The sequence below is a fragment of the Sminthopsis crassicaudata genome, chromosome 2, assembly GCF_048593235.1.
Source record: "Sminthopsis crassicaudata isolate SCR6 chromosome 2, ASM4859323v1, whole genome shotgun sequence".
Taxonomy (NCBI): Eukaryota; Metazoa; Chordata; class Mammalia; order Dasyuromorphia; family Dasyuridae; genus Sminthopsis; species Sminthopsis crassicaudata.
The window spans coordinates 484764902-484836990 of record NC_133618.1 but is presented as its reverse complement, the minus strand read 5'-3'; the positions used below and the strand labels follow the sequence as shown (position 1 = coordinate 484836990).

Sequence of the window (72089 nt, the reverse complement as noted above, 5' to 3'; positions counted from 1 at the left end):
ACAGTACTGAGTGCATTAAACCAGAAAAGAGTAACCTATGTTCTAACTTGTCATATCATATAGCCTTAAAAAACTCAACTTTCACTGTGAACTTCCAATACTCAAGTGAAGGTACAGAGGTGCCATTCTGACTTGGGTTTAATGGACTTAAGAAAAGCTTAAAAATAAGAAAAAAAAAAAATCATGTAACTATGACATGAAAACATAGATTGAATCCAGAAATAAAACAAAACTATCAAACCTGAGAGTTCCTCAAGAACTACTTTTAAAAGATTTTTCCTTCTTAATAAATATAGATGAATCGGTTAAAAAAAAAAAAAAGTCAACTAAAGATCAGCATTTTCTTCAAGAAACTTAGTGGATATATGGAATATAAATTATAGGTAGGAAAAAAAAACAATACTTCTGTGAAAGCAAGATTCTCAGAGTTTTAAGTATGCCTATTCTGGAAATCCTAAAAAATCAAAATAACAATTCTACCATAATAAAAATTTCACATTTTTTTTTTAATTAAGGAAAACACATAATAGAGAATATATAACTATTTATTCTATTTGAAAAGGCACATTCAGACTTTAAAAAAGAATGAAATCAAGCTTATATTATCAGAATATGAGACAAAATTCAAATTAATTATATATATATTTTTGGCTATCTTACATTTGGGGGACAAATTAAAAGATAATTTATCTATTTTAGAGATGTGATCATTTTAAATTAATTCCAGAGGATATTAAATTTTTTTTCTAAATCTATAATATACATTTATATAGTTCTTTCTAGCTTTTCAAAATGTTTTTGTATATATCATCTCATTTCAGTAGCAATTTAATATAAGTGATATTTATAATTAATTGTAACAATGTATAATTTTGAATCTTCAAAGATTAAAAATTATGTTCATTTTGCTAAACTTAAGAAAACATACTGAATTAAGTTTTAAAAGATTTTTCTTTAATAGTTAAAACAAAATGAATTTTCAGGTTAAACTTGTTAGCCAATTAGCCAAAATGTTCAAAAATAAATAATCTTCCTTTTCCCCCCATTTTCTTTTCTTTCTCTTTTTTTTTACTATATGGTATTAGTCAGTACATATATAGAGAGCTATTTTAACAATGTCTCATAAAATAAAGACTAAAATCTTGGTCACCATATTTTTTTTGTTTGTTTGTTTTTTAGTTTTTTTTTGGTGAGGCATTTGGGTTAAGTGACTTGCCTGGTGTTACACAGCTAGGAAATGTTAAGTGTCTGAGGATAGATTTGAACTCAAGTCCTTCTAATTTCAGGGCTGGTGCTCTATTCGACGTATCACCAGCTGCCCTACCAGGTTTGTTTTTTTTAAAGGAGTAGTCAGATACATGAATCAATGCTAAGTGAACAGAACCAAGAAAATACTGTACACAGCAACAAAATTATACATTGATCAAGTATGATGTATTTGGCTCTTCTCAAACAAGGTGATTCAGGGCAATTATAGACCTGTGATGGGAAGAGCTATCTCTTCAGCATCCAGAGAGAACTATGGAAACTGAATGAATGTGGATTAAAGCATAATATTTTCACCTTTTTTTTTTTTTTTAAACTATTTGTTTGCTTGGTTTTTTTTTCCTCTTTAGATCTGATGTTTCTTGCACAGCATGATGAATATAGAAATATGTTTAGAAGAATTGCTCATGTTTATTGCTTGCTATCTAGGGGAGGGCAGCAGAAAGAGAAAAAACTTGGGAACACAAGGTTTGGTAAATATGAATGTTGAAAACTATCTTTGCATGCATTTTGAAAAATAAGAAAGCTATTAATTTAAAAAAGTAGTTATGATCAAGTTCTCTCAATATTCAACAAAACTGATTTGAAAGCAAACATTTTAAAAAGGAGAAAGATTGAGAAATGACAAAGCTATAAACCCATTAAAAAATGCTCTAATTACACAGATGTATTTAGTAGTGTGGGGAAAATCACGTGTTCATATGCAATTATATGTATAGTATTTGGTATTTGGATGTTATTGACTTCTGAGGTATAATGTAGGAGCCATTCATGAATTCATTTAACAAGTATTCATTATGTCCCTACTATGTTCAGAACATTAAGCATCTCCTGTGACAGATATTAAGATGCAAATTTATATAAGAAATCCTCGTGGAGTTCATGCCCTTATGGAACTTACAATCTAGTAGTTGGATAAGGCTATAAGGAAAACTGTAACAGTTTTTGATAAACAAGAACCATCTCAAAACAAAGTGCTATAGTTGGCTTTGGGTTCAGATTTTAAAAGGTTGGAATTCAACAGATGATGAAAAGCAGAGAAGACATTCTAGAAATAGGAAATAGCATGAAGAAAAAGTTATAGATGGGGTAGAATATAGGGCATGTTCAGGGGAGACAGAATTTTGGTCTGTTTAGTGCCTCATAGATATTAAGACAAAATAGCATAGAATTGTAGAGATTCTTGACTGCCAGGCAAAGTAGAATGAAGCCACTGAAAATTGCTGGTCTTTTATGTAATTGACCAGATTGGGGGAGAGAGGGAAAGAGGGCGAAGAGAAAAGGCAAAAGGAGAGATTAAAAAGGTAGGAGAAACAAAAGAGACAGATATCTTGAAAGTAACCAGAAAGTATCCAATAGGGTGGAGATGTTTGATGTCAGAAACTCCAGAGGTCAAAAGGTCATGAGAATGAGAGGGTCACTGGATATGTTAGTTAAATTCCATTACTGGTAACCTCTGAGAGAACTGTTTCAGTATCACATCTGGGAAAGAAGGCTGATTGCAAGGGGTTAAAATGTAATATAACATTATATTAGAACATAAGTTCATTAAGAGTTGGAACTATCTATTTCACTGTTTATACAAGTAACCTCAATGCCTTGCAGATAATATTTGCTTAACAAATATTTATTGATTATTAAAGGGAAAGAGAATAAATTAAATAATGAGGTCATGGAGGTACATGCAGATAAGTTTTTAAAAATTTAGTAATAAATTAGAGAGGAGTGATTATTATAGCTGGACATTTTTTTTTTTTAAGATTATAATGATTTAAACATTATCTATAGGCTAGTATCAAAGTAGAGAATAAAGATGCATGAGAAGTGTTAATTGCTGGACCAAAGTCTCAAAGAAGTGGGATGATATAGGATCAAGGGCCTTCTTGAATAGTTGTGATAACCTTTTCTCTTGTGACTTCAGTAAAGCTTGGGGGTGATGATACTACAATCTGTGAAGAATAGAAGAGAGCTAAAAAGAGCTTATGTTGAATGATTCTTCATGAATTCATTAGGCAGAAGAGAAAAATGTTTAATTACTATGAGAAATGAAATTAATAAAGATGTTGAAGGATTAGAAAGCATTAACAATCTAAGAAACAAGTTATATTAATATTCAGAACACGTATAGAACAGACTAAATGTTGACATTTATCTGTTATCACATTTTTAAGAAAAATCTTTACATTTCTACAGAAAACTGTATTTTGAACTAAATTTTGTACCATGCCTAGAGTACAGGACATCCTAATGAAAATGACAGAGGATTTGTATTTTACCTTCTAAAATGCAATAATGGGCAGCTAGATGGCATAGTGGATAAAGCACCAACCTTGGAGCCTGGAGAATCCAAGTGTAAATTTGGCCTCAGACACTTAACACTTACTGATTGTATGACTCCGGGCAAATTACTTAACCCCAATTGCCTCAAAAACAAACTAAATTGTCATAATTATAGTACTATGTACTATAAAGACCACTTACTTTCTACTTCATAGTCTCTACAATGTTTCTTCTAATTAAAACTTTTATTATTAACTAATAATTTAGGAAACTGTCAGTAGTTTGGGACATTTTTATTACAATTATTTTAAATCAATTTAAAAACATTATAAATGTAAATATTTTAATGACAAAGATATAAACAACCTGAACAGTTGATTTTAATAGAAAAGTCAAAGTGACATCTTGCAAAATATGTATTTTCTACATAAAATTTATAACAAAGTAAATTACTGCTATAGAAAGAAAAAATATTGAATATTAATTCCTCTTCTCTTAGAAAACAATCAATTAACTTACTTCTCCAACGTCCTGTAGCAGGTTGTAAACAAGAAATATATTCAGTAAGTCTTCTCTCAAAAGCCTTGAGATCTAAGGCAAAAACATTTAAGAATACTAGTCACTGATATTGGTTTTATCTATTAAGTTGAAGTATAATTATTACAAGATGTTTACATTCAGTCAAGTTACATGTTGTTCATTACCTTAACTCTAAGCATTAATTAGTATTTCTTATTTCCATTTAACATATTGAGAAAACTGAGGCATCTGACTTACTGAAAAGCTGTATATATGTTATATATATGCTACATATTGTTATATTGAGAGTTGAACATTCAGCTGAGTTCTCTCTACTAGACTGAAAGAAAAAACTACTAAACTTGCATTTCTTTTTGGAATACTGGAAACTAAACATAATTCAAAATTAAACATTTTGCTGAATAACATATGGGGTTTTAGCAGACTTAACAGTTGTTTATAACTGATTTGAGAGACATTTTCCCTTCAATGAAAGTCACATAACCTTAAACAAGTTGGAAGGGGGCTTTCAAATTAAACTTCATAGCATTAATAGCTATACAATTAAAAAAAACAATGACTGACTCAAAGCCCTGCCATAAAGTGAATTCAGACCTGGAATTATTTACAAAGAGCTATTCCCTCAACTCGAGAGGGTGTGGATGGAGGACTGGCTTAGGATCCAATTAAGACCTGGAGTCGAGTCCTGCCTCAGATACTTCCAGCGGTGTTAAGCAAGTTAATTAGTCTCTCAAAGACCAGACAACTTTCCAGGCTATAAATTAATCAGAGTTGTTGATCTGCATCTAGGGATGGAATTTCCATAAGAAGCTTTCCCTACAGACTCCTCCCCCAAACCTGTCTATTCTTCTATTAATAAAACAGAAAAGTTGGGGCAGGTAAGTGGTGCGGAGGACAGAGCTGTGACCCTCGAACAGGGGACTTCAGATATTTACTACTGTGTAACCCTAGGCAAGCCACTTTTCCCCCACTGCCTCAAAAACATACAGAGATCTATCTATGCATCCACACACACGAAGTTACGTACACCCACCTAAGACAGTTGTTCTTTTACACTTAAAAGACGCAGCAGAGAATACTATCGGAAACACGAGTCTAAGATCTGAATTTACATAAGGTGGGTGAAATTCAAAGAGAGATGGAAGTTCTTACCACGATTAGTATCCGAAACCATAGCGAAGCAAAACTAAGAGTTGTTTATTGCTCTCAACTGGAGGAAATTAATATACACACAACCCACGAAACCAATCAGACGGCCTGACAGTCAGTCCTAACCCCTTCTTCGGAACCGAGGGGCTGGGCCGGAGCTGTCCTAGGGGCTCCTGGGAGCACTCACAGGCTTCCTCAAAGGACATGAGTCCCGCCTCACCCAACCCCGGTGGCGGCTCCGGGGCCCTGAGCTTCCTGGACACCCTGGGGGTAGGGTCTCAGTTTCCCACCTCCCCCCACTCCAATTTCCTCGGTTCGCTTAAGGAGAGCAGCTTCCGACTGGGCGGAGGTGGGCAGACACGAGCGTGCCGGCGTCCCTACCTTCCGCTTGCTCCAGCGAGTTCATGTCTGGCGGCAGCTCCAGTCACTGCCGCTTCACTGTCCGCATCCCGACCCCGGCCTCAGCCCCGCGGCGCCCCGCAACCCCTCAAGACAGCCTCGGTCCCAACCGTCCCTCACCCCCTCTTCCGAGCCCGGCTGCCCCTCGCCTACACCCAACTCTCTCATTGGGCCCCAGGACCGTACCCCCAAACTAACCTGATTTCCCATTGGCTAGGGAGAACGCTCGCCGCTGTGCCATTTTAGGGTTGGGCTCCTCCCTCTCACCCCGAAGTGAGCGAGTGTCTCCAGCAGAAGGACCTGCTCCTGCTCTGGTCTGGCTCCTCCCGCTGCACCGGTGCGGAATTGCATCCTGTCAAATGTCTTCCTATCACCATCTGGGGAATCGACTTTTCGCCCGGATGCTGGAAATTAGCTCCTTCCTAAACTTTGCTCTCGGCCTGGTTGTTTGTCTTTAGTTTCCCTTTTTTCTAGATGGCATTTTCCCAGGCACCGAGGGCACAGAACATAAAAAATGTGTACTGTTAATCACAGTGGCTCTTCTTGCTCCTCTAGGATAAAATGTAAATTACTCTTTAATTTTCCCAAGTCCTTCCCAAACTGTTCCCAAACTACCTTTTCCAACTCACACTATGCAGTCTAGCTAAAGAAGCCTTCTGATCCACAGTAGGTGATTACAATGCACTTTGGCAGAGACCATGAGTGATAGACACATCATACATGTTCCCTGCACTAAAGTCAATAATCATTTAAAAATCATTGTCACTATGAATGTAGCATTTATAACAAATACTAATCAAATACTGAGCCAAACATGAGATAAATCTCTTAAAAAAAAAAAAAAAAACAAACCTTTAGGAAAGGGACCCACATGTGCAAGAATGTTTGTGGCAGCCCTTTTTGTGGTGGCCAGAAAATGGTAACTCAGTGGATGCCCATCAATTGGAGAATGGCTGAATAAATTGTGGTATATAAATGTTATGGAATATTATTATTCTGCAAGAAATTACCAGTATCGGGATGATTTTAGAGAAACTTGGAGAGACTTATATGAACTAAATGAAGTGAGCAGAACCAGGAGACCATCATACATGGTGACAACAATACTATATGATGATCAATTCTAATGGACATGGCTCTTTCCAACAATGAGATAATTCAGATCAGTTCCAATAATCCTGTGATGAAGAGAGCCATCTACATTCAGAGAGAGGAGTATAGGGACTGAGTGTGGATCATAACATAACATTTTCACTCTTTCTGTTGTTGTTTGCTTGCATTTTGTTTTTTCTCATTTTTTTCCTTTTTTATCTGATTTTTCTTGTTCAGCATGATAATTATAGAAATATGTATAAAGAATTGCACTTGTTTAACATATATTGGATTATTTGCTATCTCAGGGAGGGAATAGAGAAAAGGGGGAAATTTTTGGAACACAAGTTTTTGTAAGGGTCAATGTTCAAAAATTATCCACGTATATGTTTTGAAAATAAAAAGCTTTAATAAAAAAAAACCCTTAAAAATGATCATTGTACAAGTTAAGGATGTGTTCAGAAGTAGGAACATGCAGTTTAATAACGTTGATTTTTTTGTTTTGCTTTGCTTTTTTTCCTCAACAGTATTTTCTTTTTCCAAATACATGTAAAGATAATTTTTACAATTCATTTTAATAAGATTTTGTATTCTAAATTTTCTCTCTCCCTTTTTCATCTCCTCTCTCTCCAAGATAACAAGCAATCTGATATAGATTATACATGTACAATACTTTTAAGCATATTTCCATATTTTTCATGTTGTGCAAGAAAAATCAGACCAAAAGGGAAAAAAACATGAGAAATAATCATATGGTTTTTGTTAATTTGATTATTAATGTAGTCGATTATGCTAATAATTTTCCTAATATTGAACTAGCCCTGATTTCCTGGTATAAATGCTACGTGGTTATGGTGTATTATCCTGAAGATGATTTTCTGTAATCTCTTTGCTAATATTTTATTTAAGATTTTTGCATCAATATTCATTCAGGAGATTATTCTATAATTTTCTTTCTCTGTTTTAGTCCTGTTTTAGGTATCAGTACCATGTCTGTGTCATAAAAGGAATTTGGTAGAAATCCTTCATTCCCTATTTTTTCAAAAAGTTTATATAGTATTAGAGTTAATTGCTCTTTAAATGTTTGATAGAATTCACATGTAAATCCATCTGGTCCTGGGGATTTTTTTTAGGGAATCAATAGTTTGTTCTATTTCTTTTTCTAAAATGGGACTATTTAAGTAATTTATTTTCTCCTCTGTTAATTTGAGCAATCTATATTTTTGTAGTTATTCCTCCATTTCACATAGGTTGTCAATTTATTGCCATAAAGTTGGGCAAAGTAGCTCCCAATAATTGCTCTAATTTCCTCTTCAATAGTGGATAGTTCTCTCTTTTCATTTTTGAGACTAACAATTTGATTTTCTGCTTTATTTTTCTAATCAAATTAATTAAAGGTTTATCTATTTTGTTGGTTTTTTCATATAATCAACTCTTAGTTTTATTTATTAATTCAATAGTTTTTTAACTTTCAACTTTATTGATCTCTCCTTTTATTTTTAGAATTTCAAGTTTGGTATTTGATTGGGGGTTTTTCATTTGTTATTTTTCTACCTTTTTTAGTTGCAAACCCAATTCATTGATCTTCTCTTTCTCTATTTTATGTAAGTAAGCCTCTAGAGATATAAAATTTCTCCTTAATACCACTTTGGCTGCATCCCACAAATTTTGGTATGTTGTCTCATTATTGTCATTCTCTTGAATGAAATTATTGTGTTTATGATTTGCTGTTTCACCCATTCATTTTTTAGGATGAAATTATTTATATTCCAATTACTTTTTGCTCTATTTTCCCCTGGCCTTTTACTGAATGTAATTTTTATTGCATTGTTATCTGAAAAAAATGCATTTACTATTTCTGCCTTTCTGCATTTGATTGAGGTCTTTATGTCCTAATATATGGTCAGTTTTTGTATAGGTTCCATGAACTGCCAAAAAGAAAGTATACTCCTTTCTGTCTCCAATTTTCTCCAAAGAGCCATTATATCGATTTTACTAGTATTCTATTTACCTCTTTAACTTCTTTCTTATTTATTTTGTGATTTGATTCATTTAGTTCTGATAGAGCAAGATTGAGATCTCCCACTATTATAGTTTTCTATCAATTTTTTCTTGCAATTCTCTTAACTTCTCCTTTAGGAATTAGATGCTTTACTATTTGGTGCAGATATGTTTAATATTGATATTGCTTCATTATCTATGGTACCATTTAGCAAGATATAGTTTCTTTCCTTATCTCTTTTAATTATATCAATTTTTTTTTTGCTTGATCTGAGATCAGGATGGCTATCTCTGCTTTTTTCACTTCACCTGAAGTATAATAGATTCTGCTCCAGCCTTTTACTTTTACTCTGTATTGCTCTGCTGTAAATGTAGATCAGGATGGCTATCTCTGCTTTTTTCACTTCACCTGAAGTATAATAGATTCTGCTCCAGCCTTTTACTTTTACTCTGTATTGCTCTGCTGTAAATGTATTTCTTGTAAACAACATATTGTAGGATTCTGGCTTTTAATCCACTCTGCTATCCACTTACCTTTTATAGGAAAGTTCATCCCATTCACATTTACAGTTAAAACTACTAATTCTGTATTTCCTGTCATCTTATTAACCTCAAATTATACTTTTATGTTCCCTTTTCCCCTTTCCCTTTTCCTCAGTATTTTACTTATGAGCACTAGTTGCCTAAGCAGTCCTCCCCATTTAGAAACTCTCCCCCTTTCTTATACCTCTCCTCTACTATTTCTGTTTTCTTTTTTATTTAGACTACCCCTTTCTTTTTTGCCTTTCCCCTCCCACTTTTCTATAAGGTGAGAAGCTTCTTGATGAAACCAAATATATCTAATATTCTTTTGTTGAGCCAAATCTGATAAGAGTAAGATTCACACATTATTCAACCTCCTCCCTTCTTTCCCTCAAATATATTAGGTTTTCTTTGCCTCTTCCTGAAATGTAATTTCTCTCATTTTATTTCCACTTTCCCATTTTTTTCTGTTACAATTCCCTTTCCACTTCGTTTCTTTTTTATAACAGTACAATCAGATTATACATGTATTCTCTATGTATACCCATAACAGAAATAGTTCTCAAGAGTTTTTTTTTTCTTTTTACCTTTTTATGCTTCTCTTGAGTTCTATATTTGAAGGTCAAATTTTTTTGTTTAGCTCTGGTCTTTTCATAAAAAATAAATGGAATTCACCAGTTTCATTGAATGTCCATCTTCTTCCCAGAAAGAAAATGCTCAGTTTAGCAGGGTAATTTATCCTTGGTTGATTCCAAGTTCCTTCAGCCTTTTGGAATATCAGATTCTAGGCCTTTCGATCCTTTAAAGTGGAAGCTGCTAGGTTCTGAGTAATCCTTATTGTGGTTCCTTGGTATTTGAATTGTTTCTTTCTGGTTGCTTGTAATATTTTTTTTCCTTGGTCTAATAGTTCTGAAATTTACCCATGATATTCCTTGGAGTTTAAATTTTGGGGTCTCAGGTGGTGTTCAGTAAATTCTTTCAATAATCATTTTACCTTCTGATTCTATGACATCATCTTTTTAAAAATTAATTTTATAATTATAAATTTTTTGACAGTATATATGCATGAGTAATTTTTTTTATAACATTATCCCTTGTATTCATTTTTCCAAATTTTCCCCTCCCTCCAATCCCTCCCCTAGATGACAGGCAATCCCATACATTTTACATGTGTTACAGTATAACCTAGATACAATATATGTGTGTAAATCCAATTTTCTTGTTGCACATTAAGTATTGGATTCTGAAGGTATAAGTAATCTGGGTAGATAGACAGTAGTGCTAATATTTTATATTCAATTCCCAGTGTTCCTTCTCTGGGTATAGTTGTTTCTGTCCATCATTGATCAACTGGAAGTGAGTTGGATCTTCTTTATGTTGAAGATATCCACTTCCATCAGAATACATCTTCATACAGTATTGTTGTTGAAGTGTATAGTGATCTTCTAGTTCTGCTCATTTCACTCAGCATCAGTTCATGCAAGTCTCTCCAAGCCTTTCTGAATTCATCCTGCTGGTCATTTCTTACAGAGCAATAATATCCCATAACCTTCATATACCATAATTTACCCAACCATTCTTCAATTAATGGACATCCATTCATCTTCCAGTTTGTAGCCACTATGAAAAGAGCTGCTACAAACATTTTGGCACACACAGGTCCCTTTCCCCTCTTTAGTATTTCTTTGGGATATAAGCCCAGTAGTAGCACTGTTGGATCAAAGGGTATGCATAGTTTTTGGGGCATAATTCCAGATTGCTCTCCAGAATGGCCAGATTCTTTCACAACTCCACCAACAATGTATTAGTGCTATGACATCATCTTTGATAATTTCTGAAAAATAGCATCTAGGCTCTTTTTTTCATCATGGACTTCAGGGAGTCCAATAATCCTTAGATTGTCTCTCCTAGATCTATTTTCCAGGTTGGTTGTTTTCCCAATTAGGTATTTTACATTTTTTTCCATTTTTTTTTTTTTTTTTTTGGTTTTGCTTGACTGATTCTTGTCTCATTGAGTCATTCATTTCCATTTGTTCAGTTCTGAATTTTAATGAATTATTTTCTTCATTTACTTTTTTTTCCCCTGAGGCTAGGGTTAAGTGACTTGCCCAGGGTCACACAGCTAGGAAGTATTAAGTGTCTGAGAACAGATTTGAACTCGGGTCCTCCTGAATTCAGGGCTGGTGCTCTATCCACTGTGCCACCTAGCTGCCCCATTTACTTTTTTAACTTCTTTTTGTACTTGTCCAGTTGAATTTTTAAATGAGTTGTTTTATTCTATGGAATTTTTTTCCATTTCACAAATTCTCTTTTTCTGGGAGTTGTTTTCTTTTCCCATTTTATCAAATCTATCTTTTAATGAGTTATATATCTTTTCCAAATCTTCTTGCGAAGTTTTCATTTCCTTTCCCCATTTTTCTTCTAGCTCTCTTTTAAGATCCTTTTTGATTTTCTCTAGGAGAGCTTTGTGTGTTGGGGACCAAGTTATATCACCTTTTGGGGCTTCATTTGGAGACAATTTGCCTTTAGTCTCCTCAGGGTTTGAAATCTGTTCTTCTCTTTCACCTTAGAATCTATCTATCATCAGAGTTTGCTTTACTTTTTTTACTCTTTTTTAAAATTTATTTTTATTTTTTTTTAGTTAAGGTCTACTGTTAGGGCAGAGAAGGTTTTTCAAGCTTCCTCTGTAAGTGTGGTTAGCTGCTCTGGGTCAGTGCTGACTCACTCCTGGTGTTGGGTGGGCGTGGCTAGGTCCCATGAGATTCTGGCATTTTATTTACGCTTTGTGTTTATGTTGGATGTTTTCTAACATCTCTGCTGATCTACTGGCTTGTAGCCAGGCAGAGTGGCCAGCATTGTGGTAGATTTCTATAGATTTTCAGCCTTTTGGAATCCACACAGCCCTGAGGCTCTGTGCTGTCTGCACTGGCTTTGTACTCAGCAGCTTGTGCTGGCTGCCTCCTTCCCGTTTCTGATTGAAACAGACCTGATGATCCTGGAAATTATCTTCTGCTGGTAATTTGTTGTATTCTTATTATTTGTGGGTTCTGCTGGTCCAGAGCTAATTAAGAGACTGGATTTGCTTATTAGTCTGAGGGTTATAGGAGAGGATCAGAGAGAAACCTGTATCCTCTCCATCATCTTGGTTCCATCTCTGGAAGTCCTAAACAAGGTTGATTTTCAAGGCAATTTAATGATATATCTCCTTGTATAACTTGCCTTTATGTAGCTTGTGTTATAAATATTAACAAAAATTTTATCTTCACAACAATCCTGTGACGTGCTATTATTTCCCCCATTTCTCAGATGAGGAATTTGCAAGTAGAATTTAAATGACATGCTTAATCATTACAGCTAATTAGTATTTGGGCCATACTCAAACTCAGCCCTTCTTGGTTCCAGTTTCAGCACTCTATCCCTTGAGCTTTCTCTCTCTCAGATATGAGGTAAACCTATGGATTAACTGAATCTAATCATTCATTCAGCAAGCATTCATTAGGCACTTACTTTGTACCAGATCTAGTGATATAAACAAACAAAACCAGTTGCTGACTTAAAGGACCTTATATTCTATTGAAGTTTCATTCTATTAATTAATAATTGAATATGACTTAATAATTTTAGAATAAAATAATAATTTAAAAATAAAGTACTTCTGAAGAGTTGGTGAAGCCCTTTACATACATTATCTTATTTAAACTTCACAACAACTCAGTAAGGAGATAGTACAGGTATGTGTGACCTTGGGTAAATGCTTCTCTTCATATCTATTTTCTTATTTGTAAAATAAAGCAGTTGGACTAGTTGGCTTCTAAGATCACTTCCAGTTCTAAACCTATGATTCTACTTCTTAGCATCCTTATTTTATAGATGAAAATATTGAGAAGGTTAAATAGCTGCCTATGGTCACACAGCTAGTAGCTATTGAAGGAATGGAAATTAGGTCTTTTTAATTACAGGAATTTCAAAGTTCTAGATCACCAGGTTGGGAAGAGGGAGGGAATAGTGAGGTCTCTAGACATGACCATGCCTGTGTGTGGCTTAATTGAAGTGGAAATATAGATCACAGCAATTGAGATTTATGAGCTGGGAGGTAAGGCTGCTTAAGGTGTACATTGAAATTTGCTCCATGAGGGCAAGGATGGGGTGTTTAAGAAGACAATTACAGAACTGTTTAAGAATGGAAGAAGAGTGACTTGGGAGTTGGCAGATGACTGTCTCTTCCACATATTATAGTTAGATCTAAAAGAGAAACAATATTATAGTATACATTAAAAGCAAGCAAAGTATATCAGAATTCACCCCTTTGTATGTAAAAGTTATATAAATTTTGAGTTTTTTTCATTTTAAAAATTTATATTCTTTTTTTTTTTTTTAGGCTGGGTGTAAGTGACTTGCCCAGGGTCACACAGCAGGAAGTGTTAAGTGTCTGAGACCAGATTTGAATTCGGGTCTTCCTGAATTCAGGACTGGTGAACATTTATATTCTTAAACTTTGTATTGAACCTAGCAAGTGAGCTAAGCATATATTCCAAAAAAGATCATTGATAAAAAGAAGAGCTTGCCTATTTACCAAAATATTTATGGTAATTTTTTTTGTGTTATTGACACAAAAAGAATTGGAAACAAAATTTATGCCCATGAATTAGGATTTTGTATGTAAATATAATGGAATATCATTGTTATATAAGAAAACAAACATGATGAATACATAGAAGCAAGAATCAATGTACATGGTAACAGTAACACTGTATGATGATCAACTATGACTGACTTAGCTATTCTTAGCAGTATTAGCAACATAATGATCCAGGACAATTTCAAAGGACTCATGAGGATTCATGCTGTTCATATCTAGAGAAAGAACTGATGGACTACAAATGCAGATTAAAGCATCCTTTTAAAATTTGTCTTCACATGTTATTAGAAAATAATTATTATATCACACCACTCAATTCTCATCCCTTGGTATGACGGCTAAAGAACAATATATAACTTGGTAAATTGTTATTCCTTTTTTGGAAAAAAAAAAAAAAGTAAAACTATGCATCTTGGGGCAGTGGTATACTAGAGTAATACTTAATTCTCTGTAAAGTGAGAGGATAGAACACAGACAACTAATTTGGATATATTTTTATAGCTTATATAAAAAAATGCTTTTGCTTCTATCCAGAATTCCACCACACATGCTGAGTTAACACTCCTATGGAGCCTTTTTTTTTCTGCCTTACATAATTGCTGTGCTTGGTTGATTTTCAAACACTGTTCATTTTATCAATGTTTCATAAAACTGTCAGACTATGAATAAATTTTAGTGAAATGCATTTATTTTTATAATATTTAATAACTGTCAATACCCATCTATATAAAGAAAATCAGTCATACTTTAGCTTTTTGTAGAAGTATGTACAGGTTTGTAGAGATGAATGTTAAAACCATAGATCTGAATAAAAGTCATTTTGAAGATAAAATATTATATATAACAAGAATCACTGTTGATCTTTGAGGTTTCATTTTGTAACCTGATTTTTAAAAATTAGAAGATTAAACAGATCATATTATATTTTTAGCCTTCATTTAAAATATTTTTGGGTTTCAAATTCTCTCCCACTCTCTATTCTCTCCTCATTGAGAAGGCAAGCAATTTGATGAAGCTTATACATCTGCATTTATGCAAAATATATTTCTATTGCAGTCAAGTTGTGAAAGAAAACACAGATTTTAAAAAGCTATTAATTGTCTCAATTTGTTGTTGCTGATTGTTTCCTGAGATTTTCTAAATAAACAACCATATCATCAGCAAATGTGTAGTTTTTATCTCATTAGCTATGTTTATTCCTTTAATTCCTTTCTCTCATCATTCTATATTCTAAAGACATTTTTAAAAATAGAAAAGGACCAATATGTACAAAAATATTTGTGGTAGTTCTTGGAATTGGAAATCAAAGAGATGACCATCAATTGGGAAATGGCTAAACTAGATGTGGCACATGATTGTTATGGACTATTATTGTGCTATAAGAAATGACAAGCAAGACGATTTCAGAAAAACCTGAAAAGACTTATGAACTAATGCAAAGTAAGTGAGCAGAATCAGGAGAACGTTGTACACAGTAACAGCAAGATTGTATAATGAGGAATTGTGAATAACTTAGCTAATCCACCACCACTCTGAAGAACTTAATATGGAACATGCTATCCACCCCCAGAAAAAGAACCAATACTGTCTGAATACAGATTGAAGTACGCTATTTTCATTTTCTTTTTTAAAAAATTCAAGTTTTCTAGTAAAAAATTTATTAATATGGAAGTATTTTGCATAATTGCACATGTATAAACTATATATATAAACAGAGATGTATATATGTATAAGTACACATACATGCATATATATAGTATTACTGTCCATTTTAGAAGCTATAAATCTTTTAACTAATTTCTACAGAAAAAAGTCTTAATTTCATATTTTTCTTTTTGTTCATTTTTATGTTAGACTTATCTGCAAATGATATATGGATATTGAAGTCTACTGTCAACTTGTGTTACTATGTCCTGTTGAAGCTCAGATAATGTTTCTTTTATGAATTTAGATGTAGAGGTGTTTGGATTATATACATTTACTATCGTTATTTTTGTTGCTTATGGTTCCTTTCAATATATTATGTTTTCTTGTTTATACCTTTTTATTTTTTGAATGTTTGTGTCTTATTTGATACTATGATGGTAATTCCTGCTTTTTGGGATTTATTTGATGTATAGTAAATTTATTTCCATTCTCTGTTTTATTTTGTGCATGTTTTTGCTTTTCAAATGTGTTTCTTATAAACAACAAATTGCAATCTGTCTTTTTTGTTTTATTGGATTGCTTAATCCATTTCATTTTTTCCCCCTAAGGCAATTGAGGTTATGTGACTTGTCCAGGGTCACACAGCTAGGAAGTGCAAAGTGTCTGAGATCAAATTTGAACTCAGGACATTCTGAGTTCAGAGGTAGTGCTTTAGTCACTGCGCCACCTAGCTGCCCCAACCCATTTACTTTTAATGTTATGAAAAGGTTTATATTTTTTTCCATCTGTCTCTAAAATTGTTTTGTTTTCCAGGTTATTACTTTTCCTCCCTCTTCTATTGTAAATATTGCATTATGTTCCTTTAGTTACTTTACTCTTTTTACTAAGGTGGCCCTTTTCCCACAGGCTTTCTTCCCTTTCATTCCTGATTCTTCTGATTTGTTACCTCTTTCCCTTTAGAGTCTTAATAGTTCCTCTCTCCTGTCATTATCTGGTTATATATATTTTTCTCTTTTTTCCTCTCAGTCAAGTAGATTCTCCCTTTCTTTCCTTGCTTAAACTTGTTTAATTCATTAATTTAAATTTCATTTTGGCATCCCTTCCTAAAAAGAATTTCTTTTACTCTCTTGGTTATCCATGTTTTCTCTTTGCTTACTCTAAACCCTCATTATCTGTTTCATGATTCCTCTAATTGTCCACTCTCTCTTTTCTGGTTCTTAACAATTTTCTCTTTATTCTTTTATATTGTCAAAGTTTTCAAGGTATCCATTCTAAGATGAGCCCTTTAGGCTCTTTCTAGATTCCTTAAATTTCCCTTTTCTAATTGTGCTTTACTCTTAGAACTATGATAATTATTGCAGGTGTTAGAATTTCTGCTTTTATAATTCTCATTTTCTCCAACATTCTCTCAAAAATATTGTGTTGAGGGGCAGCTAGGTGGCACAGTGGATAGAGAACCAGCCTTGAATTCAGGAGGACCTGAGTTCAAATCTCAGATACTTAACACTTCCTAGCTATGTGACCCTGGGCAAGTCACTTAACCCCAGCCTCCAAAAAAAAAAAAAAATTGCGTTGTAATTTCATGTTCTCAAATTTTGCAGGTTATGGTCTCATCAAATATTGGATTACTTTCCTTTATTTTGCAGTATTATTCACTAAAACCATTTGCTAGATCTGGAGATCATATTTCCTTCTGTTGTCACCGTTTTTCCTGCTGATTTATCTGTTTGTGTTCAAGGTCTTTGAGATTTCTACTTTTTAAAATCTTGATGTTTTCATCTCCTCTAACCCCCATCCCCAGTCTTTTATTTCTTTTCCTTTTGCATCTTGACTCCTCTCCCTTTGTGTGTGATTTCCTTAGGGGCTGTATCTTAAAGATCTCAGGTTCATGGCAGGCTGGACAATTCACTATTCACCAGTGTGAATCTCTACTCCCTCTGACTTTTGGTCAGCCCCACTCTCAGCTGGGTGCTGTGTTCTTTCCCTCTGGCTTAGTGATGTGGCAGTGTCCTGTCCTTATGATCTGTCCCCCTCCCTCTCCTCCTCAGTTCTCTGCCCCATCCCTTCCCCCCACAAGGAGCTCTGAACCTGCTCTCCTCAGGTCTTGCAGCTCAGAGATTTGTAGAATTGGGGCTTCTGGGTTATACTCTCTGGCAGGCTTCTGTTCCTGAGGAACTATGAGCTAGTCGACTGTCTTTGGCCAAGGAAACTACCTTGACTTGGAGGTGGGGTCTCCTTGGTATTGTAAAGAGCAAGAAGGAACTAGAGTATAGGAATAAATTTTGATGTAAGTCTGTGTAATGTTCCTAGGTGTGCTAGTGCAGCCTTGAAGAGTGTGTGCATTGTAAGAGAGGAAAGCTGAGGACAGAATCAGGGAATATCAGTTCCCAGATTTGTTTTTTTTTTTTGTTTGTTTGTTTTTCTTGGTAATTTAATCATCTTATTAATAAGGCCAGCACGTTTATTAATAAAAGGAAGGTCATTTGGCCATCTCTCTTAGACTCAAAGATCCCTCATGGTGGAGGGCTCACATTTATATACCTTTTGAAGAGTAGGTGTTCCTGAGGGGTAGCAATCAACTCTGATTGGTTAAGACAATGAGATGTAGGTTATATCCCAAGGATGTTCTTGGGATAGGTGACATGGGTCACCCAAATCTTGGTCAAAGAGACATTTTGGGATGTTTAAAAAGTTTCTTTTGGATTCTGGGTGTCATAGACCTATGAAAACAATTGAAGTTGCTTTATCATTTGTACATAAGTTCTGTTTTAGAGAGGTTTAAGAAATCATGAGAATTGGAAAAAATGTGTACTCATATACTGTCCATATGGGCAAGGAGAGAAAGAGCACACAAGCACTCAAAACTGGAGTAGGTTCAGGCCACTCAAAAATCAGTTGGGCAGAGATCTATGATAGTGAATGGTGAATGATCCAGTGTGCGATGAGCCTGGGATACCTTTGAGAGACAACCCCCTGAAATCTGGAAGTCTCATCATGGTTTTCTGTGTTTGTGTCTTGAGCTTTTCTGTCATCATAGTAGCTCTTTTTGGTGATATTCTTTTTTATTTACTCATTTTTCAAATCTACTTCTTGACTTTGGATTTTTTATTATGGCTAGGCTCTGCTCACTTCCAAGGGGAATGTCTCACCAGAATTGTTTATCTTTTATGTCCTGTTTCTTTCACAGCTCAGTCTGAGGAGCATAAAGGTTTTCAGTGCTTCCAAATTGGTCTGATCAAAGGAGTGGTTTGTTTATTGCTCTCCAATTCGGAGCCCTACAAGTTTCTAACTCAGAATTTGGTCCCTTGGTTTGGGTGTATATGTAACGTTTTAGGAGACTATTACTGGACTGTCCACTAGGGGGACAATAGATTCAGATCAATTGTTTTCTGGCCCCCTTTTGATATGGGACTCCTGTCCTTGTTATTCTACTGTAGGAGTAAAGTAGATAATGGACTAAAAATAAAAACTGTCCTTGCTATTAAGCTCCTGGGCTCAGAGTCACACAATTATTCTTGTGAAACATGTTCTTTGTTAAATATACAGTGACCATGACCACTCCTTAGTACCCTCAATCTGTGACCCTGGGCAGTGGGCAACAAGGCTGCCAGATGACCTTTGTTTCTGAATTCAGAAATAGTTCCAGCATCCCTTCTCTAGTGGTTTATACCCTAGTGTTCTGTTTCAGCTCTCTTTTCTTGAGTGTTGGAATGCTCCCTGCCACCATTGCTTCCAAATACATTCCTGGGCAGTCCCCTATTCCAATGTACAAAGATCTGTTTTTTTAAGCTTTTCTTGGCTAGAAAAATGACTCATTGTGACTTTTTAAAAAGTTTTCCCAAGAAGGGGAAATGGAATTTCCAATTTTCTGTTACCTGATTCCCCTTACTGAGGTGCTCTACAATTTAGTGGCATGAGCCATCTTGCTGTTTCTTGCCTTTTCCCAAATTTCCTTCTATAACTGGAATTCTCTTCTCACTTCATCTTTGCCTTTTGGCTTCCTTGAAGTCTCAGCTAAAATCCCCTTTTCTGCAAGAAGCTAGCACCTTCCCTCTTTTATCTCCAATTTGTCCTTTAATAAAGGAAACTGTTTGTACATAGTTTTTGGCACATTTATCTCCCATTTGATTGTGAACTCCTAGAGGATAGGAGCTGTTTTCCCTCTTTTTTTGTATCCACAGAACTTAGTATATTTCCTTATATATAAGTCCTTAATACATGTTGTTGTCTTGAAAAGTAATCTTTTCTCTGCCAGTGGCACTGCTAAAGTACAGATCTGATCATGTTGCTCCCCCAACTCAAAAACTAAAAAAACTAAACAAATGCCAGTGGCTCCTTATTCACTCCTAGATAAAATACAAAATCCTTTATTTGGCATTCAAAGCTCTTTGTAAATTATCCCTGTTGCCCCCTGCTAGTCTTCCTAATATCTTGCTCCCCTTGTGATGCAGTAATGCTGATCTCCTGTATACTCCGCAAAAAAGAGTCATTTTTGGCCATCCCCCAAATCTGTTATAATCTATTTAACTCTTTTTATTATAGCTCAGTTATTTAGTCAAATCTACTTTTCCATGATAACATGGACCATATTATACCAGGCCCTTCTATCTTTTTCCATCTCCTGAGATCTGTCCAGTCTCTTGGGGATTCCGTGAAACTATCTATCTATCTCATTCTTTGCCATCCCCTTCTCCTTTTATCTTCAATCTCTCCCAACATCAGGATCTTTTTCAATGACTGCTATCTTTTCATTATATGACCAGAGTATTTAAGTTTCAGCTTCAGTATTTGTCCTTCCAAAGAACAGCATTAATTTCTTTAAGTATTGACCAACTTGCTCTCTGCTGTCCAAGGGAATCTCAGAAGTCCTCTCCAGCACCACAATTTGAAGGCATGAATTCTCTGGCACTCTGTTTTTTTAATAGTCCAACTTTCACAGCCTTGGAAAAACCAAAAACCATAGTTTTGATTATATAGACCTTTGTCAGCAAAATGATGTCTCTGCTTTTTGATGTCTCCAGATTTTCCATATCTTTGCTATCAAGTGTCTTTTAATTTCACGGCTGCAGTAATCATCTGCAGTGATTTTTGAGTCTAAGAGTATGAAATTTAATACTGCTTCCATTTCTTCTCTAATGGGATCAGTTGCTAAGATCTTACTTTTTTTGATGTTAATCTTTTACACTCTCTTCTTTCATACTCGTTAAGAAACTTCTTAATTCCTCTTTACTTTTTACCCTCAAGGTGGTACCCTGTGTATCTAAGATTGTTGGTATTTCTGAGGCAACCTTAATTCTAGCTTTTGATTTATCTAGTCTGGCATTTGACGTGACGTACTCTGCATAAAAGTTAAATAATTTTGTCATAGTCCTTTTCCAGTCTTAAACTAATCAATCGCTGTATGTTCTGGTTTAACTGTTGCTTCTTGGCCCACATATAGGCCAGTCAGGAGACATGTAAAACATAATTCTCCCATTTGTTGAGGACTTGCCACATTTGGCTGTGATTCACACACTCACAGGCCCGTAGTTATGACACAGAATTTGTTGTTTTTCTGGAACTCCCTTGCTTTCAACCATCCTCCAGTGAATGTTGGAAACTTGGTTTCTTCTTCCTTACTCTTTGTAAGGCTGCTCCCCTTGTAGTTCTCAGTTCACATATTGTTAAAGCCTGGCTTGGAGGATCTGAAGCACAACCTTTCTGGAATGGGAAACGAGCACAACTGTTCCATAGTTTGAATATTTCTTTTCAGGATTGGGGCATAAATGATCTTTTCCAATCTGGTGGCTGCTGCTGTGTTTCCCAAATTTTCTGGCCTATAGACCACAGCACTGTCACAGCTGGAATGCTATCACCTTGTCTTAGCAGGGTTTCCAAGGGCTGCTCGATTCAATTCTCCGGGATGTGTGGCCCTAGATCAATGACCACATTATTGATGATATTAACATCTTTCTTGTACAGTTCTTCTGTATATTCTTGTCACCTCTTCATCTTTTCTGCTTCTATGAAATCCCCGCCGTTTAAAACCCCAAGTAAATCACAAGCTTTTTCCTTCCCTCTTGTTCTAGGGCCTCTCTTCTATTAATCACTTCCTATTTATCTTGTCTATTTGCATGTTGATCTCCTCTGTAGATTGTGAGCTCTGAAGCTAGGGGCTCTTGCCTGTCCCCTAGGAGGCCCTTCCTTCATTCTGCATCTCTGGATTCCAGTTTCTCATCTATAAAATGGATTTCATGTGTAATCTACATGCAGAAACTATATGTAATGTACATGTATGCTTATGTGTTCTCGTCCATTTCCTATGTAAAATAACGCATTTTCTTTTACGCGTCTGAAAGCATTATGCTGCGGCTTCCAAAGGCCTTGCCAAAGAGGTACTAGATAAGAAAAAGGTGAAGCTCTAACCCTTCATCCTTCTGTTCCTCCTTCTTCCCTCCCCTTCTCCTCTTCCTCCTCCTTTTTTTTTCTCTCCCATCCTCTCTCCTCTCCTTCCAGTTTTATCTCCTGCTCCTTCTCTCTTACCTTCTCCCCCCCTCTTTAATGCTAACTCCGGTTCAGTCTGCGCTGGGCCTCCTGTCTAGCAGAGGGCGCTCTCGTCCGCGTCCTGCTGTAAAGTGCCGGTCTCCAGGAGCGACGAAGCCGCAGCCAGGAGTACCGAACCGGAACAGGAACCGGAAGCTGGGCTGGAGCCGGAAGTAGAGCGAAGGTAGCAGCGGGGGGTGGGGGGACGGGTGCAGCGTTGGGGCCTGGACGCCGCGGCGGCCCCTGGGTGTGAGTGGAGGTCGGCGCAGTGGGAGGCTTGGAGCTGGACGCCCGGCAGTGCCACTTTCCAGCTTCGGTAAGTGCAACCCCTCCCTCCCTCCCTCCACCCTGGGATAAACCCTCTCCAGGACTCGGCCTCGCTCTCCGGCTCAGCCTCCGTCTGGAGCTTCGGCGCTGGCCGGCCTCGGGCCTCCCTTCCCCGCACCTCTCCCCCAGATCCACCCCCTTGGCTCTTTCGCCCCGTCGGGCGCTCCAGCGACGGCGGCTGGAGCCCTCCCCTCCCTCTTCTCCCTCCTCTTCCTCTCCTTCCTCCTCCAGCCCTCCAGCCCTGAGCTGCTCCCTCTGATGCCCCCCTCGCCTCAGCCCTCCCCTTCCCTTCCTTCCCGGCCTCTATCTTTACCTCTTTCTCGTGTTTTCACTTGTTTTCCCTCCTTTTCTCCATTCACCCCGGCTCGTGCTGTTCCTCCTCTCCATCCTCTTTCCCTCCTCCCATATCTTCTCTTCCCCCTTCTCCGCCTCCCCACCCTCCCCTTCCCCCTCCTCTCACCTTTAACCAGTCACTTTCACCCTCTTCACCTCTTCCCTCCCCTTCCTTCTCAGCCTTCCGCATTTTCTCGACTTTTCTCCTCCTTTCCCTCCCTTGCCCCTCTTTCTATCCTCAGCCGTTCTTTGCTTCTCACGTTCCCTCCCTTTCCTCCGCTTTTTGCTTCGTGGTCCTCAGTCACTTCTTCTCTCCCCCCTCAGCTCTCAGGATCGTTGTGAGGAGAGCACAAGCGGTGTAGGAACGTGAGTTTTGATAGTAACAATGTTCCGATAAAACGGTGATCTCATCCGTGTGTAGCCGTCTCCACTCTGATAGCTGACCCCCCATCTCATCTTGTGCGTTTCTCGTGTGTCTTTCTGTAAACCTGCCGCAGAGAAGAACTCCCGTTAGCGATACTTCTATGTCCATTTCCATTTCAGGGTTGAGGGTGTGGAACCTCAGATAGGTGAAGATCTCTTTGCAGACGTTAACATTTTGCAAATAGCCATATCCTGCTGCATCCAGTAACCCCTGACCTTATTGTCATTAAGGGCTCATCTCTTTTTCCCAGGCATCCTCGGTGGTTTTTATGTGTTTCCCCAAAGTAAGTCATCAGTGATAACTTTTATACCAACCTGTCTGTCACTACTCGGCTCTTTGCCATATTTGTGTTTCTTACGAAATTGTGATGTTCCATGTACTAGCGCTAAGAAGATGTTAAGAAGATGGGTGGTTTCTGAGGCAGAGACCAGCTTGCAATACCACTCTCTAAAAATTGTTCATTTTCTCAAATTCAGACCTGCTCAATTTTACCTAAAACGGACTCCGATTGAATGAATGAAAAAGAGCTTGTTGGGTGTCGGGCTCTGTCCTAAGTGCTATTACTTGGCAAGTTCTGTGCCAAAGCTGGGGACACTAATGAAAAGCAAAGACAGTTTCTGACTTAAGGGGAATTTGCATTCTAATGGGTGGAGACTCTTGGGGTGGGGGCGGTGTAGAGGGCTGTTGGAGCCTTTTTCCTTTTTGTTGAATTGGTAATGGTTACAAACCTGGAGGGGGTGGAGGAGAGGAAATTTTGAGTGGCTTGTGGAGGACGTAGTAAGGAGGGAAGTTAAGCATATGTAGGGGCTTTCCTGAAGTAGCCTAGAGAGAATCACCAATTGAGAAGGGGGGAGGGAGGATCTGGGGAATTTAGTCAACAGATATTAAGGATTTATGCACTACCTGTGTAAGCAGATTCACAGAAAAAATACAAGTTCCTGCCTTTAAGGGAAAAAAGGTGTACAAATCAGAACATGCATCGTAAATACAGATTAGATGGAAGGTACCTGAGGGGCTGACGCTAGCAACTTAGGGGTCTCGGAGGGATAACAGTTTGGACTTGGAAATGCCTCCTGGAAGTAGCATTTTATCTGAGTCTTAAGGGAAGCCAGCGATTTTAAGAGTCCTGGCTTGGGAAGAAAGTATACCAGTCATTGAGAATAGCCAGTGCAAAGGCATGGGAGTGGGAAACAGCAGAGTAGCAAGTAGATCAATATGCTGAATCATAAAGGGGTTGGAAAGGAGTAGAATGAAGAACATTGAGAAGATAGGAAGGTAAAGAGATTTAAATGGAAAAGTATTTTATATTTGTTCCTGGAAGGAATAGGAGGTCACTGAAATTTATTAAGTAAGAGGTTGACATAATCACAATAACATTTTGGGCAGCTCAGTGGAGTGGGGAACACATGAAGGGGGTGAGACATGAAGCAGGAAGACCAATTAGAAGGCTGTTGCAATAAGTGAGAGGTTTTTTGGACCTGAACTAAAATAGTAATTATATAATTTAAAAGAAAGAAATTACAAGATTTGGCAACTAGTTATATATGTGAGGTAAGTCAGAGAGATAACATTGAGATTTTAAACCTGGGTACTGGAAGGATGATGGTGCTTTTGACATTCATAAGAAAGTTCAGAAGAGAGGAAAATAGCAGGTGGAAGGTAATGAATCTTCTTTTAGAAGGGTGGAATTTGAGATGCCCATGGAATATCCAGTTTGAGGTGTCCAACAGTCAATTGAGTGTTACAAAACTGAAGCTTAGAGAAATTAGAGAGGTATATCTTCATTTCAGAATCATGTGCAGAAAGATAATAATTAAATCATAGAAATCAATAAGATCAAGTGAGATAGTTTAGAAAGAAGAACATGTTGGGAGACACCTACAATTATGGATATAACTTAGATGAAAATCCGTTAAAGAAGTAAAGGTCACACAGTTGGTCAGTCACTAAAAACCTAGAGAGGAAAGAGCATCTAAGCTGCTTTTTTGTGATGTGGAACCTTTTGGCAGTCTGGAACCTATGGATCCCTTTGGAAAATAATGTTTTTAAATGTCTAAAGGATACATAGGATTACCAAAGAAGCCAGTTATATGCTTAAAAACAGTTATCAAAATTTACCACAAAAAAAAAAAAAAAAAAAAGTTTGTAGAACCCCCTGATATAGGAGAAGGTGATCAGTATCAAATGTAGAGAAAACAAGAAGGTTGAGAATGAGGGTCAAATAAGAGCATAGATAAGTTTGGAGGAATCAGTTTCAGTTGAATGGTGAGGTTAGAAATCAGATTTCAGAGGTTTTAAAAATGATAGTTGAGGAAGTGAAAGTAACTTGTAGATGGCTTTTTTAGGGTTGAACTCTTCTGGTTTGTAGTCTTTTATCTGCAAAGGGCATGTGAAGTTGGTTGGAGAAGAGGAAGTATCAAGGCGTTGAAAGGGGCCTCAAAGGCTCTTGAATTGAACCCTCTCACTTTATGGATGAAAAAAATAGTCCCCAGCAACTTATTTATTATGGTCACACAGCGGCAAGATTTGAAATTTGAATCAAGATCCTCAACTTCAGAACCAAATGCTCTTTCCACTGTACCATGCTAAGTCTGATTTATCTGTTAGCATTTATTAGCATTTGTTAGCATCTGTTAGCATTTGTCCATTTTGTCTGTGTGTACTTAAATTTTGGGGGAAATTTGTTCAACATCTGCATTTTTCTTCTGTGGTTGGGTGGACTGACCCATTTTAAATATTTATTTTATTGAAGAAGCTGTGTTCCTAGTTTGTATTACTTGAATTAATGGAATTAAAATCATTATTATCCAAATTAACCTTCCCTCCCGTTTTCTTTCATTCTTTCCCCTTTTTTCCCCTTTCTCCTTTTCATTTTTATATTTTCTTCCTTTCCCTTCTTGCTTTTTTGTGATATCTGGCCTCTTTGAGAGGTGCTGACAGTGCTTAACTTGGATTGCTATCATCTCATTCCTGACTGCAGAGATGAGGAAAGGCTCTTGTACTTCTCTATACTTAGCTCATGGTAGGCACTTAATAAATGTCTTGTTGATTGACTGACTTAGTTCTGACCTGCAATAGAAACTGGTTTGTGGTATGAAGACAGAGGCTTTGGGAGATTGGTCTGTCCTGTTTCAGATTCCTGTTGGGAGGCACAAATATAGTAGGAAGAATAAGACTATAGAATTTAAAGTTAAAATGGACCTCAAAGATGTAGAGATTCTCAGTTTGGGGGTTAAGTCCATTCTCCTACTTCCAATTGTGAGTTCATAAATAGGTAAACATAGCTTCTACAACTGGAATAAATACCTTACAATATACATATTATTGTTTAAATTTTATTAATATAGAAAATTTAAATTATTGTATTCATTATGTTTGTTCAGTTATGTAATACTAATATTACAAATATTATCATGTCAGGTCCAGGGCATTTTTTATATTAGAAAAGAGTTCAAAGCATGTCTCTAATCCCTACTATCAGTTAAATTGAGGCTGGTGAATCTCTGGAGATTAGGAGTTCTGAGTTGCATTGGGCTAAAGCTGATTCAGTGTCAGTATTGAATTCTTAGTTAAGCCCCCTATAGGAAGGAGGCTGTGAGGTTGCCTAAGTGGGAATGAACCAGCCCATGTTAAAAACAGAACAGGTCAAAGCTTTTCTGCCTATCAGTAGTGACTTTAGGCTGGTGAATGGCTGCTGTGTTTCTAGTCTGGATAAGATAGAAGTTCTCATGTCCAAGATGGGGAGGGGGAGGAACCCTAACATTCACTATTTTGGGGACCATTTACTTTATAAATAAAGAAACTGAAACAAAAAGAGATTGTGATTTCCCCGAGATCAGATAGGAAGCAAATATCAGGTTCTGGACTAGAACCCAGGTCTCTGAGTCTAGTGGTCTTTTCATTAGATTCAGAAAAACCTGTTTCCTGAAAATTTCTGAAAATTCTAGTTCTTGTTTTGTTACTTAACTATTTAAATGAATGGGACAGTCACGTAATTTATTTCCCTTAATCTTAATGTCCTCATCTGTCCTTAGAGGTAATCCTTACTAAGTTTGTAAGATTGTGTCAAGGAAAGCCTTGTAGAATAGGTTATAGTGGGCTTGTGTTATGAATTTGAGGGAGGAGGGAATTTTGAAAAGTTCAGAGTGTGAATATTACTCCTTAGATTGGAATGTGTTCAGGAAGGAATGTCATAAAATTGAGGTCAGTCTAATAATAGTAAAGATGGGGAGAAATTGGTGTGGTGGCTCAACTCTCCTGGTAATTGGAGAAGCTTGAGACTGTCTAGGCATGCATACAGGGGAACATTATTGGAGCAGTCAGTATAATCCTGGTTTTTTTTGCTTTGGCTAGAGGATAATAGTTAACTCAGAGGTATAAATAAATCTACCTTGGATCTTTGAAGACCCCCACTGGAATATCTTTTAACACCTCTTGTCGCACCCTAGGGTTTGCTTGAAAGACAAGGGTGGAGGGAGACTTCTACCTGCTTTCTTACCAAAAGGGAGGAGAGAAATCCAGCAGCAGCATCTCCAGGAATAAAAGGTATAAAAGGTTTAAGCTAGGTTGATTTTTGCTAAAATAATAAAATTAAATTGTCAGTGAAAAGAGAAATGTTAGGAAACATCAAGGCTTAGCTGAGTCCATTCCATTGAAGGTCAATGGTCTTTTCAAAGATATCCTAGCAGCCCTGTAAAAGGCCCCTTTTCAATTTAGTGTAATTTACAAAATATTTACTAAGCACTGGGTATGGAAACAAACAAACAAAAAATTCATTGTGCTATACTAGGGGATAGATTGGGCTGGGAATAGTAATGGATCTGTGATTCATTGGCAGAGGGAACTCCTGAGTGAGGAACCTCCCTCTACCAACACAACTGGGCAGCTTCTCTGTAATTTAAAGTCTAAAGAGCTACCTAGAATCCAGAGAAGTGAAGTGATTTGCCCAGGTTATGAAACCAGTATGGTTCAGAGGTGGAAAACGACTTCCACTTCAATACCAATTGTCTATATGGTATGCCCTGCTGCTTCTCCATACTTAAAACTAGTACCACTGGGTACTGCTATCTTGCCCTACTCTTGATCAAATCCACTTTGTCATTGTTCCTAATGGGTGTATGTTTGTCTACTCCTCTACTGCTTAATTCACCTGTAACTTTCAGGGTCAAAGTGCTTTTTCATGAGCAATTTTCGTATATTATCTCTTAAAAGAATAGAAGCTCCTTTATGTAAGAGAATCCAGAGGAAATGCTGATTAAACAACTTTGAAAGTTACATGTTGAATTTCTGTGTTTAAAAAGAAAAGTAATCTGGACATATTAGAGATTTGTCCTCTTTTTCTGTTTTACTTTATATATGAAAATGTATATTTTCAACAAATAAAATAAGTGCAGAATTTTAAAAATAAAATTTAGGACATAACAAAAAGAATGTAAACTCCTTGAAGACCAGAACTGTCTTTGCATTTGTATCCCCAATGCTTAGCACCTAGTTGGCTTAATAAATGTTTGTTCATTCATTCATATGCACCTCAGTTCTTTCAGAGCTGCTGTCCTCCCATTTAAAATGACTTCATTTACCTTATAGCTTATAAATGAAGTTTTTATATTATTTGTGGATTTTAATTTTACTATTTCCCTATTACAATGCTTATTAAAAATTGACTATCATTGGTGAGAAACCTGGCTTTATTGGGGAAATTTTCTCTTTTCAAATGGTGGTGTGAAATATTTAATCATTTTGATCCTGAAGGCAAATAACCTGAATTAATTGTTGTAGGATTTAAAAATGTCTTCGTGGGTCAAGGTTAACAGAGGACAAACTCAAAGATGTGCTGCAGATAAAAGGTGAGGTAAAATACCCCCTAAATATTTGTGCTAGCTGTATTCCATTAGAGTTTCAACAGGTTAGTCAAATTAGATGAAATTATCAACATTGTTTTCTAGAGTTGTTCACTACTATTTAGTTGTGAAGGCTTTTCCTAGAGGAAGTTGAAAGAAAGACTTAGTATTCTTGTGGGTCTATGAGTCTTTGAATATGTTCATTTCTTTCAGTTTAAATAGTTATATTTAGCAACCTTAGCTCTCCAGAGTGCCCACACTCTAGATGTCACAAACGTTTTTCACTAAAATTTAAGACATTTTCCTCCTATAACCCCTCAGAACCTATTTTTAAAGACAATTCTTAAATATTTGTTTAACTAGTTTAAGTCCACTATAGATTCATGTTTTGAAAGATCTGTTGGTTTACCTTTCAAAAAAACAACATTACAGCTTCAGTTATATGGAAAGTTCGATTAATCATATTACCTTGTCCCTTCATGATGCAATATAAATGAACTATCTTCTCTATATAAATCTTATTTGTTAAACCTTTTCAACAGATGAATTTACTCTAGAATACTTTGACAGGTTTCAGTTTTATAAAATAGTTCTTATTTAAAAATTTTAGAATGACTCAATTGTGCTTTGGGGTTTTTATGGTTGTGTCTATGGTAGTATAACAGAATGGCATGGAACTATAGTAATATAATTTAGGCTAAAGATCCCATACCATTTCTTAAAATACTGCTTATTTTAAATTCTAGATAGAATTTAGTTTATTATTTGTAATTTTTGTCATTTTAACGAAGTAAATTGATTTCCTAATGATCAACCATCAGTGTAAATTTAAAAGGAAGTTACTTTAAAATTAGGTGCTGTGGATTTATACTCCTGGAATTAGACTTCATAAAAGTGGGATTTCCTTGCTGTGGATACTCCCTCTACAAATTTGGCAGATTACAACTCCTCTATACCTTAGATCAGTTTGATGAGTAGCCTTTCCTGGGGGGGAAAATCATCCATTGACTTTGAAGCTAATATAATCATTGAGGCTGGTCCTCTGGGTTCTCCTAACCTTTCCTTCTTGAGAAGACCTGTCAGAGCTCATGCTTTGTTTGCTTTGCTTTTTAGAACCCAGTGTTGTGTCCGTACCTGTAAACTTCAGGTTCTACAAAGTCACCAGAAGATCTAGGTTCTAATAGTGCAGTTGTTAACCAGCTATGTGACCTTGGGCAAGGTACTTAACATTTCTGACCTTAGTACCCTCATATATAAAAATAAAATGAGGTGTTCAGACTAAGTGATTATGGTTAGTATTATTACATCAAAATAGAATCATAGGTTACCTAATAGTAGCTGTTATGGAGAAGTAGTACTTGCTGTCATGGTCTATAGCTTAGGATGCATTGTCAAAGGAAAGGATGGCTCAAAACTCTAGTGAACAATGGAGTCCCTGAATTCTAAAACCTCTATCTGAAAAATGATAGCTGTGAAATCAAGCATCTTCTTTAGTTTCATAAATTTTCAAAATATGTCTGATAAGAGAAATCTGGGGAAAATTTTTATCAAATTTTTTTCTTCATTAATAGAACTTAAATACCATGGAATTTCTTTATTTTTAAGCAAAATCTGTTTCTCTTGACATCAAGATATCTCTTGATATTTACCTAGTAAATGGAGTGTGACCAAATAGCTGTCATTGAAATATGTGATTCATAGAATCTGGTTCTCAGATAAAAAAACAAAATTTCATTCTTACGTAAATGAAGCTTTTCATTAATACTCTTTGAATCTTGATCTAGCATTCTGGAACCTGAAAAGATTGAGAGTAGCCTGAAAATGCAAAGGTGGCATTTCCATTGTCCTTGTTTGATGCAGAAAAATAATTGTCTCATTACATTTTAATGTTGTTTCTTCTTATCATTCTTCAGAAACAGTGACAATTGTTGCTTTGATTTTCTATAATTTTTAAAAAAAAAATTTTGGTTTTTTTCTGCTTCTAGGAGTTTCATATTTTCTGTGTCTTGGAGCAGTTTCTTAGTATTTAGAGTTCACATTAGTTTCCATCTAGAGCAGAAGTTGTATAATTTCCCTCAATTTTTTCTTTTGATTTGGTTTGTAAATTTTGAGTGTGTTTTTGTGTGCTATTTTGAAAGGAAGAATTTTGACAGGCTATCTTTAGAGTAATAGGAGTTTAGATAATTGACATTTAGACAAAAAGGTGTCAAAGCAGAGAGAGCCCTGAACTTGGAATGAGGAAGAACTGCATTGGAATTCTTCCTCAGCTAGTGCTACTTCATCTCCCTATATTCCCCCCATCCCTTCAATTTGCTCATTTGTAAAATTGGGGAAATAATAGCCTTTATTTCCAGGGTGATTATGAGAATCAAATGAGGAATGTGGAAAGCATTTTGCACGTCTTAAAACTCTGTAAATGCTAGCTATTATTTATTTGCTACTTGTTCTGTATTTAAAACTTGAAATCTCCTTTGAAACTAATTTTTACAGCTACCCTATGAGGTAGAGAATGCATAGGATTCCAAGGTCATGAATGAATCTAATTACTAAGAGAATTATTGAAAAATAGTTAAGTGATATGTGTAAAGACACTAACTCTGATTCCTATAATTAGCCATGACATAGGATAGCAATGTAGTTGAAACAGTTGTGCATCTAAGTCAGTGACTTTTAGTTTAAAAATCTGGCTCTGCTGCTTATTATCTGGGGGACATTGAAGTTACTGCCTTTCTTTTGCCCTCATTTTCCTCATCTGTAAAAAAAGTAAAGGGTTGAACTAGATATTTGATCATTAACTTTGACATTCTATGATCGTATTATCTCTTTAGGCCTAAGTATTCTCATTTATAAGAAGTATCATTAAGGTCCAGTCCAACCAAAACTTGATATTTAGGCTGCTGTAGTTGATACTAAATTGTTGTATCTTTCAAAGAGCACTTAAAAGTTAGAGACTTCATTCTGTTATTTGAGTTTCTGATGCTTTGGATTATTTTGAGGTGAGCTACTTAAATTTTGTCTTTTGAATAACTTTTCATAGAATAACTTTTGCATTTTACTAGATTGGACAATACAAGCTCTTTCCAGTTTTTGTTCACTGATTCATATTTCTTTAGAGAAGCATTAAAATTCAAATTGTTTTCAGTAAAACCAGAAATAGCAATGACAGTTTTATGAGTACATTTTAAAAAAATTAATTTAATTAATTTTTACAAAAATTTATGCATAGGTAATTTTCCACATTGACAATTGCAAAACCTTTTGTTTCAAGTTTTCCTCTCCTTCCCCCTACCTCTTCCCCCAGATGGCAGGTTGACCAATACATGTTAAATATGTTAAAGTATAAGTTAAATACAGTATATGTATACATGTCCAGACAGTTATTTTGTTGTACAAAAAGAATTGGACTTTGAAACAGTGTACAATTAGCCTGTGAAGGAAATCAAAAATGTAGGCAGACAAAAATATAGGGATTGGGAATTCTATGTAGAGGTTCATAGTCAACTATGAGTGCATTTTTTTTTTAAATTATATATTTTTTTATAATATTATCCCTTGTATTCATTTTTCCAAATTATCCCCCCCTCCCTCTACTCTCTCCCCCCGATGACAGGCAATCCCATACATTTTACATGTGTTACAATATAACCTAGATACAATACATGTGTGTAAATACCATTTTCTTGTTGCACAATAAGCATTAGATTCCGAAGGTACATGTAACCTGGGCAGACAGATATTAGTGCTAACAATTTACATTCACTTCCCAGTGTTCCTTCTATGAGTGCATTTTAAAAAAATTTCTTTATTTTAAAATTTTCTCCCCTGTGGGTCACATGATGACTATTTAATGAGTTGGGGGTAATTGAGATATAATAGGAATGTTAAAGTATTTTTTGTGTTCCTAAAGTCTTTTGGGTCACAAGTCTTAAAACTGGTCTATACTTATAATTATGAGAATGATATTTTTATAGATTTTTGCTTGTAATTACAGTAGATATATAAAGACAAGTAGGAACCCAAAATCCTTTCTAGAAAGTCACTTAAGCAAGCATATTTTCATATTAAGTAGCCCTTTATACTCTTTAACAGATTTGAAGAAATCAATAGCTTAGCTTCACTCTTCAAGTTGCTATAACAGTTTATTAATTGGTTCATTTGTACAGTATTAATTTTGGTTTACTGTAATTAATGAGTCAGTTCTTACGCTCTTGCCTATCACATTTTACACCCGCAAATTGGTGTTTTAGAATAAAATTTCTTTGTATTTCTTCCAGAATCCTAGGTAGTTGTCTGTTGACTGATTTTCAGAGTCCCTGACCTTGAATATGGCATGCTTCCCTTTGACCAGTTCTGTCTGTTGTCCAGCTGGTTGAGATGTATTAAGAGCCCAGAAGGAAGCTGTTTGTGCATTAGTGAATTGTTTTTCTTCAGTAGCTTTGTCTGAGTAACCATTGGATATGACTAGTTCTTAGCAGGTTTTCCATTACATGAGTTTATATATATATTCTAGCATTGCTTAGAATAAATGGCTTGGCCAGGCCAGAAATGTCCCCTCTAGTTAAGGAGGTGTTTGAGGTGAAGCATTATGCTTATGGGTTACACTAGACATTCTATTTTTTTTGCCAGGTAATTGTATCTTGAGATTTCCTTTCTTTTGCTGGACTGTTGGGTTCCAGATATCCTGCTGTTTTTCTCCTTGGAGCCGGCTGGCTTTCTTGGCATCAGTCAGGCTCATTTGCTAGGAAGCTCTGTAAGGCAAATGCAGTTTCCTTTTGACTTATGTACCTCAAACCATCTGCTAATGCCTTCTCTTGGTCTTCAGACTTGGCTACTGTAATCAAAAGAAGAACTGAATCAAGCATCTGTGCTTTTCCTTTTTGTAGGAGAATATGTTTCCTAGGCACTCTTTAACCCTGTCGATCCAGATTGCCAATAGGAATTCTTGTTTTGTAGTTTTTCCATTCATTTTCTTGGTTTCATTTATTTTCTTTGTGCAATTTAAGCTGTTTGTTACTTAATTTAAGTTAAATTCATCCCAGCAAAGTCAAATGTACTATATATATTAAGCATCGAGATCCACAGATATTTATTAAATAGCTACTCTTTAAATTTTTTAAATTTCAGAACTTCAACAAAAAAGAGCATTGCTATACCCATAGCAGAACACAAGAAAGGATTCTATATGAAACTGTCTCCATTTTATACTTTTTTTTTTTAAGTATAAATTTTACAGATTACTTTCAAAACTGTCCTGCTTGTTTGTCTTTCCTTCTGAACTTTTTTCTTTAATTTTCTATTTATTTAAAGAAATCTTGCAGTGGCTCTCCTTTTTTGAGCATTGCCATTGCTATCCCTTTGCTGTCCCATTCCTCATTTAAAATCTTAGAGAAAGGAAGGGAAGAAAAAAAACTCTTGTAGCAAATACGCATAGTTGAGAAAAGTGAATTTGCACAACAGTTGTGCCCCAAAATATATACATATCTCTTTCTGCATCTTGGATCTGTCACCTCTCTGCCAAGAGGTGGGAATTATCAAGTAACAGCTTTGTACTAGGTACTGAGTATACTAAGACAAAAGTAGACCTTCCTTGGTGAGCTTTTGATTTGTTAGGGTAAGCATTAAGTTCACATGTATGTAAACAGAAAGTGAATAAAACAAATAGCAGGTTTGGGTAAGGCATTGCCAGCTGAAACTATCAGAGAAAACCTCATGAGGCTGGGAATAGCCTTGGATATGAGCTTTGTAGGAAGCTAAAGATGTGGAGATAAGAAAGGGAGTCCATTCTAGGCATAGAGGACAGTTTGTGCAAAGGCATGAAGATGGGAGACCAAATATCCTAGACAGAGTACAGCAAATAGGCTCATTTGAAGTGCTTTCAGGGGAGAATAAGATGTAATAGACTTGGAATACTAGATAGTATTCTAATATAATATTATATGTTATTATAATACTATACTATAGTATAGGTATATAGTATAGGTAGTGGTTAAATAGGTTTTAAAAAAATCAAGCTGAGAGATTAGTATTTTCTGTTTTGTCCTACAGGCAATAGACAATAATTGTAATTTGGAGAGCAGGAGAGTGAGAGGCCTGTGCTTTAGGAGGGTCACTTTGGCAGCTATGTAGAGGTTGGTTCAGAGAAGGAAGGGACTTCAGGTATGGAGATGATTAGGAAGTCAGTGAGCATTGTGCTAGTTGCTACTAGGGATTCAGAGATCATGCTTTATTAGGTGAGATACGTTGTATACAAAATAATGCATAATAAGTAAGAAGAAATTCAATCTTGTATAGTGGATAGAGTGCCAAATTTGGATGTTAGGAAGACTAATTGACCATGGTCATCTCATCTTTCTGAGCTTCTGGTAGCTTTCTTAAGATTTACTATCAAAATATGAACTATATGATCAGTGGATATATTAGGTACATTAGAAAAAATGTGAAGTACTATATGAAACCTAAGTGGCTGAAGGTTAATTTCCAATTAAATAGACTCATTTAATGTAGGAGATATTTAATAAATGTTTTATTTTGAATTAGAGAAGGTGGCACTTAAGTTGAATTTTAAAAGAAATTCAGTAGAAGAAAAAAAAGGGAGGGGTTAGTTCAGTCATCTGAAAAAGCATGAAAATAGTTCGTAGTAGAAGCCTAAGGAAACTTTGGTCTGAGTCCCAGAGATATGTGGTCAACCAGTAGAAGGTGACAAAATAGACTATATTCCTTCCTCCTTAAATAGCCAGTAGTTTATCTCCAACACAACCTTTCCCCCATACTCCCTCACTTGTCAATCTCACCATTCCTGTACAAGCTCCCAAATTTCTAGATATTCACTACATAAGGTTCAAAAGTACCATTAGGAAGCCTTATGGTGGGTTTCCCCATAAATACCTAACTCCTACCCTTTAGACCAAAACTTATTAAACTGTGGTTTGTTAACCCATATGAGGTCACATAACAATGTGCAGGTAGTGAAAAATAAGGCAACAGAAAGAGGTATCAGATATTCTGCCAAGATTTAATTCTTTATGTAAAAATAAACAAGCACATCCATCTTATTAGCATGCAAATTTACTTGCATCTTTAATAAATAGTAAAATTATGTGTATCCCAAATAATTGTTTTAAAATAAATTTCTTTATAATCCATTATTAGTAAATGTCTGATTTATATACATATTTTTAATACCTGTAGATCCAGAGTTGTGTAAAAATTTCTCAGGCAAAAAAAGGATCACAAGTGGAAAAAGTTTAAGAAATCCTGCTCTAGATTATTATCTTTTCTCTGGAGAGAGAGTACTTCTGAGCAATGATGGATAAATTAGAGGTCTTTCTCCCTCTTTTTTCATCATTTTCATTTTGGACCAAAATATAAATAATATTTTAATAAGCTTTTAATTCATGAATCTCTTGTTTTCACATCTTTTCTTTTCTAATCAGTCTGGTGTTTTTTCCAAGTAGAGAAAGTGTTGTTAACTGATTAGTTTCAGGTGAACCTTTATTATATCATAGGAATGAATCATTTGTGATATTCATCTCAGCATTACAATATCTCTGTCTTCCTCTACTGAGTTCTCATGTAGACTTAACATAGGAGGGCACCAACATTCTTCCATTCTCTCAAATTCATGTCCTCAAAGTCATCATTATATCTAGGCAGTCATTCCTATCTTCATAAAATCTCTTGTATTTATACTTTTGCCTTTATTCACAGTTTCTATTCAGGTTCTCATCAATTCACATAGACTCTTAAAATCGCTTCCTAATTGGTCTATTGGCTTCAGGTTTCTCCCCTCTCATCTAAAGCTGCCAGAGTGATATTTTTTCTAAAGCATAGGTTTGACCAAGTCAGCCCTCATCTCAAATCCAGTGGTTCTTTGTTGATTGTATTATTTCATTTTATTCATTAATTGTTCATGATTATAATTATTCATTATAATCAAATATTATTTCATCCACTTCAAGTTTCAACATTTTACATTTTATAAATGTGCATGTGTAGTTTATAATCTATATAGTTTATAAAATATAATGTACACATTGGGATTCATGCTGATATATTTTTTTTATTAATGAAAAAAGTTTAGAGAACATTGGTTTAGAGCAGAGGTGTCAAATTTACTTCTAAGCTGGAGGCCTTAACTAGATAAAAAAATGTAATTAGGAAATGTTTAATAAAAAAATTAAAGAACATCGTAATATAACTAATATTAATTTGTGGTTTTTTAAGTCAATATGCTGGAGGCAAGGATCTGTGTTAGTTTGAATTTGACACTACTAATCTAGAATATGGGGGAGAGAAGACTTTGAATATCGAGATAAAAATTGAACTTTATTGTTAGTAAATCATTCTTCAAAATTTTGTGGTTTTTTTTTGGTAGCCTTGTGCTTTCATAGCAGTTTAGCACAAACACTATATGAAGTATGTTAAAATTTAAACTTTTAAAAATTTATCCTCAAGTTCCCTAGGCTGTACAACTTCAAATAGTACTTAGGATTAATAAACTTTTAATTTATATTATGACAACTTTCATAACCAAAGTCAGATATTTTTTCCAAGTAGATAAAATAATATAAGTTAATTTTGCTGAATTTTTACTAGTAGAAAATATTAGCCAGATTTTCTTGGGAAAATTAGTATTGTAATTGATTATTTTTAGGGTAGTTAATTTGAGGAAATCAGATTAGTCTGCAATTTCTAGTGTTGATTCTCAAAACAACTTTTTGGTGAGTTGCAAAGTTTCATAATATTTACCTAATACATCTTTCTTATGATAAATTCACTAAAATACTTGTATGAATATAATAAAACAAAAATAAAAAAGAGCGGAAATGGAAGAACTTGAATCATTTTTATTTTAATCTTCAAAGATGATTATTTTTGGAAAATTCAACTTGTAACTTTGAATCTGTGATTTCATCTGTATGTTTTAGATATGTGAAAATCAATATTTTGGGTAAACTGCCATTCTGTGTGTAACTTTGCATTTATTATATTTGTATATTTTTAGCATAAATCCTTATAAACCTCATCTGATCATTTCTTCTGGAGATGGTCACATAAAGGAAAGTGAAGACACTAAAAGGTAAAGTTTTTACTAAAATGGCTGGTTTTGCTAAAGATTTCAGAAATTACTTTTTGTGTTTTAATGTCTACTCTTTTTTGGTTATAATTATTGATGTACTAGTTGCTTATTTGGTAAATAGTTTGGGTTAAATTCAAATGTCATTTGAATGATAATGGAAGCAAAAGGAAAAAGTTTCAAATTAGGTGGAAAATGGAGAATGGTAGGAGAAGGTTGGGAAGGGCCTGGAGGAAAAGTTTGAGAAATTCCCAGAGCAGTGCAGCCAGATGAGAAATGAAATTTTCTGAATTCAGCTCCCTCCTTAAATGTAAATTTGTGACTCTATACTCCAATCAGAGGTACAGAACGTGGGGTCCTAAGGCTGATGGGATCTAACAGAATGATGATGATGTCCCAATACTAAGAGGGTCAGAGGAAATTAAGGAGAGGAGTGTAAGAGGATAGGACAAGTGGAGAAGATTTTTTAAAATAGAAATTTGAGAAAATGTTTAGCTAGAAGGACCAGTAGTCTGTAGGGAGGGAATTTCAGAAGATAAAGAACTGACAGATGAGGTAATCATGGTTCAGTGGAAAGGCCTTGGGGTTTAGCAACAGAAGCTGCATTGGACTGTGAATTCTGCCTGTTATGGTGTAACACCTTTCCCAGTCTGTGTAATGGCTTTAGATTTCCCTTTTCTAATATGTAAAATAGGGGAAAATATAGCTTTGTTAGTGGATAGAACATTAATTAGATTTGGGAGTCAGGTGGTCCTTCTTGAGACATTTTAGTTAAGTAACTCTGGGCAAATCATTCTCAGCTTCTTCCTCTGTAGAATGGAGGTAGGAGTAATAATAATGCCTGTATCCCAGGATTGTTGTATGGATCAAATAAGATAACATGTGAAAAGCTCTTTGCAAATTTGACCTTAAAGGTTAGCTATTTTTAATTATTGTTATTATCATTGTCTACCTTCAAAGATTATTGTGAAAATCCAAGGAAGTTATCCATAACAAAAAATAAATATGAACTGTTTTTATAGAACAAAATTTATAATGTGGAAGAGGGATGGGATCAGGAATATGGATGGAGGGAGAAGCTTTGCAAAAGAAAACTACTTTCTCAGAGAAAGAATGATTGAAGATACAGAGATATTTTGAAGTAAATAGAGGAAATAAAAGCAATCTAGATGGTTCTTGTGCTCAGTAAACTAGGAAGTGAAATCATCTGTTGAGTATAAGAGAAAGGGGAACAAACAGTGCTCAAAATAAGATTTGTGAACTATTAACAAGCATATGAGAGTCATTAAGGGAAATGCAAATCACAGCAACTCAGAGATTTACTTAGGAAAGTTGGCAGACAGCAGAAAATGAAAATAAATGAATTAAGTACTTACTATAGCCAGGCCTATGGTAAGTGCTGGGAATGCAAATGTAAAAGTTAGACAGTCTTTTAGAAAAGTGGTAGGTAAGGGGAAGAAGTTTTACCCTTTGGCATCAGTGGGATTCATTTGAATCTCAGGGAAGTTGATTGACATATCCTTTCTAAAAGTACTCATAATATTAATTGTGGTAGTTTACATTTCCTGTTGTCCCTAAACTAATCTTGTATAAGTGGTTTTCAACCTGGCCCTTACATTGTATCATCTTTTCAAGGGAAGCAAGATGATAGAATTACATCTTTAATGATATGTCAATAGTAGTAATCAATGAAATGATGCCCTGGGGCATGAGCTTACCTGTGAATCTGCACCTTGTTACCATGTTCGGAACAGAAGGTAGAAATAAAATAATTACACATTGGTAAGAAAAGATGGTTCACCTTGGTTGGAAAGTAAAGTATAATGCACTGTGTGATAGTCTGGATATGGACAAAAATTGGACATATTAACTATCCTAGGTAATAGAGATGTAATTTCTAAAGATCCATTTTAAATAAGGAGAAGTAGAGCATCAGAAGGGAAGTTTTTTAAGATGGTCCGAATGATTGGCTGAATGAGAATAGTCAATACTAGAAAGATATGGAAAGAGAAGCATTATAATTTCACTTTTGGCCAAGCTTTGAATTGATCCAACTATTCTAGAAAGTCATTTGGAATTACATGCAGCCATACAGGCGCATGCACATATATGTGCACACACACATGATTTCAGTTATGTCCAACTCTACATGACTCCATTTGAGATTTTCTTCAAAAAAAAGAGTGGTTTGACATTTCCTTTTCAGCTCATTTAATAAATGAGGAACTGAGACAAACAGGGTAACTTGCCCACATCACAGGTACGAAGTGTCTGAGCACGGATTTGATCTGAGAGATGAATCTTTCTGACTCGTGACCTGGTACTCTCTCCACACTGTGCCACCTAGCTGCATCTGCTTACTCTTACTTTTTCTGCCTCCATCTCTTCTATGTGTGTGTGTACACACACTCACACACACATATCCAGATTCATGAGACTAAAATAAAATACCCATAGCCTCAAAGATAGGAAGAAAGGTCTTAGCCATATAGGCCAGAACAATCATAGTACTATCATTTTTGTAATAGCAAAGAATTGGAAACAAACAAGATTGAGCAATGGTTAATAAGCAAATTGTGGTATATGAATGTAATAGACTCTTACTGTACCATAAAACATGACGAATATAGAGTTTAAAGATGCATGGGAACACACTTGATACAAAGTGAAGAACTAAGAAAACATTGTATTATACTGTGACCGCAACAATGAAAATGAAAAGACCAAATAAAAATGGAAACTAAATGCTATGTAATTATCATGAACCAAGTTTGGTCCTAAATGAAAAATAAGAAAGTCCCTTCCTTTGCAGAGATTGAGGACTGTGAATATGGAATTTTGCATGTTCTATCTGACTTGATTAATATTTTGATTAGTTTTGCTAAACTGCTTTTTCTTTTATTACACTAAGCATGGTTCTTTGGGTGGGGAGGGGGAGAAAGATATTTGTGTAGAAAGGTAAAATAAAAATAAAGAATACCAGTTAATTTAAAATTTTAATAAAGAGGAGAGCTGGAAAGAGTGAAGAAATTTCCCAGTAGTCACTTTGGGATTGACTGCAGTAAAATAAAGGGAAGCAGCAATGAAAGACATAACTTTAATCAGTGGAGTGATCTGATGTCATTTCAGAGGCCTTTGTGGTGAAGCCTCTTCCTCTTGATGCTGGTAGAGGATTACAGGTGTTTCTCTTAACTGAACTTAATACAAAGAAAGTAGGAGAGGAAGATGAGTTATTGGAAAGTGACAGTGAAATTTAAAAAACAATAAAACACTGCAAGAATAGTCAGTGCTATAGGATGAGAAGTCAATCAGAGATGAATCAGAATATTACTAAGTAGTAATGAGGGCCCTCAGTAATTAAGTTCTTATTTATCAACTAAGTGTACCAATATTTAGCAATTTTGTGAACCTTTTCCTGAGTCTATATATCATTTTTAAAAAACAAGTCTGAATAATGCTTTTTACATTCAGATTCAGTAGATATGCATATCTTGGCAAAAGCAAAAAATTTAAGTCCCTTCTCTTATATTTCTAAATTTATATGGACTTCAAAAAAGCTATTTGTCTCACCTACTTTAAAGATGAAATTTGTGCAGTTTAAATTAATAATTTTATTATGTGTGCTTTTCCTTACTCTATAAATGTATATAAAGTGTAAAATTTAGTAGTTTTTATTGACAGAAGTTAATTTCAAGTAACATTTCAGTAAATCATATCTAGGGTGTCTATTGAATAATATTGAAATGTATTTATAAACTTCTATGGAGAGACCTTCCAGAATCAGTTAATTAAATACCAGTTCAGTATCTAGTTTCTTGGACCTATCAGCTTATTCTATTTACTTGGTTTTGGTGGCATGTTTTCTTTAATTTTACTAAAATAAAAAGTTTTGCACCATCCAATTCCGGGGAAAGAAGGCAAATTTGGAGAGACCTTAAATAGAATCCTTTTTCCTTCACAGGGTAATATATAAGAAAGTAAAAACAGTATTTTAGCCTTCTTACTAGTTTTCAAGCTCCTTGAGGGCAAGGCCTGACTCATTTCATTCTTAATATCTTCACTGTGATTAAGTAGTACATTGCCTATGGCAATTCATTCATGTGCTTATTGAATTTGTTGCATGTGAATACTGTTAAGGGTTGGAAAGAATAAGCCAGTGTTCTGAAAGAATATATCATTGAACAATGTCATGATTTAATGGAAGTGGAAACTCGATGTGTGGGATTCTTATTTTCTTTCTTGTAGATTCCTAACCTAAAGATCACAAGTTTAGAGCAGTGTTTTCCCAATGCAAACTATATGGAAGATAAACAATTTATATAATCTAGTTCTCTACTATGTTCTCTGGAACAGAAGTAATAAAAACCACAAAGAGGAAAGCCAGAAAGAGATTTGTTTATTTTTGGAAAAAATAATTAATTGCTGCCTTATTAGTTAGTGTCTACACCTGGTTGTATATTCCTTATGGACTAAACTTATTGATCCACACATTATAGTAATCGGTGAGCAAATGCTGTCATATTGTTTTGATTGCAACTTGTATTTCTTTTGTGTCTTCTGTAAAATCACTGGAAAAGGGGACTCTGACGTGGATAAATAAATAGATTCTTATGTATCTTAATATTTCTTTCATTTATACATTTAGAAAGAAAATTGATTACTAAAGTTTTAGCTGTTGTTTTTAGAGTATTCTGTATTCATTCAATAAATATTCAGTAAGTAGTTGTAATATACAGGACTCTGCTCATGGACCTAATTCTGTTTAAACTGAAATTTTAAGATTTTATATCCCATTTCTTTGGCATGAAGGTCTAATTAAAATCCTTCAGGTGTGAAATTTTGCTTTACCTTTTCCAAGTTTTTACCTCATAAAATGTTGTAAAGAAAAATGTTGTAAAACTGGCTTGTGTGTCATTTAAAGGTGTTTTTGATTTTCTGTTTAAGGGCTTTGCAATTGAATTGCAATATAGCAACGAATGATAGTGCTGAAGAAACATAAGACTTAAAATTTGACTGTAATGACAATAAAGAAATGTAAATTTGTCTTATTTTTTCTATCTTTCTAGCATAAGTCATGTACTGAGGTTTAAGTAGTTATTGAATGAAATAACAGATTGAACTTTTTAGATGTCTTGAAGTGAAGGGTTTTTTTTAGTATTAAGATGTCTTGACTGGTCTCAGACACAACACTTCCTGGCTGTGTGACCCTGGGCAAGTCACTTAACCCCAATTGCCTTAAAAAAAAAAAAAAAGATATCTTGGAAATTGCTGTCAAATGGAATGTGTGGATGTGTTTAGAGGAAAAATATACATGAATAAAATAATTTATTTTCATTTGTACAGTAACTTTGAAGAATTATTGGGGAAAGAGTATGATTATTCTAAAGGAAGTGAAGATAACTATGAGAGATACCAGTATTCCCATAAAGGTAATGACAGTCTTTGAAATTTCACTAACATTTTCTGGAGTTTGGAGAGATTGTATAGATTTTTATTTTGTTTTGTAAAACTCAGCAGTTGGCTTTTGGAGATCTTTTTTTATTTTTTAAGGTGGTTCATTATTTTCCAGATGATGACCACAGTAAGGACCATCGAAAAGAGAAGCTTTATCAACAGTTTTACCAACAAATACAGAATGAATATGATAAAGAAAGACCTTCAGATTGCACTATTGTTTCCATCAACAAAGACCAAAGGTAGATATATTTCCTTTTATTGCATCAATTACAAACTTTGAAGCAATGTGGTGGGTGGGAAAGAGTGTTGAATCTGAGATTCATTTTCCACTGTACTGCTTTCTGTCTTTGGGACCTTGACCATTGATACTTGAACTTTTTGGATCTCATCACGAAAGTGAGGTGATTGGCTAGATGAGCTCATGTTCCTTACAGTAGCATATGTAATTAATTGAGCCTTCACTTTACATGATCTGGAAATGAATTCAGTGCTCCACCTCTTTTGGAGGTATAGTTGAATATTAAGGAAATAAATTGGTGAAATTTAGGAGTCTTTCAACAGTTCCAACATGGGTTCATAGGCTAGCCAAGGGTTCATGAGACAAGAAAAAGTTAAGAACCCTTGAGCTATAAAGAGAATCTACATAAGGTACCTTTAAATCCTAATAGATTTATATAAATGACAAATGATAGCCATCTCTCAAGCTTGCCTTTTTATGTAAGTAGATTTATTACTTTTTTTGTTTCTTCAATTTGACCTATTTAAAGAATTCACTTTCATAATAAGATTTTTTTTGGGGGGGCAGGAGATAGGGCTTTTTGAAAGCAAATTCTTAGCTCCATTTGACTTTGGACTTTAACTTGGTTGGATTGTTTTGCACTAAGGAACACTCAAAAGAGACTTGAAAGAGTATTGAAGAGTAGGAGAGTACAATTTCTTGCACATTAGGAGATTATAGAATTTCATATTCCATCTAGAAAACTGAAGATGGCTTGGATTCATTCAACAATACATTCTTAATGTTGAACTCAGATCCAGAGGTAATGAAGAATCAGTGTATTTGATTGTTTGTGGTCCCCTAGAATTCAGTGTCTCCACTCTAAATCCATTTGCACCACTAATAACCCAGACTGGGTTCATTGTGTTATTCTTAGAATAGATTAACTTCCTCAAAATTGGTAAGTGTTTCAAAATTTGACTTAAAGCAACCTTCACTGCTTTTATAATTGAGACTCCAGCTGCTCCATCTGAGATAGCACTGGTATTTTTGCTTCTTTTATATCTAAAAAAACCATATCTACTGGTATTTAATTCTAGTACTTTGTCAGGTATTGGAGAGGTATATTGGACCACTAATAACCCAGACTGGATTCATTGTGTTATTCTTAGAATAGATTAACTTCCTCAAAATTGGTAAGTGTTTCAAAATTTGACTTAAAGCAACCTTCACTGCTTTTATAATTGAGACTTCAGCTGCTCCATCTGAGATAGCACTGGTATTTTTGCTTCTTTCATATCTAAAAAAACATATCTACTGGTATTTAATTCTAGTACTTTGTCAGGTATTGGAGAGGTATATTGGAGATTACTTTTCTTTTCCTTCTGTCTGGAGTGGCTTTTTAAAACAGCTCTTCAGATTTTATCTAAGCTTTGCCTGGTGTTTTGCAGTGCTGGCATTTTGCCATGGATTAAGATACTGTGGTGGATGAGCTCTTCAGATGCAGCTTAGGAAGTCCTCTGCCATTCTGCAGTTGTGCTCCTCCTGACTGGGAAATGTAAAATATTTTTCACTTGTGACAAAAGCATTTGAACCTTATATAGAATAAATTGGTCAACTTAATTTTAATTAAATACATTCCAATTTTCATAGTAAATGAGCATAAAATGAATTGTTTTCAAAGTAATTTTGTATAATTGGTAGGGAGTATAAACGTAAATTGTTCTTCTGTCAAGTAGATTTTTATAAATTGTCCACCCTTTAAAAATTATTTTTTATTTAAGTTTCCTTTAAATTTTTTTTATTTTTCAGTTATCAAGCATTTTTTTTTCTTTCTCTTTTTTTTTCCTACAACCTCCCTCATTCATATATAAAAAGTAAAGAAAAAACAAGTTTTCTAAGAAATATGTATAGTTAAGCAAAACAAATTCCCCTATTAGCCATGTCTAAAATTTCATTTTGCATATTGATTCATTGCCTTTCATAAGGAAACTAATCTACATTTTTATTTTCCAAAACTGTGTGGTTTCTTCATTGAGAAATCAGCTTTTGTATCTCTGTGTCTCAGAGTCAGAATACTAGATTCACCTATGCCCAAAGGGCAAAAAGGGCAATCAAACTCTGTATATCCTTTGATCTAGCAATATCACTAGGTCTGTATCCCAAAGAGATCACACAAAAGGGAGAAGGACCTAAGTATACAACAATTTATAGCAGCTCTTTTTGTGATAGCAAAGAATTCAAAATTGCAGGAAGTGAATGCTCATTAATTGCGCAATAGCTAAACAAATTGTGGTATATGAATATAATGGAATAATGTTGTACTATAAGAAATGATGAGTATGATTTCAGAAAAACCTAGAGAGACTTAAATGAAGTGATGTTGAGTGAAGTGAGTAGAATCAGAAGAGCATTGTACATAGTAACAGCAAGATTGTGATGATCAACTATTATAGACTTAATTCTTACCAACAATACATCAATTCAAGACAGTTCCAAAAAACTCATGATGGAAAGTGTTATCCAAATTCAGAAAAAGAACTTTGGAGTGTGAATACAGATCATAGCATGCTATTTTCACTTTTTTGGGGTGGAGTGGTGGTTTTTCTCTTTTGTTTCCTCTTTCACAATATGATATGTCCACTAATGTGGTAATATGTTTGACATGATTGTACATTTATAATCTATATTAGATTTCTTTTCTGTCTTGGGGAGGGGAGAGGAGGGAGAAAAATTTGGAATTCAGGATCTTATAAAAAAATGAATGTTGAAAACTATCTTTACTTGTAATTGGAAAAAATATATAATACAATTTACAAAAAACCTCAAGAATATTAGGTTCAAAACTATGCTGTTAATTTTTCAGAAGTGAATTATCTACACGGTACTAACTGCAGCAAGTATTGGACTATCTTAAAAATTAATCAGATAAGAATTTTTTCCCCCTTTAACTGTGTGTTGATTTTTTTTCAATTTTTCTTTTGTTTGGTAACTTTTTATTCTTTCTCAAATATCAATAGTTACCTTAAAATTTCCATTTTGAAAGGGAATGATAATGCACAATTATGTTTATATGACTATACTTAACCCACATGACCAAGTGACAATAATAATAGTCATATTCTTGTTACTTGCCATTTTGTAGATATAGAGTTCTTTACATATATTATCTCACTTGATTATTAATAGGGGGAAGAAGAACTCATGACTTTAGCAGGTACACTTTTCCCTTAAAATGTTAACTTAAAACTTGAAAATATTAGAGGATTACAATACAAATCTCCTCTTCTAATGTTTGGTGTCTATAGGAAGGAAAAGGAATACAGTGTCTCTCTGCCATCTAAAGTAACCTAAAGTCTAATGGCATGGCCTACTACTACTTTTGAGAAATCTCTTTTTATTTCATATTCTTATAATTGAGAACTAAAAGGCAAACACATCAACCACACAATGATTCTTTCTTGTGTTTGTTTTAAAGTAGTTTTCTTTTTTTAAATTTTTCTTTAAGGGACTATGCAGTGAGCATAGGTCATCGTTTGCAGGACCATGGCCTTGTGGTTGAAATGATTTATCTGACATCAGAGGCAAGTCTCACCTGTGCACTCCAGGAAGTAAAAAATGATGGTTCTCCTTTTTGTATTCTTGTTGAACAGTCCAATGTAGCACTCTCCTCTTGTACTGTAATTTCACTTCACAAGTCTATCACAAGTAAGTATAGCTACTTTTAGAAATGTTGCTTAAAAGTGTCTCCATTTAAAAATACAGTTCCATATCACTTTCTTGTACCCTAAATCATTTTATTGAATCCTTTTAAACTTTCCATTTATCACTTTCATAAAGAAAGCCAGATGACATAATATGAACCAATATCAAAACTTTTTATGTGGCTGTTGATGAATTTAAGTTCTGTAATCCATCTTCTTCATAATTTGTTCTAAATATCTAGTCCATAATGAGTTGTCTTAAATATTCCTTTCAGCTAAATTTTAGATCTTAGCATTCTGACCCAAATTCTAACCTAAAGTTATTATTAGAACTGTCACATTTGCTAATATTTTCACTTTGTCTTTATTTGCTTTATCTCTGGCCAATTTACATACCTTGCCCTCTCCACAATGCTGATAACTAACTTAAATCTTAGTTCTTTCTGCCCATTGTTTTGTCAATCTTTTCCCCTTCTCCATAACCCTTGAGTTAATCTAATCATTCCTAGTTGTAATGATTCATAAATAAAGATGGACTTTCTCCCTTTTACATACATACGGGTAGATTCAACTATATATGCACATATTTGTAAGTTGATGTTATCCTCCAGAAAAGCTTTTATTCTTGAGATAAATATTTTGCTCTTTCTTAAATTAGTTTTTTTTAGGGGTAGCCAGGTGGCGCAGTGGATAAAGCACCACCCCTGTGAAGTCAGGAGGACCAGAGTTCAAATCTGGCCTCAGACACTTAACACTTCCTGGCTGTGTGACCCTGGCAAGTCACTTAACCCTAATTGTCTTAGCAAAAACAAAAGAAAACAAACAAACAAACAAAAAAACAAAACTGTGAGACAATTCTAACCAGTTCAATTGATCTAGTAATGAAGAGAGATCCATACCCAGAGAGAGGACTATGGGAACTTGTGTGTGGATCAAAACAGCATTCAATTAGTTTTCTTTCTGAAAATGATGATTCACTTCTCCATGAATCTCATTTGTCTTCTTGTTTCAGTTATCTGGAGTGAAAATGTGTGAATGTAAAATTAAGATTTACATCTGAACAGAAAATTAAGGTGTTAAGACATGACATTAACCACATAATAAAGAAATGATATAATACTTAATTTTGACAGTATACCTATGGTTGAAGCCCACATGACATTATAATCAGTTATTTCTACTGTACACAAAATATATATTGCTTCAAATATGGGCTTTGTGTCTCTAAGGTTTTTTTGTTTTTGTCTTTTTGTTTTGTTTTGTTTTAAGTCAAGAACAAGTAGGTTTACACTGGAAGATAATTTCTGTAAAATTCAACACTCTCATTGTGAATAGCAGTATAATAACTCTGAAGTAGAAACTGTGGGCTATAGTCTTGGTGGGTAATGGAAGAGGATGAGATGGAAGAAAGAGAACAAGCAAGGGAACTTGTAGACTGGTCACTGTACAATCCTGCTGCCCCAAACATAAAGTAGGAAGAAAATGATTCTCTTTTGGCTAACTAATTCCTGTCTCTTCCTGACCTTTTCTGTTCTGAGGCCTCAAACTGAACAAATCACTTTGCTCACAATAAGAAGGGAGATAGTAAATGCATTATTGGTCTCATTTTTATAGATGCAGAAATGGAGGCAGATAGTAGGCACTTAATAAATGTTGGTTGAATTGAGTTAACTTGTTAGACGGGAACTAACCTATTCCTGATCGTATGACTTTGAGGTATCAAAGCCTGGGTTTGAATCTAGGCCTTATGCTTCTAACTCTAGGGCTCTCTCTAATACTTCATAAATATTTCATAATGTAACCAAAGTGTACAAAGATCAAGCTGGGTTTCTTTTTTTTTCCTCTAGTTCATCGCCATATGCCCCTGGAGGATGCATTAGCTCTAGTAGCTAAGGAATTTAGGACTATTTTGGCTGAGCGGGAACAGCAAGAAGGTGCTGGGATTTCACAAAAAGCAGCTGACCTGGTAGATGACTACTTAGAACGGGATCTCTGTGAAAGCTACTCTGTGCCTCTGGGCATCAAACATCTTCTCTTCCTGTTAAGTGAGGGAAAACATTTATATCAGGAGGAGTTGAACACCATCAGTAATTACCTGAAGACCAGAAAAGAAGAATTGGAAGGTATTCATGTATTTCTGTCCCCAAACTAAAACAATTTTCATCTTTTTAGATGAAATTCTGTTTTGAACAATATCATGTAAAAAAGCTTCATATCATCAAGTAGTAAAAAAAAGAAGATATCTTTATGATTTAATAGCCCTTTTGGTTCAGACTATTCGACTTAAAACAAAGATTAAATTGAATAGTTATGTAGGGTAGAAATGGCTTTTGTATAATTATGTCTATAGTAAAACTTTAAGCTTAAAGTTTTATTTATAAAGATGGGGGTGACTCTTTATAAAAATAGCTCATTTATGTGTGCTTTTTTTTTCCCTCCCCTGATGCAATTGGGGTTAAGTGACTTGTCCAGGGTCACACAGCTAGGACTTGTTAAGTGTCTGAGATCAGGTTTTAATTCAGAGCTGCCCCTTTATGCTGCTCTGTTTTAACAAAGTTCTTTCAACCTTGTGAGAGGTATGAGAATAATTATTTGGCTGGTGCGCAAACTGAAACTTTAAAGTCTTAAGTAACTAAGTCTTTTGACTCATGCCAATATTCATTTTAAGTTCTTATTTGGGCTCATATAATGAAATGGATTTGAGCAGTTTGTTTTACTACGATCTGTTTTTCTGTTATTGGATAAGTTCGTCAAAGTTGCTTAATCTTGGTTCAGAATAGATTGAGTTTGACAGTACATTTTGAAGAGAATTAAAATGATCACAATTTCTAAAAAAGAACACTTTAAGATACCTAATGATAGCCATAAACTGCAGATTGATGTTTTAAAAAGTATTTTTAAATTTCATGTAGCATCTCTAGAGCCCTAGGAGTTCCATTATATTATTTTCTGTTCAGTTGCTTTGACCTGTATTCTAGGTTCCTGCTGACCTTGGTTTCTTTTCTCAGGTTTTGTTGAGACACCAGATACTTCAACTGCAGTTGTGAATGCTTTGATTGAAGCTAATTTGATGCCAAGATCTCATACTATGGGCAAACCACCTCCTCTTCTTCCAACCCCTGGTAGGAACTCCTTCCAGGGCCAGCCTCTCCTTCCTCCAGTTAAGCCTCCTTTGTTAGGTGATAGGCCTGGAGGACTCCTTCCAACACCAGGTTAGTTTTGTCCTTTCCCCAGCAGTATTGCTTTATGATCATTCTCCCTTTGTTCTTTAGTTTTACTAAATATGCAGTTTTTGAATTTTGATATATCTATGAAAAATAAAAATAAACTTGCCTAAATTGGCAATTTCTACTTCACAAAAAAATTCACCTAGACGAATTAAAGTAAAGAACAAAAAGTGAAACTCTTGAGCCATTTTAGCTGTCCTATGAGTTCTCTTTTGAGAAAATGAAACAGTTATGACATTTGTTTTATTCTCCATAATATTGTAAACAAATGTGAAATTGCCTGGAGTTTTAGCCTCTAGATGGAGAAGATTCATACTTTTAATTAGTTTTTTGAATGAAGTTTATCATATGAGTTACCCAAGTTTTCCTTCAGAGTTAAGACTGAAGTCGATGAAGTGATGAAGCTTGGTAGGGACAGTGACACATACTCTCAGAATTACTTGACTTTTCTAGTATTCTTTTTTTTATTTGTTTTTTTCCTGAGCCAATTGGGATTAAGTGACTTGCCCAGGGTCACACAGCTAGGAAGTGTTAAGTGTCTGAGACCAAAGTTGAACTCACGTACTCCTGACTTCAGGGCTGGTGTTCTGTTCTATTCACTGCACCACCTAGCTGCCCCCTAGTAAACTTAAAGAACAGTTTTAGTGCTAAACTGAGATGAATTGTGTGCTTATTTCATTCTCTTGTTCTACTGTGTGAATTTATAATGGAGTTAATATTTCAAGAAGATGTTTGAGACTTTAAAAAAAATTTAAAAACTAAAGAAAAGGCCAATGATAGAATTTAAATAGTCTGTAATTAATTAGGTTAAAAAAATGATAACTTATAAAAAGATAATATATTATTTTGCATTTCATTACCATTACTTAAAAATTCATTTCTATTTATGTTAAATTATTTTCCTTTAAGTTCATAGTAGTAATTTTCAATCTTTTGCTTCTACTGTAACATTATTCAAGAAAGAGAGCTAAAAGAAGTTATTTCAGAATAAGTGCTCTGTACCATAGATTATCTGTTTAGGTATGTCATAGCATTAAATCTTAAGCAAACAATCTTAATTTTATTGAAGCTTTTCCTGTGAGTTCTACATTTATACCTAATTCAGCATTCCAAAGAAATCCAAATAGAAGGGGCAGCTAGGTGGCACAGTGGATAGAGCACCAGCCTTGAATTCAGGAGGACCCGAGTTCAAATCTGGTCTCAGACACTTAACACTTCCTAGCTGTGTGACCCTGGGCAAGTCACTTAACCCCAGCCTCAAAAAAAAAAAAAAATCCAAATAGAATAATACATGCCACTTTACTCTTAAGAGTTGTATACTCTTAGTGACATGTTCACCTGTATTAATCACATTTGTCTTTACTTAGGGTATTAGAGTCTGTGTTAGGTGTTGAAAGTTTCTTTATTGTACACTTAAGTACTAATTATAATATTTTTGAATGTAAAATGTAGTTATTAAATTTTGGTTTTCAGTTACCCTTTAAATAGAAAAATAGAATTGTGACTCAGGGTCAGTAGATGACATCATCAAGCATGGTGACTTAGGAGGAAGTAAATAAATTGTTAAGACAAGAGCAATGATGTTAAACTCAGGTAGCGTCACCAAAGCAGACAGGTACATGTTAACTTTAAAAAACTACATATTAATATTATTTTCTGTTGTATTTTATTTATTTTAAAAATATTTCCCAATTATATTTTAATCTGGTTTGGGCTCCCAACCATATTGGAAAACACTTTTCAGATCTTGGTCATAATTCTCTTTTAAAAAAGAAATCTGGGTGAGGGGAGGGGGAAGAAAGTTTTATCTAGAACAGTGAGCCAATTGGGTATGCATTTTCAGAGATTTTACTTTACCTAAACATTAGGGAAAATTGTTCCTGATATGAATATCTCATCAATTTATTTTTGTTGTTTTTTAATTTCATATAAATGTAGGACATTCTGGCCCCAAGGGTAAACCTCCTCCCCTTCTAGCAGTACCTTCTAAAAGACCTGGTCTCCTGGGATATGCACCACACCAGCCTGCGAAACGTCCAATGATGTGGGAGAAACCAGCCCTTTTGCCAACACCAGTAGGTGAGTTATATTGCAAATATTATGATTTTATAGATGGCACAAAAATTGTTGGTACCAAAATGCTTTAATAACCATTTTCCAATAAGCATATTCTTCAAGTCTTTCTGTGTCACACAAGCCTTTTTCCTACCATTTGAAGATTAGTATCAAGTCTCCTTTTGAAGCAAAAAAGATTGATTTTCTTATAACACATAAGTAATTGTGATTTCAGGATAAAAATAGTAGCATAAAACAGAACATACGATAATTATTCTCATTATCTCTCTCTGTGTGACCAAAATAATCTAGGCTCATAGATTTAAAGCAACTGGAGAGGACTTTTAAGAAAACATTGAGTCCAGTTTCCTTGTTTTGCAGCTGAGTGAGTTGAGGTGGAGACAGTTTTATATGACTTGCCCAGGGTCACTCAGATACTAAATGTATGAAGTAGGACTGGTTATTCTACTTTTTGTGATATTTGTGCCTAGGGCTTTATTCTTTGTGCTACCTAGTTGCCATAGACAAAACTGTCATTTCACTGACTTGCACAATATAGCCATGTTTCTGATATGCAGAAAAAAATGGACTTTTTTTGTTAAACATTGAGGGAAAAGATAGTTGAAAGCTGTAGTAGATCGAAGGAAATGGCTATAGGGGCAATTTCTGTCATTAGTTTTTGAGGACTACGTCATAATGTCTTCATGGGAAGGGTGATAATATTCTGAGAATTGCTGGCATTGTTAGGCTTCTGCCTAGAAGAGTAATTGAAATAGTAGGTTTTTGTAATGTTGTTTATAGTCAGGTCATTATGTGTTTTTACCATATTCCTCAATGAAGTTAAATAATAATAGAATGTTTTTTTTTTTTTTAAAACTTTTCATTCAAAAACTGCTGAAAGAATTTTCACTCTGTCCTCCAATATCATAACTCTTACAATATCTACATTAGAATAGCTAACCTGCAAGCAAACTCTCTCTGGCCGTTAGGTAAGTGAAAAGAAGAATTCAAGGCAATAAAAGGACTGTAGAAATTCAGAAGAAAGTTTTTAAGAGTAGTTTGTAGGAGGAGGTTGATCTTGAAGTAAAGGATTTGGATTGGAAAATAGAATATGTAAGGATATCAATATAGATTTTTGAGTGGCTTGTTGATGATACCATTAACTGGGTCTAGAACTTAGGTAGCCTGATTCTCTGAATACTTTTGTTTTCATGAAGCCATGATGTTCCTCATTTTATGAGATTTTTTTAAACCCTTTAATGAAAAATAAAAGTAAGTGCATGTCATCATTCAGGCAGAAGAGCTTGAATAACACTTCAAACACTGCAGAATGGTTGCTGCTTTTTAAAAAATCACAAATACACCTGAATTATCTGTTTTTTAAAACATTGCTGAAATCTTTTGTGTTTACATTATCTTAATTTTTAAATATATCTCCCCCCTATCAGTTGTAGCAAAGAATTTTTTAAAGAAGAAAAATCATTCCATCAAAATCTACCCCAAGTATCTACCATATCTAAGCATATTTTTACACAATATTATCACCTCCATAGTTCCTAACTTTGCAAAGAAGGGAGCAAAGTAAATTTTCTCAATTTTTTTCCCCAGAGCCAGGCTTTATCATTGTACCTAATTGCATAGTGAATCTGTTACAACCTGCAAATGTTGTATGTCAACATGTGTAATGTCATCAGTGGTGTGGGCTGGTGGGTATTGGAAGCTTACAAAATGGTGGGGTGAGGTCTGGAAGTTAGAGAAGTTCAGATTGCATTAATTTTGTCTTTTTGCCTCCTAGCAGTACAAACAGTGCAACCTCAACGGGCAGCTAAACCCAAACCTTTCTGAACTAAGGAAACCTCAACAGGGCCGGGAGGAAAATGGCAAGGCATTCCAAGCAGATGATGTCCTCTCTTCTTCATCACTAATGTCTGTATACCAGGCAAGAAACTTTATTGTAGCATACTTTCTGTTATAATCTACATTCCTACGGGGAATTTTTTTTAATTTGCGGAGACTGTCACAAGCTAGATGTTTGTGAAAAGTCAGTGTTGTAGATATTTTGGACCTTTAAGTTGTTCTATTACATATATTACACAATAAATTCCTTGTTTTACACAACCCCCCTTGCTCATTTTTAAACAGTGGTTAGATTTCATCTATTTGGAGAATGTATGGGGAAGGAAGAATTTTTTTTTGTTCAGTAACAATTGAACAAGATAGTCAACTTTTTTTTTTTTTTTTTTTTTTTTTTTTTTTTTTTTTGGATTTACATGGGAGGGGTTGTATAAGGGTGGGGGTAGGGTCATAATGGGAATTTTTGTATTGGAATGAAAAGTCTAAGGGGGAAAATCAGCTCAGGGTAGCTGTCTTTTCTAAACTTGAATAAAAAGGAGTTGTTTTTCTTCTGTCTGGGAACTCTCTCTTTGAATAAATTGTAATACTAGTGTTTACTTGTCTATACCAGATGTCTATTCTTGTGTTGCAAGCACCTTTTACTTTAAGTTTTTTGTCTTTTCCTTCATTAAAATATGAAATCTTATGTCTGGACTGAAAACTCTTAGAATTGAATACAGATTCTGTTGAAGTGACTTAGTCTTTTGTCGTCTTATGACGTATAGCTGATATTCTTGTATGGGACACGGGTCCTCCCATAATAATATTCATGAGATGTAAAGTGGTTAGCTATTAAAGAACTTGGTCTTGTGGAGAAATCTCAAGTTTCTTGCTACTCCACCTAATGTCAGTTGCTAATTTGCAGAAATTGTTAGTTACCAAAACATTTTTCCCAAGTTCTTTTCATAGTGACAGTCATCTTCCAGAGGAGCTATTTCTTCAAAGAAAGACTCTTCTGCCCCTCCACCCCCCCCCCCCCAATATCCAGTTAAATAATTTAGTAAAATAACATTGCAGTAGTAACTTCTTTTCAGGTTTTGAAAATAGAATGTATATCTGTTAAAAGTACATTTTTTATCTGAGTTTTCATATCAAATTACAGTGTTATAAGTTTTTGAGCCATTTCTAAATAGTCACTTATTTAGTTCCAGCCAGTAAAAATGAAGAACAGTTTCTGTATTTCAGAAACAATTGAGAATGAAACTTTAAAAAATCATATTAACATTGAAAATATTTACTGTGACCAAAGGATCATTTCCACAAAGTCTTAAGTGAACAAACAGAATTATTATTAGTTAACGAGTGAGGAAATGGTACATAGATTTTCTTCCCCATTACTTTTAAATAGGTAATTCAGAGTATTTAAAAATAGACTCCTATTTATCCAGCATAATTAACAGGCCTTGTTAATCAAAAGTATCTTATACACCATACATAGATTGACAGTTTTAATAAAATTTCAACAATAGAATAAAATATTCTTAACATTAAAGGAATATTGAATATCACTTAATTTTAGATGATTCAGGAGATATATTTATCATTGAAGTTCATTTTTGTGCTATAAAACATCCCTTCTGTATTCCTGAATTGCAAACCTAATCAATACTGTTGTTGAGATTTAATTCCTTTCTAGAATTGATAGCATTTCTTCCGCAGAAGAGATTTGGATAGGAAGAAATTTTTCTTTTAGTTTATCTTTACTTTCTCTTTGGTAATCTTTACTTTCTTTGTGATTCTTCCCAATATCCCTACAAACACCTTTGTTTTCATTACTATCTGTTATAGGATTTTTTTTTTTTAAGTCAGCCAGCAGAATTCAACTGTTCTTTTCCACAGAGTTAAATGTATTTGCATAGCAGACCCAAGATTATAGTAACTGTCTTATTAAGAACCTTTTGTTCACCATCTTGAGAGATAGGAAAGAGAGCAAGTTTAAGGGGGACTTTTGATTAGGGAAGGGTTTCTTAACTTGGAATCCATGTACGCCTGCTGAATAGATTTCAAAGGGTCTATGAACTTGACTGGGAAAGAAATTACATATTTATTTTCACCTTCTAACTCAGAAGTAGCATTTCCTGTAATTATATATGTAACTATAAACCTTAGTAGAATTAGCGACTGGTAACTATAACCAATAGAAGTCACTGGTTTTTTTTTCCATATTACATTTGTTGTAGATTATCTTGAGATATCTCATAATTTATGCTAATCGTTTCAAAATTCTTTGGTCATTAGGCCTGACACTAGATTACATTTGATTTCAATTTTCTTATCTATAGACTCTTATGCAACATAGCTGCCTAATGACTGGGCATTTCTGTACTTAGTAGCCACCTAATGGTGAAGTGTTTACACATTGCCAATCCAGGCATCATGTTGCTTTTCACCGTTTTTGTTGTATAGTTATTGTTAATTGAAGTGGAAGATGAATTTTTTCTTTTATAATAAATTTTGCAAAACTGGGTGGTTCAGATATGAATTCTTAACTCTCCATAACATGGCATAGCCTTTTGTAACACCAGGAGTTAACATCAGTGTACTGGTGTTGTGAGTATAGACCAGCTAAGTTCTAACACATCTGACAATTGAGAGAACTGTTGAAGTCTGTTATTTAAAGTATTAAAGATTGTGCCATGATAAGTCATACAAAATGTTGTAAGTTCTTTGAGTAGAGAGCTTCTTTTATTTGCTTTTTTCCCCCTAGAGTTAAGGAGTAAGATCATGCACAATGCTGTAGACTGTACAAGTGTTCTTGGGTTATTCTGTGAAAATACTGTGTATTTAAACAAGTATTTAGTAGGAAAACTTTGTCAGAAATGAGAACCATTATCTCTAGGAAGACATAGAAAACCATGAGATAGACTCTATAAATGCAACAATACTGAATTCCAGGAAGGACATGACTCTTGAACCACTATTATAATTTGCTTATTGAAGGGTTAAAAGCTGGTAAGTATTAAACTTTGGATAAATTATAAAATCTGTCTTATTTTACTTGTCATACAAATTCTTGACTATCTTTCATTTACCATACAAGTTATTGATTTCTATTCATATTTATCAAGCTATTTTAAAAACAAGCAAAACATTGTTTAAAAAATCAGTAGAATTAAATACAAGGAGTCATAAATACGCCAAGTTTTTGTGCAGGACTGAAATATAAAGCCTAACCAAAAAGAGTACTTCAGTTTGTCTATCCTGAAAAGACATCTTTGGGGTTGTTATTGGTGAAAACCATACTTTTGGGGTAAAATCCATTCTAATGGGGGTAGGGTGAAGGGAGCGAAAGCTGTTTTTGGACACTGTGCCTAGCAAATAACCTTATGTGTTACTTACTCAAACTGATCAGCTTGTGTGTGGAATCCTTATTGGGTTAAGAATCAAAAGATATGATAATCAAATGCAAGCTAAAGTAAGACATAACAAAGATACAGCTACCAGAACATCATCTTCACTGTGTCTTCCACACATTCTTGGCTATCTAGGTACTCACCCAAGGGGGTTGCTATGTCACCTGAGCCTTAGGACCCAGGCCCAAAATTAGAACTGTTTACTAAGCATAATGCAAATCCTTAAATGACATATGCAATGATGCTTTTCAGCTCCTCCCTTTGCTGGGGGAAGGGGTATCTTTGTAAGGACCCATTGAATAATCTGACTTCCATCTCAGACTGCATGTTGGGGATCTGATATCTAGTGAATTGTCTAGCAGCTGCCTCCAGATAGTTGCTATGTAAGTTATTATGATCATTAAGCCACTCAAATAATCATAATAGAGCTCTCTGCCTCTTTCTTTGGTATAGTTAGTTTGCCTCTTGATTGGGAATGGGGTGGAGGTTTGGAGTGCCCTTACTTGGGAAATTCCAGACCATAAAACGTCTAAAGATACAGGTTCTTTTCATTCAAAGAAAATTCAATTAAAAAGAGCTGTGGCATAAAAAAATTTTTTCTTTGGTCAAATATCCTATAAAGTTGCTTAACTGGGCAGGCAAATAAAAGAAGCTCTTCCAGCTTCCCCCACCCTCCATCCTCCAACCAGCCCATTGGTGATGCTTTATTCAACTCATGCCCCAGAAATGGTTCAAGTAATTTGTGGAGCACTGGAAAGCCTTGTTCACTTATAGTTCCATGGTCAAAATGATGTAATTCATTCTTATCTAATTGATATTTCTTTTAACATTTTGAGGCAAGGCATTGAAGAATTGGTGATTTATACCTGGATGAAACTATAGACATCTCGATGTCCTCTCAACAGCTCCTAAAGATTTGTCAACAATTGTAAAACCACCCACTTTATCAAAAGTAGGTATTGGAAACATTGCATTTTTAAAACATTTTATGAAAGATTAGGAAACTATTTATAATATCCAAGGGTTTTGATAAAGGCCTCATTTCTAACAGAGAATTTACTCATATTTTTAAGAATACAAGTCATTTCCCAGTTGATAAGTAGCCAAAGAATATGAACAGTTTGCAGATGAAGAAATTAAAACAATTTCTAGTCATATGAAAAAATGCTCTAAATCACTTTGATCAGAGAAATGCATCTCTCTCAGATTGGCTGACTGGAAAAGATAATGAATATTCGAAGGATGTGGGAAAACTGGGACACTAGTATATTGTTGGTAGAGTTGTGAACTGATCCAACCATTCTGGAGAGCAATATGTAACTGTTCAAAGGGCTATCAAAATGTGCATACCCTTTGATTCAGCAGTGTCTCTACTGGGCCTGTATCCCAAAGTGATAAAAGAGAGAAAAGGATCCATATGTGCAAACACGTTTGTAGCAACCCTTTTTGTAGTGACAAGGTACTGGAAATTGAATAGATATACCTATCAGTTGAAGAATAGCTGAATAAATTATGGTATATGAAATGATCAGCAGGATGATCTCAGAAAGGCCTGGAGTCAGTTATATGAACTAATGCTAAGTGAAATAAGCAGAACCAAGAGAACACACAGCAACAAGATTTATACAATGATCACTTCTGATGGACATGTCTCTTTTCAACAATTCAGGCCAGTTCCAGTGGTCTTGTGATGAAGAGAGACATCATACCCAGAGAGAGGATTGGGGGGCCAGAATGTGGATCACAACATAGCATTTTCACTCTTGTTTGCTTTTTGTTTTCTTATTTTTACCCTCGTTGATCTGCTTTTTCTTGTGCTGCATGATAATTGTGGAAATATTTGTATAATTGCACATGTTTAACATTATTGGATTACTTGCTATCTAAGAGAGGAGGTGAAGGAAGGAAGGGAAAAAAAATTTGGAGAACAGGTTTTGCAAGGGTGAATGTTAAACTATCCACTTGAAAATAAGAAGCTAAAGAAAAAAAGGAAAATATATCAGGAAAAATAGAACAACAATTTGCAATTAAAAAAAAAAAAACATTTTGTCAAGAAACAGCAAAATATGAAGTGGTTCTTTACCAAACAGAAGTTTGATGACTTTCAAGAGGATCAATTTTAAATTGCTTATTTAAACCCAAGGCAGACATTTTATTTTTTCTCCCAATAGTATTTTATTTTTCCAAATACATGTAAAGATAGTTTTCAGCATTCATTTTCACAAGACTTTTTTTCCATATTTTTCTCTCTCCCTTACCTCCTCTTTCCAAGACACACGAATGTAAGTTAAATATGTACAATCCTTTTCTTAACATGTTTCCATATTTGTTATTGTTGTGCAAGAAACAATCAGACCAAAAGGGGGAAAAAAACACAAGGAAAAAAAAAAGGTGAAAATACTGTACTTTGATCCACATTCAATCTTCATAGTTCTCTCTCTCAATATGGGTGGCCTTTTCCATCCCAAACCTATTGGAATTGTCTTGAATCACCTCATTATAAAGTACCAAGTCCATCACAGTTGTTACTGTGTACAATATTGTCTTGGTTCTGTTCACTTCATTCAGCATTAGTTCCTGTAAGTCAAGGTTTTTCTGAAATCAGCCTGCTTATCATTTCTTAAAGAACAAAAATATTCCATTACATTTATATACCATAATTTATTCAACCACTGATGCTCATCCATTCAATTTCCAAGTTCCTTGCCACTACAAAAAGAGCTGTTGCATTTTTGGACATGTGGGTCCTTTTCCTTTTTTATGATCTCTTTGGAATTACAGACCCAGTAATGAAGCTGGGTCAAAGCATATGCACAATTTTATAGCCTCCATAGTTCCAAATTGTTCTCCAGAATGGTTGCATCAGTTCACAACTCTAGCAATGCATTAGTGTCCCAGTTTTCCCACATCTCCAATATTTATCATCTTTTCCTGTTATCTTGGCTAATATGAGAGAAGTGAGGTGATACCTCAAAGTTGTCTTAGTTTGTATTTTTCTAATCCATAGTGATTCAGAGCATTTTTTTTCATATGAGTAGAAATACCTTTAATTTTTTCATCTTAAAATTGTCTGTTCATATACTTTGACCATTTATCAGTTGGGGAATGATTTATATTAGAGATTTGACTTAGTTCTTATATATTTTAGCAATGAGGCTTTCTTAGAATACTGGCTGTAAAAATTCTCCCCCCCCCCCCCCCCCCAGCTTTCTGCTTCCTTTCTAATCTTTGTTGCAATGATTTTGTTTGTACAGAAGCTTTTAAATTTGATGTAATCAAGATTATCCAATTTGCATTTCATTATGTTCTCTAGTTCGTTTTTTGGCCATAAGTTCTTCCCTTCTCCACAGATCTGACAGACCATCCCTTGCTGTAATAATTTGCTTATAATATCAGCCTTTATGTCTAAATCATGAACCCATTTTGACTTTATCTTGGTATAGGGTGTTAGATGTTGGCTGATGTTTAGTTTCTGCCATACTTTTCAGTTTTCCCAACCATTTTTGTCAAATAGTGGTATCCCAGAAGCTGAAATTTTATGGTTTATCGAACACTAGGTTATTTTAGTCATGGGTTATTATGTCCTGTGTACCAATCCACTACTCTATATTTCTTAGCCAGTACCAAATTATTTTGACAATTGCTGCTTTATAATATAGTTTTAGGTCTAGGCCACCTTCCTTTGCATTTTTTTCCCATTAATTCCCTTCAACCATTTGTTCTATCAGTTGAACTTTACCATTTTTTTCTAGCTCTATAAAATGATTTTTTGGCAATTTGATACAACACTGAATAATTAATTAGATAGAATTGTCATTTTTATTATATTTGCTCAGCCTACCCATGAGCAATTGATTAGAAATTTTAGTTTTTCTAAAACAAAAATAAACTTACTTTTGGGACACTTTGAAAAAAATTATTTTGTTCTCTGGGAAATATTTTTAACTATAGGAATAAAGTAAATTTTTCAATTGAAGTGCTACTGAAAAATTGTAAGCTTTCTCAGCTAAATTGCTGAACAGGAAGAAAAGTAGAAGCTAACATTGAAAACTTTCAAATACTAGACGAAATGCAATATTCTGTTGTCATTTGCTTTTAAAAGATAAATCTACAACCACCTGGAAAAACTTCAGAACTCTTTTGAAGGTTTTTTATCTTGATAATATAATGTAGGATTATGGATTTGCAATCTTTTTCTTTTTGATGGAAACTCTTGTCAAAATTGTAGACCTAACCAAAAAACGAACTGAACTAATTGATCTTGGGAGTGAAAATTGACTATAATTGGAATTTGTCAAAAGGCCTGACAATTTTAGTGTTTGAAAGCATATGGAAGCTTTAATCCCCTTTGGGGCAACAAATCTTTGTGAATTGAGATTTTCTACAATTGTAACCGGTAAAACAGAAAACTAAAGTTGATTGGATGTTCAATAAGTTATGCATTTTATTATGTCAAAGATTACTGCATTAATTTAATGATCTTTTGTTTCATCCAAGCAATAATAACCTTCAGATCATGTCCTTTTACAAATTAAATTTAACTTGCTTATAAAATTTTTGCCATTATTTTATGTGTTCATAGAGAAGCACTATTTTGCCATATCACAAATAAATTTTTAAAAATATTTTTATGACTTTCAGCATGCCTAGTTAATTGGTAATCTTTTGTACTTAATGTTATACAGTCAGAAGCATTTTGGAAAAATATCCATAGGTTTCATCAGAGTACCGAAAGAGTCTGAGACAGAATAAAATTAAGAATTCCCTGGATTGACTTCTTAAAGGTTCTTTTTACTTTTTTCACCCTTGAATACACTAAGGGATTTTTCTCAATCAGTCTTAACAGATTGATTACTTTGACTGTTAGTCTATGAAAGCTTTTTAACTTTGAAGGGAGCATTTCTAATAATTTTCTTAATGTACTGATTGGAGTTTTAAATTCTTATGTTCCACCTCCAGAAACTGGTTGTAACTCACTTCTTTGCTAGAGTTACACCTCACGTTAAAATGTTTTGTTTTTTTGAGGCTGGGGTTAAGTGACTTGCTAGGAAGTGTTAAGTGTCTGAGACCAGATTTGAACTTGGGTCCTCCTGAATTCAAGGCTGGTGCTCTATCCACTGCACCACCTAGTTGCCCCATAAAATGTGATCACATGTGATGACAAAATACAAATTGCTTTTGAATGGGCTAAATTCACCTTTAGACATTTTAGAATTTAGATAATTATAGAAATGTAGGCTAAAAATAAAACTAGATAATTGACTTCTCATCTCTTTATTTCATTATTCTGATACCTTTAGTCACTTCTTTGACTAGAGAAGCCAGGAAAAGGAATATCTTACTGCTTAGAAGTCAAACATGGAGACATTTTACAATTCTAATAGAGAATAAATAGATCTCTATCCTAAAAACTCTTGTCCAAATTTTTGGATCATTTTTTTCCTTCAAGTCCTAGATCCTTTGCTTCCTTCAAAGATAACTCTTCTAAACTCAGAGCATTCCAGGTTGTAGTATTCATTTAGCAATGAAGGGGATATTAATGTCTCCCAGATAAAATACAAATTTCTCCCTGCATCCAGCTGCTTTGCAATACTAACTGCCAAACAAGAGAAATTTTAAAATAGCAGTAAAAAACAGAAAATGCTCAGTATTTCATTTTCTTTCTTTCAATGAGGGGAGTTCATTTCTGTGGTGTGGTGGTCAGTTGTTTTCAGTTGTGACCGACATTTTGTTAGCTGAGTACCTTAGGTCACATTTGAACTCAGGTCTTCCTGACTTTAGGCCTGGCACTCCATCAGTAGATGTACCACCTAGCTGCTCCTAGGGGAATGTGTAATGTTGCATTTCAAAGATGCAGTGGCACAGAGATAGGAGCTGGAGTCCCATGTGTAAAGAACAAAGAGATCCTAGTTTGGATGAATTTTAGAATTTGTGGTAAAAAAACTGAAAGATGGAATAGAGCCAGGTTGTGAGAGGCTTTAAAAACTAAGTAGGAGTTTGTTATTTTATCTGGGGCAAAAGGAAATCATTGAAGATAACCAAGTGAGGAAGTGAAGCAAGATCTAGGCTTAAGGAAAATCACTTTGGCAACTGTGTAGAAAACGGACTGGAACGGGAGAAATGCTCATCTAGGTAGGACAGATGAGACTAGATTCTTAATGTCTTCAGCAGAAATGGGGAGATTTAAAAGGAAGGTTTGAGGGAAAGATCTTACATTATGTTTTGGGCATCTTGTATTTGAGATAATTAAGCAGTTGGTAATGTAGAATTGAAACTCAGAGGAAAGATGGGTCTGGGTATATAGAACTGAATCTCTGCACAAAGGTCTTAATTAAATCTATGAAAGTTATCAAAAGAATTTAAAAGATAAGACAAAGATCAAGGTCCAGTGGAGTACTCAGCAGTTATAGATATTATGTGGATGATGATGGTTTAGCCAGGAGTGAATAGTATTATGAAAACCCAGAGAGCGGAGACCATTTAAGAGAAAATCTAAACAGCAGTGATATAATGAAGAGGTTTTTTTATAAATTGATGAGATCATTTGTAATGGCACAATAATTGGATTATGTGATGAACTTGAAATGTTAAGGTTTGAGAAGAAAATTAGAAAGTTTTAGTTTAGACAGTTTTTTTTCTAGTAATTTGGATGAGAAAGCAAAAAGCTCTAGCTTCATATCTCACAAAGGCTTTTGGATTTGTGTTTTTAAGATGGGGGAAGATGGATAAAATACAAAGATAACTTATCATTCCTGCCCTTAATGGAGCATTATATGCATTCCTTTACCTCAACTATTCTATAAGCTTCCTGTAGATATTAAGGAAGGTCCTGACCCGACTTTTGGCATTAACCAACAAATATTAATTGAGTACTACTATGTGCAAGGCAGCATATTGAATTACTCCTAATTTTCCATAGAACTTTGTGCGACAGTAATTTTAGTGATTTCTTGTTTAGATAGGTAGACCTGCCAAAGTTGAGAATGTAACGTGCTCTCCTGGCAGTTACAATTACTAGCTTAATAACCGGTAGCGCACTCAAGAACAACCACGTGTAATCTTAAAAGCCTTTATTATACCTACTCACATAATGCCCTGACTGATGCCCTGACTTGTTGGTTCCCGAGTGAACACCTGGTCAGAAGACCCATGTGTTCACTACCAAAACCCTTACCTCTTTTGGCTACCCATCTTGGCTTGGCCACCCAGGCTAGGGAGCCAGAGTGAAGAGCGCCAGGTTAAAAAGGACCGCCTGCTGCCTGCAGTGGGCTTACATAGGGCCTGTGAGGTCACACACACAGCCAATCAGCCATTATGAAGCTATCTCAATATGGCCAGGATCCCGCCCAAGGGCAGTCCTAATATCCACAGAAATTACTTCCGGGCCTCAATCTCCCGATGCTCTGTGGCACCCATTTAAAGGCCCCTTACATGAGAGGACCAAAAGTTAAGGACAAAGGGACTCAAGGATATTAAAGATTAACTTGGAATAAATTTATTCTTCCAGCATTTTGCACATAGTAGTACTCAATAAATATTTGTTGCTGGGTATCAAAAATAGGGTCAGGATTTTCCTTAATGTAGAAATGTTTTATCAACATATATTCAAAAGTGTGAAAAACAAGCCTAAAGATTTATAGCATTTGTTCATTTTGCTTATTCTTCTATTGTTAAAACAATTGCTAGGCAAAAGTTTACACATGATTTATTTGTAGAATAAATTTGTTTTAAGCATTAACATTGATGAACACTTTTTAAAGCATCTTCTGTGTTAGCTGATTTAACTGGTTATTTTTAAATGCCAGGGGATGGAGGCACCACTTAATTGCCAGCAAAGTGGCACAAATTATATTAAAGAGAACTAGTTTCCTCCTTTTAAAAAGATATGGTTCTCTAAATTTGGGACAAAATGAAAATAGAGACTACCTATTTTATACTCATTTGTATATGTTAAAATTTTCTGAAGACATTTGAAAAGTAAATATTTGATTTGTTTTCCTCCTCCCCCTTTCCCCCCCATTTCTCTCTTATTTAATCTCCTTTTTGTACTTTGCTATTTAGTGGATGATAACCTAGTAGGACATGGCAAAACCTGATATTTTAATATATAGGAATTAAAATTGTCCCTCCTACAATAAGAGGCAGAGCTTTGAGCTAATGGCACTTTTATTTATTTATTTATCTATCTATTTATTTATTTTTGTATCTCAATCATCTTTGTATTCTTTATTATTTTTTTTTTGCATGAGTAATTTTTTTAAATAACATTATCCCTTGTATTCATTTTTCCAAATTTTCCCCTCCCTCCCTCCCTATACTCCCTCTCTTAGATGACAAGCAATCCCATACATTTTATATGTGTTACAATATAACCTTGTTAGGTTTTTACTAAGTGCTAATGAGATAATGAGATATTAGGTTCTTACTAAGTGCTAAGTTGGTACTTAACAGTTCTCTAGTTCCGGCCTTTCCTGGTAGTTTGACTTGTGAATACCTAAGGAAGAGCTTGTGTGCTTGGGAGGAGCAAGCTCATTGGTTGGAGTACTTCTTCCCAGAAGCTCTTGCATTATCCCACACCCATTCTCTGGGAGGATAAAAGAGGACACCACTCCAGAGATAAGAGAAGTCTCTGCATTACATCAGGCTTGACGGGGCTCTCTGCAGGAAGGGAAGTCACTTCTCTGGACAAGAGTTAAGGGCAATTGCCTGGAGACAACGGTTCTCTACAGGAAGAAGAATCTGACTGAGAGATTTGAGTTGACACAGCAGATCTCTTCCCAGAGAGTGATCAGCAGCTTCTGGAGACGACAGCACGTTACATAACCTAGATGTAATATATGTGTGTAAATCCCATTTTCTTGTTGCACACTAATTATTAGATTCCGAAGGTGTAAGTAACCTGGGTAGATAGACAGTAGTGCTAACAATTTACATTCACTTCCCAGTGTTCCTTCTCTGGTTGTAGTTGTTTCTGTCCATCGTTGATCAACTGGAAGTGAGTTGGATCTTCTTTATGTTGAAGATTTCCACTTCCATCAGAATACATCTTCATACAGTATTGTTGTTGAAGTATATAGTGATCTTTTGGTTCTGTTCATTTCACTCAGCATCAGTTCATGTCAGTCTCTCCAAACCTTTCTGAATTCATCCTGCTGGTCATTTCTTACAGAGCAATAATATTTAATGGCACTTTTATTAAAGGAACTAGAGTTCCATCTAATGAAGTGGACCTCAGATTTAACTCACAATCTGAGAAGCCTCCTTCCAATGCCCTATTTTTATAGGGTTAAATATCTAGATATTCAAGAATGCTTATAAATGCAAAATAATTCCATTGGTGCATAATCTAAAATAAGCAAAATAATATATCCACAGAGTCATGAGTTGCGTGAAACATATCTCCACAGAGATAGATGAGTTTCTCCTCAGATTAGGAGACGGTACAAACTATCATAAATTGGATTAAACATGGGGAACTGACTAAGTGGTCATAAGATAGACAACTATTCATGTTGGACAAGAAAGAATGGTGCGGAGGTACAAAAATAAATTGGGGACTTTGCATATAGTTGAATCACCCCACCATCATGTTGGGCTTGGTCACTACGACAAGTTAACCTCTAGTTAACTTTCTATAATGTAGCAAATGAACACAGAATCTGCAGCCCACAGTTGAACCCCTACTCTATTCAATTAGCATTGGAGTAGAGTAGGGGTTCAAATGAATTATTTTTCACAAATACATTAGATTTGCTACTAGTAGATAAATTTAGTAGCTTGCAGAAAGCATTTGCTTAGTAGGGGTCAGGCCTGGAGCTAGAAACAAATAGAAAAAGTTCTCCAGTCCCTACCCTCAGGGAAGATCTGTTTGTTCCTAAAGGAAGAGGCAGCCATAAAGAATATTGTTAGAAATACTCTGGGCTCTTTTGGAGATTTGTCTAGTTCTTTATGAACCAATGAATCTTAGTCATAGTTAGAAGAATGATCTTGGATCAGCTCATACCTAATCAGGAAAGTCTATTTCTATATAAACATCTTTGATAAAATCTCCATTTGAAGACCTCAGAGGAGTCCATTGTCCCTGGGAGCAACCTATTCCTCTTTTGGACAGTACTAATTAATAGGGAATTACTCCATATTAAGCTGAAATTTGCTTTTGCAATTTGAATCCATTGCTCTTATTTCTGCCCTCTGGCAAAGCAGACCAAATCTAGGACAGCTTGTCAAATACTTGAAGACAACCTGCTGATATCTTCCTTGGGCTAAACATTTCAAGTCCTTTCAACCAATGTATATATAATGTCTGGACTCTTTACTATCCTGGTCACCACCTGTACATATTCATAAAGAAGTAGTATCTTGGACAGCCTTTGCTATCTTTGGTGTGCTATATCATACACCAACTTCCAAGGAGAACTTTTATTTTGGGCAGTCTTTCCCTAAGTTATACAGAGCCCTGTTTGGGCACAGTGAAAAAGTCTTGCTTAGGAAATTTGCATACTCATGAATATGGAATGGAATGGAATCATTGAAGTAATTCGATGGATGATTTTCAGACTTATATTTTAGGCTTGTTTAAGGACCTATGTTTTTACAGACAATTAACAGATGATGAAGTAAAGGGACTTGAGTTGGGAAATTAGGGCTTGGTTGACTGAAGAACCCCAGGAAATTCTCACTTAGCTCCTGTCCTGAGGAGAGTTATGATAGAGCTGAAAGGACCAAGAAATCATTGCCTACGGCATGATGGAGCACCATGGGTCCTATATCCCAAGTTTTCACTTAAAAGACAAGTAAAGAGACAGTAAGTCCCTGCTCTCTTCTGATTTACATGGATGGTTTGAGATTTTTTGAATAATACTTCAACCCCTACTGTCATCTTTTCCTCTAGAATGAGTTTGGTTGAATTAATACTTCATCTAAACATTACTTAGAAATAAATTTTGTCACTCATTTGAGAAATCATGCCAGGCTTCTTATGGGGCAAAAGGAGAGGAAGGGAGAAGACATAAGCCATGTCTAAGACTCAAATCAGAGAAATCAGTAAAAGAGGGAAAATAAACATTGTTAGTTTCCAAGATTTACAAGCAGAAGGCAACTACTGTTCAAAAAATGATTTGCTGAACAGTTCCCTTGGAAATATCTTCCACTTATTATCCTCTACAAATTTGCTCATTCTTACCCTTTTGCATCTGCCTTTGCTGTAGGCTAGGAAGTTGTTTCCCTTTTCCTTCTCCCTCTCCTATAAATCTGTTTCCTTTAAAAGCCAGCTCAAATATTATCTCCTAAGAAACTTTTGCTATTTAACAACTCCATTTTCATTATTTTTTTATTTCCCCTCAGTCCCCTCAGTCCTTGTTTGTGCAATTTGTTCTGCATCATATACTCATTCATATAATCAAGTATTTAGTTGGAATTATGTTTTCATTGATGCAGGGATGCAAATTGTAACCTATCCATGCTTGTCCATCCTATGTAACTTGTACATGTCTTCCCCAAAGTTGGCCACAGAGTATCTACCTAATATTCTGGGGACTCTTGACAACAGAGTTGTCAGGGAAACATGGGCTATCCAAATCTTATTCTCACCATTTGAACATCCTCTTATTTTTCATTGGTATTTTTTGTCAGTGACACCCTTTTCTCTTCATATTTCCTTGTTTGTAAGATATTGCAACCCACTCACTTCTACCAGACATTCCTACATCACCATTTGGGTGGTTCCTCAGTTTCCAATTTTTGAGAATTAGATAATTCTGTGCTTTGTGATTCACAAATACAGTACTGAAGGAATATTATAAAATACTGGGTCTTTGTTTCAGGGAAAAGCTTGGAGTCATTAAAATAACTTAATTTTCCAAAGGCAATCCATCTATGTTCTCCTCTTCCTCTTCTCCCTGTTCTGGGGCCAACTCATGGTCTATTTGCAGTGTCTATCTAAGATATATTTAGATAGATAGAACTCATTCAGTTGTTGAAAAATATTTAATTTAATTTTTTAAATAATAGGTTTTTTATTTCCAAAATACATGCAAAGATAATTTTCAACATTCACCCATGCAAAAACTTGTGCTCCAAATTTTTCTTCCTCCTTTCCCCCCACCCCCTCCTCTAGATAATAAGTAATCCAATATATGTTAAATATGTGCCATTCCTTTATACATATTTACACAATTATCATGCTGCATAAGAAAAATCAGATCAAAAAGGGGAGAAATGAGAAAGAAAAAAAACAAGCAAACAACAAAAAAAAGTGAAAATACTATGTTGTGATTTACATTCTCCACAATCCTCTCTCTGGATGTACATGGCTCTTTCCATCACAAGTCTATTTGAATTGGCCTGAATCATTTCATTGTTGAAAAGAGCCAAATCCATTACAGTTGATTATCACATAATCTTGTTGCTGTGTACAATTTTCTCCTGGTTCTATTCACTTCACTCAGCATCAGCTCATATAAGTCCAGGCCTCTCTGAAACACTGGTAGTTTCTTACAGAACAACAATATTCCATAACATTCATATACCACAATTTATTCAGCCATTCTCCAATTGATGGGATCTATTCAGTTTCCACTTTCTTGATATTACAAAAAGGGCTGCCACAAACATTTTTGCACATGTGGGTCCTTTTCCCTTCTTTAAAATCTCTTTGGGACACAGAACAGTAGAAACACTGCTGGATCAAGGAGTATATACAGTTTGACAGCCCTGTGGGCATTGTTCCAAATTGTTCTCTTAGAACAGTTGGATCAGTTCACAACTCCACCAACAATGTATTAGTGTCTCACTTTTCCCACATCCCCTCCAACATTCATCATTATCTTTTCCTGTCATCTTAGAGGTAGTGGTACTTTAGAGCTGTCTTAATTTGCAGTTCTCTAATCTCTAGTGATTTAGAGCATTTTTTTCATATGACTAGAAAAAGCTTTAATTTTTTTCATCTAAAAGTTATCTGTTCATATCCTTTGACCATTTGTCAATTGGAGAATTTGCTCCTACACTTTTTCCTCACAAGCAGTACTGATTTTTATTAAAGTATGTTAGGCCCTTACCTAGGATTTCAGCTTTCTAAGATGGACTAACAATAGAATCTTAGGCCAGTATTCTTAGAGCCAACCTATTCAGGGTCCCTGAACTTTCTTGGGACTCCATTCAGTGTTTTAAGGTGAGATTGGGGAATTGTTTTGGGATTTATTACTTCACCTAACACGGTTTCCCCCGCCCCAAATCATGAAGACCACTTCAGAGTTGATGATAAAAGGAAGAGGCACCTAAGTTTGGAGCCAATCTGGGGTGAATGCTTGGAAGATACTAGGAGAGGAGAAGAAGCTTATTTTAGTCCTTAAGATTTAACTTACCTTTATCTTGGTTTTGCTTTATCATATCTTGATTTCTCGTGAATTTATTAGGTTCCAATTTCTCAATTTTATTTTTTTCTAAGTAGTTATTTTCCTCAGTGGGTTTTTGTACCTCCTTTCCTAATTGGCCAATTTTGCTTTTTAAAGCATTCTCCTCTTTGGCTGTTTGTATTCCTTTTGCATTACTCTCAATTCTTTTCCTAATTTTTCCTCTGTCTCTCTTACTTGACTTTCAAAATCCTTTTTGAGTTTTTCCATAGCCTAATCTCAATTCTTATTTTCTTGGAGGCTTTGGATGTAGGAGCTTTGACTTTGTTATCTTCTGAGTATATGTTTTGATCGTTGTCACCGTAATAACTTTCAGTGGTCAGAAACTTTTGTTGTTTTCTGCTCATTTTCCTAGTCTATTATTCAGCTTTTAACTCTTTGGTAAAGTAGGGCTCTGTTTCCACAGTGGAAAGGTCACTCTCCCTAGCTTCAGAGGTTTGTGCAGCTGTTCTCAGAGATCCTTTCTAGGACCACAAGCACTCTTTTCTCCCCTAGAACTGTTAGGTGTGTCCCCACCCACTGTAGCTGTGAGATCTAGTGTGCTAAAACAAGAGTCCTGCTTGTCTGATGCTGGGATTGGGACCAGGTTGTGCTGACCTGGGCTGCATTGGGACTGCACACCAGACTCCCACCCCATTGCCACAGATCCTCTCCACTGAACTTCTGAGTCCTTCCTGGTGGCCAAGAAATCCAGAAGCTTTCGGCACTGCTGCTGAC

At 35.0% G+C, this 72089-nt stretch overlaps 2 protein-coding genes across 4 annotated transcripts in view; one reads left to right on the top strand and one right to left on the bottom strand.

Moving 5' to 3' along the window:
• The window catches only part of CNEP1R1 (CTD nuclear envelope phosphatase 1 regulatory subunit 1), a 10522-nt gene extending 4161 nt beyond the window's left edge, over positions 1-6361 (bottom strand). Inside the window, exons 1-2 of one of the 3 annotated variants that reach the window (XM_074293340.1) lie at positions 5833-6361; positions 4066-4137 (exon numbers count right to left, since the gene is read on the bottom strand). In XM_074293340.1, coding sequence (XP_074149441.1) covers positions 4066-4137; positions 5833-5875 — 115 coding nt within the window. In that variant the 5' untranslated portion in view covers positions 5876-6361. The other 2 variants (XM_074293341.1, XM_074293342.1) reach the window with 2 other exon arrangements.
• A 15885-nt stretch (positions 6362-22246) lies between these two features.
• Positions 22247-54835, top strand: LOC141557544 (nuclear receptor coactivator 5-like). Its single transcript, XM_074293339.1, has 10 exons — positions 22247-22373; positions 23042-23083; positions 37986-38060; positions 43401-43486; positions 43627-43753; positions 47240-47439; positions 49283-49558; positions 50444-50647; positions 52601-52741; positions 54513-54835. The coding sequence occupies exons 6-10, from the start codon at positions 47295-47297 to the stop codon at positions 54560-54562; spliced, it is 816 nt and encodes a 271-aa protein (XP_074149440.1). The 5' UTR covers positions 22247-22373; positions 23042-23083; positions 37986-38060; positions 43401-43486; positions 43627-43753; positions 47240-47294; the 3' UTR covers positions 54563-54835.
• Positions 54836-72089: the final 17254 nt, after the last annotated feature.

Excerpts from the sequence above, each read along its gene's own strand:
- LOC141557544 (XM_074293339.1), top strand. The coding sequence starts at position 47,295 with ATGATTTATCTGACATCAGAGGCAAGTCTCACCTGTGCACTCCAGGAA. Across the intron at positions 47,440-49,282 it reads ACTTCACAAGTCTATCACAA|TTCATCGCCATATGCCCCTG; the intron begins GTAAGTATAGCT and ends TTTTTCCTCTAG. Across the intron at positions 49,559-50,443 it reads CAGAAAAGAAGAATTGGAAG|GTTTTGTTGAGACACCAGAT; the intron begins GTATTCATGTAT and ends TTCTTTTCTCAG.